Source organism: Populus euphratica, unplaced genomic scaffold (genome assembly GCF_000495115.2).
Source record: "Populus euphratica unplaced genomic scaffold, PopEup_1.0 scaffold15.1, whole genome shotgun sequence".
Taxonomy (NCBI): Eukaryota; Viridiplantae; Streptophyta; class Magnoliopsida; order Malpighiales; family Salicaceae; genus Populus; species Populus euphratica.
This window is the reverse complement of record NW_011499874.1, coordinates 591450-663538: the sequence shown is the minus strand read 5'-3', so window position 1 is coordinate 663538 and position 72089 is coordinate 591450. Positions and strand designations below refer to the sequence as shown.

The window sequence follows — 72089 nt, the reverse complement described above, 5'->3', positions numbered from 1 at the left end:
TTGTTTTAATATATTTTTAATTAAAAATTACTTTTAAAAAGCATTTCACTACATTCTAGTTAAAGATAAAATGTCATTTCAACAATTATACGTTCAGGATCCAAAGCTCAACATGAGTAAACTACAGGGACAGCTTTGTCTACCATTGTAAATAAAATTCATTCCTAGAACCCAACAAGTGCGGCCTTAACCCAATTATCCATGGATGCATTGGGTACAAATAGACCGAAGCCTAAAATTGCCTAGAGACTCAAAATCAAAATTCACTCGCTTCTCTTTCAGTCCCCATACACACCACCAGAACCATAAATTTGCTTTCCATTTCCTTCCCTTAAAGCTTCTTTTCACAAGCTCCAGTGTCAGGGTTCCCTCAAAACTTGCTAAAAGTAATTTTGCATAAATTGATATTCATTTACGGGGCTCAGTCATGTGGACCAAATAAACTCTTCTGTGCTAATAAAGTACTATTGGCTCCTACGCTGACAACCTAAATTTTGAAGTTTCAAATTCGTCTTCAAAATCATTGAATGGACCATTTATTGTGTGGAAATCTATCATACATTGCTAGTTTGGTCAATTATATTTTTAAACAAGTAGGTATAATTTTAATATAAGGGTTCGCATGTATTTTAAACAATATTTTTTTATTTATAAAAAAATTTCAAATTAATAATTTAAGTAAGTGTTTTTGAATAATTTTGATATACTAATATTAAATACAAAAAATATATTGTTTTAATATATTTTTAATTAAAAATTACTTTTAAAAAGCATTTCACTACATTCTAGTTAAAGATAAAATGTCATTTCAACAATTATACGTTCAGGATCCAAAGCTCAACATGAGTAAACTACAGGGACAGCTTTGTCTACCATTGTAAATAAAATTCATTCCTAGAACCCAACAAGTGCGGCCTTAACCCAATTATCCATGGATGCATTGGGTACAAATAGACCGAAGCCTAAAATTGCCTAGAGACTCAAAATCAAAATTCACTCGCTTCTCTTTCAGTCCCCATACACACCACCAGAACCATAAATTTACTTTCCATTCCCTTCCCTTAAAGCTTCTTTTCACGAGCTCCAGTGTCAGGTTTCTCTCAAAACTTGCTAAAAGTAATTTTGCACTCACGGGATTTGGCTATTTTGCGAACACTTTATCTCCCGCACACACGTGTTTGATTAAACGCTTAAAAGAGAGTGAAAACAATGTTTAAATGGTCAAAAGAAATCACCCCATCTCAAGTTGAGCAACTACTTAGAACACAAAAGGACTTGCGCAAAGCTAAAATCATATTTGATTCTGCAAGCGCCGAATACAGCAATGGTGTTAGGTATGATCACACCACGTTCGGCCTCGTGATCTCTAAATTATTTTCCACGAATGAATCTAGACCCGCAGAGGATATGTTTTATAGAATGAGGGAAGGGAAGTGCAGAATTGCTGAGGAGATATTCCTTTCAATTTGTAGAGGTTATGGCTGTGTTCGTATGCCATTAGATGCCATCAGGATTTTCCACAGAATGAATTACTTTCGGTGCAAACACACTGACAAGTCTTACATTATCGTATCTGCTATTCTTGTTGAAGAGAATCAGTGAAAGGGTGCAATGAGTTTTTATAGGTATATCACCCGGCCGAGTGTTGTTTCTCTTAAATCTTAATGTTTGGATTTAAGCCTTTGTAAGAATAGTGGAACAATTGATGTTGCTTTTAAGATATTTCGTGAGATGCCAAAACGCGGGTGTGATTCGGATTCATAAACGTATGGTACACTGATTAATTGGCTGTGTAGGTTGGGAAACACTTGTGAATCCAAGTCTTGAATGGTTCAAGGATAAAAAATAATGGCACGGTTGCAAGTAGATAACGATTTATTTAAAAATGAGTGTTCAGGAATCTTGAATTAGTGAAAAAAATCAATTTCCACTCTCCCTGAATGGTTCAAGGATAAAAAATAATGGCAAGGTTGCAAGTAGATAACGATTTATTTAAAGATGAGTGTTCAGGAATCTTGAATTCGTGAAATAAATCAATTTCCACTCTCCAGACAATTTGCTGAATTTCTTCATTTATTTTTCAACTCCAAATGAATTACTCAAGTTGTGTTAGATAATTTTTGGAAAACGTTATCAGTCATGCACATGTTTCAGGAGCTGAGCTGGATGTGAATATTTGTTCAAGCTCTGACACCATGAAAGATCAATTTTAGCACCTTCAATGATCTGAAGAGCGTGAACTTACTGCAAACGACTAAGGAATTGAACCTGCAGGATAACATAGGTAAGGTCAAGGACATGCAAATGAATTAGCAGAGTAATATTAATTTTGAGAAGGATATTTTCACTGGTATATCAAAGGTTAATTTGCAGAAAGGGGGAAGCCAATTCCATGACGCCTGGTGGGAAAAACAAGAAACAACATACTAGTAAAGACACCGATCCCAACAGGCAATGCTGTGAGGACCTCCTGTGCCTTAGTTGATGGTGATGGATAGAAGCAATCTACCACATTCTGATCAAATAAGGCAATGGCTGCAAATACTAGTATTGACATGAGGGCATGCATGAAATCTATAAACTGCAGCCGGTAATTTGCAGCAACTTCTGGTGGAATGGTTGCCGACCCATCAATGACCCACAAGCCTCGGAATGTTGCAAACCCATAACATACATTTCCGTTCTTGTCCCTAAAGCTATCGGTAAAGCTTGATAGGAAACATGACAACCCACACAGGGCAACTAGTCCTGCAGTCATGGACCTACTGACCGAGTCGCAATTTCCCTGATTTGAAAATATGGGCAATAAAAGCTGGAAAGCAAGAATTGTTCCAGTAGGTAAAAGATTGGCCAGATGAGCTGTGCTCTTGAATGTCTGACTTATGGCTTTCTGAATCAAGTTTTGCTCATCCTCATTCGGCATGGCCACTCCTTTCAGGAGAGGGAGTTTTTCTTCATTGGTATGCAATGAATCATGATGAGATTCTACCTTAATCTCCATTACTGGCAATTCCTTTTCTTCTCTGCCAAAAATTCTTCTTCCTTGTATGAACAGGCTGCGAGACATTGCGGTTTTAAAAGAGAAGACTTGAGTGGATGCCAAGGAAGGGAAGGGTAGTAAGGGATCCCTTGCAAGAAATAAAAACCGAGTTTTGTTAGATTACCGACTCAATCTCTTCAAGGGGTTGCCTGATTTCAATGGTGCTATCATTATATTAACGAGTTTCGTTATGGAACCTAGCTTGCTTTATCGTATTAACGAGTATGTTGCCCTCCAGGTGGGTTCTTGACTTTCTTCCTGTAAATTTCCTACAAACGTTTATATATATATATAAATTCTGTTTATTTTTTCAATTAAGCAATGACTAGGTCACAGTTCACCCAACATGAGACACGGTTTCCATTTCCGCTCTAACCTCTTCTGCTAAGGTTGTGCAGAGATGTTTTTTTCCTCATCATGTATGGAATTCTGCAGTCCATAAACAGAGGTTGAACAATTAAAGAGTTAATATTAGTAAATAGGAACTCAACGGAGGACGGGAATTATAGTATTACGATGAACTATGTTAGTCATCAATATAAAGATGACAAGCTACCATTTGTAATTGATTATTTTTTAAGCTTACGGTACTCTTAAAACAACAAACCCTTTGCTTACTCTGCTTCTCGTACAAGCTCATTGCCCCAAGAACAAAAGCATATTGTTTTGTTGTGTATAGAATTTCATCTTACATTTTTGGATTATAGCCAACTGACTTTATGCATGTTTATTAATTGGCATATGCTTCATAGCTTGACGTTTCGATCGTTAGAATTAATTTCATTTTCCTCGATCGGGACATGAACGTTTCTATTTTTCTAAATTTAGAAGAGAACGATACGGGAACCTTCATAGGCTGCCTTTGGTATCTTTACTGAAAAGAGAGCATTTTCTGATCAGGGATTATGGCTTGCACGCCATAGCTTCATGGGCCACGACCTCGAGGATTTCATGATTTGCACTACTTAAAGACTCATTTCTGGCAAGCGGACCTGATCCAGTCTGTCTTATTATGTGCTTTGCTGGATTTTTAAACTGCTTCGTTAATTTACATATGTAACACGACAACCTGATGACATCTCATGTGATAGCAAGTAACGACTTGACAAAGGAACGCACACCCTAACTCATGTGGGTTATTTATTATAAACACATGTACTGTTTATTTTCTTATATTTTAAACTTTACATAATATATCTATTTGGTCTCTTATTTTTTTAATTTAATTTTGATATAAAAATTAAAATTTTTATTTTTTAATTTCTAGTTTGAAAAATGAAATAAATCATTAGATTTTGACAATAAAAAAAAAAGTTTTAACACTGACTCTAGTCATTAAAATGATCGATTTTGTTATTAACGAGTTGCATTTGTTAGGGCGAGTTCCACTTAAGTATTTTTCTTATCTTAAAATTACCTAAAAAATATAAATATCTGAAGGACCAATTAGAAAAGAAGTAATATAATTTTTATTGTCCTTTAGTTTATGATGCATTATCATTTTTTTAAGAGGCATAAATTACTATAAAATTATCTCAAAGATAAAAATAGATATTGATTCTATAATCAAGTACATTTACATTATAATATCTCTGTTTTTTCTTTTATTTGAAAATAAAAACAAAATACTACCTCACAAACAAGATAGGTGTCTTGTATTATGCCATAAACCAACCTAATTTTTTTTCATTTTAAAGAAAGGATATTAAGGCCATGTAAGCTTTTCCTGTTATAAAGAACATAGGGTTTAATATAGTTTAACAATACATTTATATCCATAAGAGCGATGAGTTTTTATTTTTTACTATGTCAAAATAGGATTATATGGTATGTTTTCACTTTGCTTCACTTCACTTCATTCTGGCGTTTACTTTTGAACTACAAACTACAACAATCTTTATATTAGGGAATATCCATCTTTTATGACAAAAAAAGAGAAAATACTATATGGAACAATAGGTTAAGATGCTTCTCATCTAGCATTTAGAGACATTAATTAAGTTCAATTAATACTTGAATTTATCAGTAATAACAAGTTTTGTTGACATGTTTACTATATTTTTAAAAATGTGAACTTTTTTAAGTAACAAGTCACTAGAAAAAGCTAGTTTCTTAATAATGTGAAATTTCACTTTTATGTGCTTAATTCTTGCATGATACTCTTGGTTCTTTGCCAAGTAATTAGAACTCTAACTATCATAATTGAACTAAAATCCACCTTACTGAATATCTAGCTTTTTAACCAAACTTGTAAGCCTTAAGATTTTGTTATCAGCCTCAGCCATTGCAATATATTATAACTCAGTATTAGATAGTGCAACTAGAGATTGAACCATAAACTTCCAACACGTAGGCCTTCTAATAAAGTAAATACATAACTTGTGGTAGATCTCCAATCATCTAAGTCCCTTGTATAATTTACATCTATATATCCGACAACTAAAGGATTATCCTGATGTCTACTAAACATGATAACGTAGTTTATAATATCTCTCAAGTATCTGAAGATCTACTTAATTGTATCATAATGCTATCATCCTGAATTTAATAGAAATTTGTTCACTACATTTACTGATTATGTCAAATATGGTTTTGTACAAATCCTAACATACATTAAACACCTTGTTGCATTAGCATAAAGGACATTTGACATGTCCATTTCATTATTTGTCTTCGAGCACTATGCAGTAGGTAATCTGAAATGACTCACTAAAGATAATCATAATCTCTTTGTAGCACTATCTTTACAAATCTACATCCTAAGAATCTTCTTAGTAGCATCCAAATCCTTCATATCAAATTTTCTACTCAACAAAGTCTTTAATATATTGATCTTACTCATACTTTTTGTAGCAACCAATATATCATCCACATAAAACAATATAAAATTGAAATAATCATTACAAAGACTCTTCACGTATACATAATAGTCATACTCACATCTTTTGTAGTCAATCTTGATCATGTAATAGTAAAATCGCTTGCACCACTTTTTTGGAGACTGTTGCAATCCATAAAGTTATTTCTTTAATTTACAAACTAGACGTTCATGTCTAAGTTAAGTAAAACATTTTGATAGTACCATCTAAATTTGCTCCTCTAAAATCACTATAGAGAAAAGTCACATTGACATCAATCTGCTCTAACTACATGTTAAAATGTACAACCAAACTTAACACCACCTTGATATAAGTGTATCTAACTATAGGGGAGAATATCTTATCATAGTCAATATCTCTTCTTTTTTTTTTGTGAGTAACCCTTTACTATTAGAAGAGCCCTGAACTTCTCACCCTCTTTTTTTGATATTGCTCCTTTCATTTTATATACTCAATTACGTACAAACACCCCCTTCCCTTCAAGAAGTCCAACCATCTCTTATGCCTAGTTTTTATGCAGAGATTGCATTTCTTCTTCTATAACACCCATCCATTTACTTTTATCTCAATTGTGTTATAACTCTTAAAAAGTTGTAGGATCCTTGCAACTAGTAATAAGTGCATATGAGACTGAATCTTAAAAATCATATCTAATGGGTGGCCTAATAATGCATTTGAGCCTACCTAAAGTTATATTGTCATGTTGCTGATCTTCTAAGCTAGAAATCCTTGAGTTTTCAATGGTATTGAGAAATGAAATTGAAAGAAAAAATAATTAAAAAAGGATTAAAACATAGTAATTAAAAAATAAGGACTAAATTCAATAAAAAAATTAATCAAAATCAAATGCTAAATAATGAATGATGAATTTAAAATAAAATTCAATTAGAAAAAGGATAATAAATAAATAAATAGAAAATAAAAGAATGAAGACTAGTTTTGATACAAAGATTTAATGAAAATCAAATGATGAGGTACTAAATTGAAAGGAAAAAAATAAAAAAGAAATCAAATAGCAATCAAAAGAATAAGGACCAAAATGAATATGAAAAACAAATTAAAAAACAATAAAAAAATAATGTAAAATAAAATAAATAGCAATTAAAAGAATACACATTAAATTCGACATAAAAATAAATCAAAGTCAAATGCTAAAGGTTGAAATTAAAAATAAAATTTAATTAAAAAAATAATAAATAAATAAATAAAAATTAAAAGAATGATGATCAAATTTGGGATAAAAAATAAATGAAGTCAAATGATAAGAGACTAAATTGAAGAAAAATGCTAATAAAAAAAATTAAATAACAATAAAAAGAATAAAAAACAAGTCAAATATAAAAAACAAATTAAAATATACTTTTGTAATTTGTCAAGGAGAAGAGAGAGAGAGAGAGAAAAAGAAAGAGAAGAAAAAAATCAATCATAGCTATATTGTCAATCTATCACTGACACGCACTTTGTCACTATGAAGATCTTGACATGCCGCTTCTAATACCTTCGAATACGGCGGTGATTAGATGCTAAAAAAGCTTGCCGCTTCTAACACCTTCGAATACGGCGGTGATTGGATGCTAAAAAAGCCTAGATTCGTTGCTCAAAATGCACAATCTCCTCCTGCTTAGCGACGTAACGCAATCTCATCCTGCATGGTATTAATGATAAATACCATTATGAAAAGACCCAAAATCTCTTTGATGTAAGTTATAGATATTTTGTTTCTAAGGGTAATGTAGTAATTATATTGATATTTTTATAAAGAAAAATTTCAAAAATATCCCTATCTAATAATTGATAAAAAATTTCTTTTAAATGTATTTTAGATATTATAATATACAAATAAAAAATTACAAGACTAAACTATCTCCGTTTAATTTAATAATGAAAAATGAATCTCATAGAAAAGATGATTTTGCCTCTAGAAGCACGTTCTATGGTTTTTACTATGGAGAGGCTAATGGTGAAATACTTAGATCTTTTATATTTTATTTAATTTTAATTAATAGACTCTGAACCTAGTTCGTTAGCAGATAACATTATTAGGATTGTTCTCTAATGACTTGTTTTTTAGGGCACTTAACATTATTCTGCAGTGGAGCCGGACTACAGCTTCTTAATGTACTGCGGGCTTTTTATGCTCGCTTCATGGACATGGGTCATGGCCTTACAACATAACTAGTAGGTTCTGACTATGTGAAGCTCAGGTCCACAAATTATTTTTGGCTAGAGAAGCCCATTAAATCCATTACTCTTGATTTTTGTAAGATCTTCTTCGCTTCCTTTTTCCCCTGATATTGAGTGGCTTTCCATGCTAACATGGGTGTCATAAATCTTTTTTTTTAAACAGTTTTAAATAAATGTACACGGTTTATATTATTTTAAGATATTTAATTAAATAATTTTTAAAAAATTAAATTAAAAATCTAAAGCTTAAACTTAAAAATAAAAAAAAGGGTAAAAAAGGTTGTGTTTCACGTTGCGTTTCAAAAATATTTTTTAAAAAAATTATATTTTTTTATATTTTTAAATTATTTTGATGTGTTGATTTTAAAAATAATTTTTAAAAAATAAAAAAAATATTATTTACATACTTTTTTAAATAAAAAATATTTTAAAAAATAATCATAACCACAATTCCAAATACCCTAACCTAATAAACATATTGTAAACAGTGATGTTACTATCTTCTAATTGGCTTTTTTCTTTTTTAGTTGTAACTCTATTATTTTCTAGTGTTTAATTTAGAATAGTGACTTAACTGTTTAATCATATGGTAAGTAAAATAGTCATATCTACTTATTTGTGTTCAGCTGCAGATGATGCTGCCAACAGTTTCTGGATAACATGTCATCATATGCCCTATCAAATTACTCGTTTACCAGCAAAAATTTTAAGTCCGATAAATTAAAAGTCAGATTAAATTATAGATAGAGAATATGCATTATTATTATTTGCTAAAAACAAGAACAACAAAAGCGAGATGTGCATCATCTTAGGTATGCATCATCTTAGGTAGACAAAAGGTTGAATCTACCTTGAATAATACACCTAGGATATATATATATATATATATATATATATATATATGTCATATTCTTATTGTTATTTTTATTTTTTGAAATGATTTAGCTAAAAAAGAGTTCTTAATTTTATTGCCTACTACTATGGTATGGTCACACTTTGCATCATCATGGCCCAAATGATTAATGTTTTGCCTTAGGATTTGGTTGTTCATTCCCTACTCCCTCCAGTCTTATTCACTAATTTCCATGTTGAAAAAAAAAAACGAGTTATCTACTAGGTTTTTTTTTTCTTCTTATTTTGGAAAGTTACTTAGAGCTTATCATTTGAAATATATAAGAGAACTCCTAAGCGTTCGTCTTGTTTTGTGGAACGACCAAGAATGGAGAGACAAATGTGTCCACGTCTTGTCATGAGACTGTTTGCATTATGTCTTTAAATTTTTAATATATATATATATAAAACTGAATTAAACCAGATCTAATCCACAAAGTACCGGTTTCAATCCTGAATAAATATTTTAAGAAAATATTATATCGATAAGTATCAAATAGCAAAATAACGGTCTTATGAAGACATTGTGATTTTTTAGTTTGCGTTTTTCAGTACCTTTTTTTTTTAATCTGAGTATGATATAAATTTAATTTATTAATACATTATATTCAAACCATTTTTTATTAATTGATATATAATAATCTAAAAATTATTTAAGAGAGGTTTCTGTAGTTCAAAAATATGTAAGAAAAATTGATGAAAAAGGTAAATAAAATTATAAATCAAGGATATTGAGTCAAGAAGTTTAAGAAAGAATCAATATTTTTTTTTTGGGATAAAGAACACGTATGATTCCTTTTGTTTAATCTTATTATTATTATTATTATTATTATTAAATATGTCCATCAACTATGAAACTAGGTATGATAGACTTTAAACTTTATTAATTACTCGCATGTTCTCCTTCTAACCAAATGTGTAAGTTAAGTAAACATGAATGGTGAGATTCGCGACAAGTGAATGATGGAAATTAATAAAAGCTTGTTGAAAACTATAAGTAAATACAGTGAATTATCAATTTCTATATATATTATATATTTTAATCTTATAATAATAATAATAATAATAATAATAATAATGTATCTCCTAAATACTAAATAAATAAAAATACTAAATAAATAAAAAGTTGTTTCCCTCAAACCCCCTATTTTGTTGTAATTATTTTCGGGTTTGGGGTGAAACAAAATTTGTTTTAGGGGCATTTATTTTTGGGTTGAAAAAAAATCTTTTCCCCCAAACCCATTTTGTGGGACAACATTATCTTTTATTTATTTTTCAAAAGTAAATATTAATATATTTAGAAATTGTAATTCTATATATTCATTTATAGTTTTTAACAATCCTATATTAATCTCCACCATCGATGCATCGTAAATCCCATCATCTACATTTACTCAACTTACAGATCAAGTTAGAGAAACAACATGTGATCACTTAATGAGAATTTAACATGTATCATATTTAGTTTTATAGTAGAGGGGCAAATTTGACTAAAAGTCAAACTACAGAAACCATGAGTGTCTATTATCTAAACTTTTTCTATATTATAATAAATTTGAAACATTTTATATAATTATTTTTATATCATAAGGATGTGTGAAATTAAAAGAAACAAATAAGTTAAAAATAAATAGACATTTTATATAATAATATGGATGAATTTTAACAAAAATACATAAACATATCTTATTTAATTTATTCAAAATTTTAATTAAAGGGAAAGAAATCTCAAGACTTTTTACATATAGCATATAAAATAATCAAATAGTAATAGAATTGAAGAAGAAAAAAGTGAAAAAAAGTATATATTATTTTTTTTTAAAAAAAAGATGAGATGGAGTACTGGTTGAGCATGCTTAGCCAAGTACACCAATGCCCTGCCATAAAATAAGAAAAAAATAAGAAAGATAAACATATGGATTTCATATTGTTTGCGATGCATCATGTATTTGTTATTCTACAATGACTTTTTTATCATTAGAAAGTTGAGAGTTGCTGGCATTTTACCTCCAAAACTTGAATTGTGATATTTTTGGGATAAAAACACCTTTTATCATCTGGATATTTTTGTTGGCTTTTTTTAGTTTGTAATATTTATGAGGTAGTGCAATAAATGAATTCATGTGATCTTTCACTCTAAAATTGAAGGATATAAGTGGATATATCCAAAACGCATGGAATTATTAAGCTTTGAGTCATATGAATCTATACTTCTAAGGTGATGAGTTGAAGGTTGAACAGAAACTCAAAAAATAAGGCTGAATGTATTGATGGAGTTAAGTGATAACATATTAAGAATTCATTGCAGTATAGGGTCTAGTGTTGCACTAAAATTAATTGGTATGCAATATTTTTTTTATATAATATTTATTAAATATTTTAATATTATTATTGATGACAAGTACTAATTATTCTTGAATATATTTATTAGATGCATTATTTATTACGAAAAGCTTAAAAATCAGCAACCACTATTTGTTAAGGATATGAGGAGATGGGATGTGCCCTGGCTAGCATTAAACTCAATTTGTGTCTTTGTGAAATTTAGGAGGTTAGAAAGGCTAAACATCTCAAAGTGGTTTTATTGGACAATGGAATCACTTATTGTGAATGGAGACAATTTTATCCATGAGTAATATAAGCTCATCCAAAAGTATTCTAGCCCTATCGATTAGCTGGAGTAATTTTGATGGTAATCACTTAACAAGTGTTACAGGCTTGACATCAACTTGGATTAATTGAGGTGGTGCAGGTCTATCCACAAGTTAAGATAATTTTTAAATATAATTAAATTATTCATTTGATATTATAATAATTATGAAATTAGTTTGAATTTAATTAAATCTTATGTGAATTTCTTAATTATGAATTAGTAGTTGGTAATGTTGATAAATTGTGAATGCGTTAATTAATAAGTGTTGGAAAAATAAATCGTGAAGTTTCTCAAATGTGAATTGTTGGATTGGTTTTTTATGGTAAGTTTAGGAGGAGGAAAAAATTGCCACCTTTTTTTCCAGCTAAATCGCATATGAGATGCATGACTTGTCAAGTTATGTTATGTTTTTAAATATTTTCTAGATGGTATAATTTTCCAAAAGAATTTTCTATGCTAACCCCCTCACCCAAAAAAAAAAAAAACTTGAATGATTTGTCAAGGGTTTGAATTGATAGGATTAGATTTCAATAATATTCAAGGGATATATTAATGAGTTTCATCCTATATGTATTTATCTAATTCATGAACTAGAAAATTAGACGTAGGTTAGATGGATGATCCAACTCCTATCTTTCTAACATGATTACATGCCTGCTAAAGAGATTGTAATAGAAATAACATTTGTCAACTTATCTTTGCCGAGAGATTCCTTCCCTTCGTATTTTTATTTATTTCGTATAAATAATTTTGGAAGGTCTTATAATATTGCAGAATCTGGTCCAAATGGTTAGGTATCTGTCTTCAATTAGGGGTATAAAGTTATTTATTCGAATTATTTTACTTAATTAAAGCATGATTAATTATAAAAGCAGGACCTTTTGAACCGGGCCATTATGCAATCATTTTTAAGTAAATTTCAATTTAAATTTGATGATTTCCTACACCAAACATATCATTTTCATGTGACAATGGGATTCTAATGGGGAGTGAAGGTTGCTATGTGATTTCACAGATTCATTCATTTTGTCTTGTGCTCCTCAAGTAGTTTAAAAAACAAAAAAAAGCTCATGAAAGTGAATATTCCATACATCTCCAAGTCAGCTGTTCTTTTGTTCTCACTTGTTCAATTTCCAAGACATTAATTTCAAGACATTCAGATAATCGGTTGTTGGTTGTTTATATTTTTTAAAATTAAAAAAAAAACAAAAACAAACAAGTTTTTTTTTTCTGTCTAGATTTTCAAAATTAAATAGAAAATGGAAATGATATCAAATGACCCTTCAGTGTTTCAACTAAGAAAATCAAAATCCCAAGCTTCAAATTTGATTTTTTTTTCCCGAGAAAGAGTCCATAATGGCTACCAAACTTAGTTACCACTCTTGCAAATGTTTCCAAGATTTCACCCATCAAACTGGACCCCCTTCTAATATAAATCTGTCTCCTTGGTGCCTGGGATCACGAGAGAAAAACGCTAATGTCTCTAAAGCAAAAAAGTGTAATCACTTGATTCTGACCGTTGTTCGGAGTCGCAGAAAAAAAGAAGCCAAGAAACAAAAGTAAATCCCTTAAAAATCTCTATTATACGCATCTCCTGCAAAAAGTATGAACGATGCTCCTTTACAATTAATCTAATATTGGGATTGGGATGAAAAAGAAAGGGCAGCAATGATGGTGGTAATTTAAAGTGTTTTTTATTTGAAAATAAATTGAAAAATATTTTTTTAAAAAATATTTTTGATTTTAGAATATCAAAATAATTTAAAAATAAAAAAATTGAATTTAAAAAAAATACCATTTTAACTGAGTTTTTAAATAACACAGAAAAGATGGGGATTTTGGGCTGTGATGATTAAGTGTCCGAATTGCAATGAGGACAAGGCAGTCTTGAGTTTGCATATAGCCTACAAGTCATGCATAGTTCCTTGTGCACAAACAAGCATGTTGATATGGTGTCTCCTCAGAATTATGTGCGAAAACTAACTTTTCACCCTCCTAATTATTGATTGTCTGAACCATGTATTTGATCGGTTCCCCCTTCGGTTCTCCTTGCAATTGATTATATAACTGTTCATCCCTCAATTTAAGGTCTGGTATGGAAAGTATCGGTGATGACCTGGGCGTGACCACTCCCGTCCGAAGGCCATTAACCGGCCACCGTACAACTTCATCGGATAAAAAAAACGCAAAGCCCCTTGTATGACAAAAGGAAAGAGAGCATGCATTCAACAAGTATGTATCTTGACATTCTTTGATTGACTTCAGATTCTCGATCCATTCCTGTAATAAAGTTGAAATATTTAGGCATAAAAAGTCTTGTGTATCTATGAACATTTCAAACCCAGGTGACTTTTGAACCTCCAAGTTAAAGAGTTTATCGTATAGATGGTTAGAAAATAGAGTTTTTGATTTTGTTACGCCAAACGCAACCATGAATTTGTTGATGGGAACTTATGAACAATAGCTGCGTGTTTCTTGAATGTCAGGACTTATGGCCTGCCATCTAACCTCCGACCACATGATCCATACTCGAAGTTCAAAATATGTGCTATACGAGACACGAGTTTAAAGTTATGATGGATCGTGAAGCTCATTTGGGCATGCAAGAACCAAAAGGAGTTCATATTCATAAAATTATAATTGGAGTAGTAAACGTTGCATGTAATTCGTGAGTCAAAAATGAGGTTTATAACTCGATTAAAAATGTTGTTTCTCAGAATATTTTCTGAACTTTGATATTTTACGATTTAAAAAAAAAAAACTCTTCAACTTAGGATTGGATGTCATCCTGTAGAGAAGGGAGTCACGGGTTCTCGTCTCAAGAGTTCCAAATTCCCTGGCTCTACTGGTCCAGTAAAGCGAAGACAAGAAGTGGTATCTTGCGAGCTCATAGCAGTTCCTAGCTAGGTTAGGGTCTAGCCCTCATTTATTTTGTACGAGTTCCGTTTCAGATAGCTAATGTTGGCAGGGACGAAAGCAAGAACAGAAGTACAGAACAATGCACACGCAATGTAAAGACAAACACATAGAGATTTTTTTATTTTTTATCACAGGAGTATCATATTTAACTATTAATTTAAATGATAAATACACTACCCTTCGAAAAGCGGGTTGTTTCTCACTATCACAGCTGTCAAAAACATGAGTCAGGGAGGGATAAGAAATTCAACAGCAGCAAGCATCAAGTTCCATTTCGAAGGGTAGCCGTCCATCAATCACTTGTCCACATCTAGAGTCTTGGCTTTTCCATCTCTTTATTTTATTTTGGTTTAATTACTTGGTCAGCAATTATTCATGAATAATTGTGGGAACAATTTCCAAATTATTCAGCCTCGAACAAGTGCAATCCAGTCCCCTAACTTGCATTGAGGCCTCAATTTGGTCTTCTTGTTATCATTTATTATTGATACCGTTAAAGATCCATATGCTATGTTATAAGCTGTTGTTATTTGGCTTATAGTTCCCAAAATCTCTCTTCTTCTTTTTCCCATCCATCACTACTCTGTCGTCCTTTATAACTATATAGTTATAGTTATAGATATACTTGAAGGGGAAAAAAAAAATAGGAAGAGAGAAGGCAAAGAGAAGTAGTTTAAGAGAGAAAGAGCAAGCAAGCAAACAAAGAATTCATTTTTCTTTTCTCTTTCGAATACCTTATCTCAAGTTTCATTTCTATTTGGATAAAGAAAGTGGCATCTCATTCAAGATTTTCTTCAAAAAGATTATTAAATTCCAATCCCAATACCCTAAAATTTATTTCTAACTCCCATATTATTATGTTGATCATCGTTCAGTTTGTTCTTATTTATACTCTAATCAAACTCATAGCTAGATCATATTAATTTGAATTTCATGAACTCTGTATATTGATCTGATACAAGTATAATTTTGATATGAAGAACAAAGAAATTAAATTTCAAGAGGAGAAAAATTGGGATGAGTTAAGAGTTTCAATTTCTCCCTAAACACTTTTGAAGTGTTAGTATTTGTTAGAGAACGTAACTGAAATAATTTGAGGACTTGAAGATATAATTTGACATTTGATTCAAAGATAAAGAAGTATTTGCTCTTCATCTTTTATCATCTTCTTTGTGGCAAAACATGTATTTTTGGCCTTTTCCACATGCCATCTATCCTTTTCTTCCCCTTCAGGTAAGGAAGATGAACTAGGGGGAACTTTTTTGGGATTTGTTTTTTCATATAGAGAAATATTTAGTTACATTTTGTGTAAAAACGGTTTTGAAAAAAGTTAGATTTTGTTTTGGTTAAATTAACTTTTTATATTTATATTTTTTATTTTTATATGTTTATGTCAAAAATAAATTTTAAAATATATATTATTTTAATATCTTTTAAAATAAAAATTTCAAACTCTTGATATTAAATGTTTTCATGAACTTATCATGGGATCTTTCCCTCTAGCACGACTCACGTGATAAACTAGAGGTTGTATCTCTAATTATTATTTATTTATTTATTGAATTATAAATCTCTATTCCAATTAGCAAGTCATAATCACTGATGATTTTTTTAAAGTAAATATAGGGTGATGACCTCCTGTTTTTATGATTGCAGCATTGTTCATGGCAGTTGATTTCATGATCAACTCATCTAATCTTGATCTCTTGATGATTGCTGAAAATGACAATAAATTGTTCCTCTTCTTCGGTGTGGTGCGAATGTTTTTCTTCTTTCTTCGTCATTTGCTAATTGTCTTGGTCAAAGTACAAAAGAAAAGTTTAAGCATGCATCATTAGCTAGCTAAAACTGCGTTTTTAAGCTTCTTTATAAATTCAAAGAGCATGTTGTTATGGTGCTATTGGCTTATCGATAAGAGGTATTATGCGGAATGTCCTTGTTGCTGAATTTTATATTTATAGATCCACATTAAAGCATACTCCATGCTTTATACACAACATTACTTTTTTCTTAATTAGAGTGGCTAAAAGCAATGGGAACCAGCATCAAACATATCCTTATTCTAAAAAAGGGAACTAAAAGAGCAAAGATCTTTCATGATCTATAATACCCATATCCCAAGTCTAGCTAGCTACCACAACAAGTCATTCACAAGCAATAGGAGAGTGTGTGTAGGAAAAGAAGAGAAAGCTACAATGGGGATGAAGAAAAGTTCTCCACAACCATTGCAAAGCCCATTTTTTTTCACTCGAAAAGGTAATGTGAAAAGTGGGAGATGGTGGCATGGGTTTGAAGCGCAAGAGGACAATTATGATTGTGGTTTGGAACAGACTCAAATGGGTTGGAACCTCCATTGCCTTTTCCTATTCTTTTGAATCTTTTATTAACCTTGTAATAGTGGATGAAAGCATCTACTTGCCTCAAAGTTTGTGATTTTGGGTTTGATTTTGGTCCCACGGATCTTGGATGGGGTTCCACAAAATTTGGTACAACCATCTTTCAAGGATGGACCGTGGTGTGCTGCCTAGGTGTTAAGATAATTCTTGCACAAAAGTTTATTCTTCTCTTCTTTTTATTATTTTTATCGTGTAAGAGAGCTTGATCATCATGGGATTAGGAAGGTGCTAAGTGAGGTCTTTGTAGCTTGGACCACTTGCCCTCCATCTCCATCCTCTATCATTTTCGACTTAAGAAGTGGCTGGTTTTGGTCTTTTTGCGCTGGACCACTGGTTGTTTATATGAGCTCCATTTCTTGGATAAAATTAAGTTGTGATGTCCCAGTTGAGTCCTGAATAGCTTCCATGAAAAATTATAGCTAAAGCAGAGAATTAAAATATATATAATTAAGGGAAATTTCTGGTTCATTTCATGAAATTAATAAACTAGCAGTAATAATTATGTAGTGAGATGAAACATTAAGTGAATTACATGGCTAATTGCACAGTGACACCCCTTCAATACATAGATTTATTTCCTTGTTTTGTTTGTTACAAGTATATATATGTTACACGAGATCGTGATTTATAGTAGTCGTAATAGCACTTAATTTCCACCCCAGCTATCATCAAATGCCATGTTCGTATAATTCATCAATGTTGGAATCTGTCAATAAACTCTATGAACAAGTCATTGTTTATTAATCGACGTGTCGTAATTTCTATAGCAGCTTATGATTCTTTGCCGGCATTATTCCATACAGAGGATAATTTTTGAGGTATTTCATTAAAAATCCTTAATTGAAATTCAGTCCAAGGCCTCCATGTGGATTGTTCTCAGCTGTGAATGATATCCCCTCAAGTAGTATATATATTCTTGTATCCTGATCGACAGAAATTAGTTGCGTTCTCGCTCAGTAAAATATCTATCGATCATCCCTAGCCATTGCATTTGTTAGCAGGCGCATCAATTAAAGAATTTTGGAGAATTGTCCAATGGAAGTATGGCATCACGAGTACCTAACTATTTTTTAATTGCGATTTTAATATTAATTTTAGGCCTCACCCCGTACAAAACTAGAATTGTTCTTGGTATTCCTGAAATTGTTTCCCACTTTGTGAGGGTTTGGATTCTTTTTTCCAAATTAAACAAAGTAATTGACCTTTTAGAAGGCTATTAGATAAAGAGAAATGAACCGAATGATTATACGTAATGATAGAAAAGTGATGGGGCAGCAAAGCTGACATATAGCACTTGGGTATCATTTCCCTTTGCTTTTACCTCTAGCTTAAAGAGGTCAAATGCCTCCCATGGGTGTCATTGAGACATTTAATTTGGAGTAGTTCTGACTCCAACCCTTAATTATCCTACAGAAACTTGGTCAAATTCAAGGATTTGATGTTAAAATCTGAAGTCAATCATGACTTATATGCAATAATATTTTTTTGTCTTCCCCGCAAACATTATAGCTAGCCAGTCGAGAGATCCTGCATTTATCCTCCAAAACATCAGTGTGACAAGTAGCATCGCCCTGATACGCCCTTGCTTTGTAACGGGAGACACATTTCATTGATCATGTTAGTGAGGTAAGAGTAGGAAAATCATGCAAATTAAACATCATCATCACTTTGTAGTAAATTGTCAAAGCTTGCTCCATTCACCTCTCTTGCTTTGCTCTATACATATGCTAAGCTAACGTGCACATTTGGCAGGGAGTACAGTTTTCACGCGGTTGACATGCCCATCATCCCGAGTTATTATAGCCCTCACTACCTCACTTGTGCTCCTCACCACTTGCCTGTTTTGCTGATGTTTATGGCTGTGATTCATCTTGTTTTTTAATAAAAATTTAGGTTTTTATTATTTATTTTTTTATTTTGAATTCTTGATATTAAAAATAAAATTTTAAAAATAAAAATATATTATTTAGATGCATTTTTATGCGAAAAATACTTTAAAAAATAATTTTTATTTGTTAAAGAATAATATAAATTATATATCAATATCTTATCTAACAGTTTAATCTATTGAGGTGAGATAATTTTTTGATATGATATTTGGATCTTGATGATCAAGTGGTTATAAGTTTGAATTTTAATATCATCATTTACTTAATAAAAAATTAAATATAAGATAATGTGAATCTTTGTAAATTTCAAATTTAAAGTGAAAATGTGATAAAAATTACTTTTTAAAAAATAATTTTAAACTAAAAAAAATTAAAAATTTAAGAAATTGATATCAAACAAAATTTATAATGCAGTGAGATGTAGTTAAAATTATATTTCACTCTGATTATAATTTTAAAAATATTTGTTTAATCAACATACTATATTTATATATAAATCCTAATAAAAACTATCTTTTAAAGTTTTAATTAAAAAAAACTATATATTTTTTTTTCAACTGATGTTTTCCAAGTAACAAAAAAGCCACCACAGTTACAAAACTCAATTTGCTGTACCATGGCATTTCAGCACATTTGTTCAGTTCTGCGTTGGGTGTTACAGGCTAGCAGCTAGCTAGCTATATCTCTAGGTTCTAGCTTAACATGAAATAGCTTTTTATTTATTTTTATTCCATATGTTTTTCAGGGGACCCCGAAAGTGAGAAAGTTAATAGGATCCTTTCGGTAAGTTAGCACAGTTAAGAAAAATATTCTGTAAAGTAACACAAAATAAAACATATTTAGAGATATAGAATAATTAAAGTATGGCAATAGTTGCAGATATTAATTACAATTTATATGTTACAGATGGTATTTACTACTCTTTTAATAGACAATTTATTCGCCTGCCAACTCCCTGCTTAATAAAAAAAACATTTACTACTCTTTTAATAGACAATTTATTTGACAATTTATTCGCCTACCAACTCCTGCTAAATAAAAAAAATTAATATAATTCAAATAATTAGTTTTTTAGCATCAAAATATAATTTACATGAAAATCACATAAAATATTCAATCATAAAAAACAAATTTAAACCAATAATTAACACAACATAATATTTTATTCAAAATTAAATTAATTATATATTTATTCAAAATTCTCACAACACAACTATATTTAATAATTATCTCAGCTTATAGAAGGAGCTAGAGCACCCTTGAACAGGCGTGTATTGGTTATAAACATTATCCCAACTTATCCAACTTGAAAATGAATTTGTAATATCTTTATAGTTGTATGGAGAATCAATATTATCTCAACTGAGTAGATAAACCTAGATTATTCACCGACAAACTTGAAATACTTGTAAGCAGGCTTGGAACGCTCAGCATTTTCAACACTCCCACAGTAAGCTATCTCTTCTTTTACTAATATTACTTCAATACAGTCAACTTTCTTAATCTTCTGAAGTTCATCACAATTTATAGTATAGTAAATGCTAATTTTTTAATTATTATTTTTTCCTGCTGAAAAATATCTCTACTTACTGGTCAGTGTTGACTCAGCTTAGACTTTTGAATATTTATGTTGGATTTAATTTGCTGAAGACGATGAATTCTTTGTCGTTGGTTCGATTACTTAATTTTGGTGTGGATGGTTGAGGAGTTTATTGCCACTTGAAGGAAGTGGGTGGAAGTGTTAATTACCGATTGGAGCGCTGACTGCTCATCTTAATTGGAGAACGACGATGAATTCTTGGCCGTTGGTTCAAGTAATTAATTTTGCTTGGATGGTTGATGAGTTTATTGCCACTTGTAGGTACTGGGCGGGAGTGTTCCTTATTCACGAACACTGACTGCTCATCTTAATTGTGGAACTGGACCTGAGTAGCTGGGTTTTTTTTATTACAAGGGAGATATTTGAAATCAAGACACTTTTTTTTTTTTGGAGAAAAACTGATACCAATTGAACCATAATTTATTCACTAAAATTAGCTCATTAATTACTACTAATTGAGTGTTTATGATTGCGGTACTTTCTGTTTTTGGCGTGTTTCGAAGAGGTGTTTAATTTTAAAATACTAAATTATTTTTTAATGATTTTGATGTATTAAAAATTATAAGTTTGAGTTTAATATGGTTTAAAGTGTTAAACCTTAAAACTATATAAAAATATAATTAAAATTGTAGAAGCATGTAGTTTTATTAGGTCAAAGTCCCATAAAATTTGAAAAAATAAGTTTAAGTACCATGAATATTCATAAATAACCTAGGAAATAATGAATTATTAAAAATAAATTTAAAATCCAAAAAGGAAAGAAAATCTAAATTATGCTATGAAACATGTCGACCATTTAAAAGAAAAGGAAACATTTTATCCTAATGCTCCACTACAATGATCCCAAATCCTGACTAGGATAGGTAAGAGTTTTTCTTCTTTTCAAATAGTACATGTGAGGAGAAATCTTTTTTTTAAAAAAAAAACAACACATGCATTAAAATTCCAAGATCTTCAATCAATTAAACCATGATATTTCTTTAATTATGCTAGTTTGTAAATTATCTTCATCAAGTTTTTTTGTTTATATATATAAAAAAGAGTCCATAGTGAAGCTAACTCAACTACACGCTGTATGATCAAGACAGCCGCCGCCAAGTTGGAAAAGAAGGAGCCCTAGTCAGCCATGTGGTTAGATAAATTTCTTGGACAAGTCTGCCATAAGTCATGGATTAAGATCAAAGCTAACCTTCGGTGGGGTTTCACTTATCTTCGAAGGGATTTTATATTTGTAATGGCCTAGGAGTGAGTGAGTGGGAGAATCTTCTAATTGTGAGGCCTGTGAAGTAGCCATGGAAGCTGAGCTGGGATGTTGCTGACTCCTAGTTTGGATCTTTTTGACCTCCCCTTTTCAACTTTGCTTTCCTTTGATGATGTTGATGTTTAATTTTGGAAGCTTCAAATGCTGTCTTAACAATGAGTATAGCTCCCTTTCTCGCCTTAAAACCCATTGATAGAGAGATAACACATTTAATTTGCGTTGCTATATTTTTTTTTTAATGAATACAAGAGAATCTGAATCCAATCAGAATAGTTGAATTGGCTTGATGAACAGAGCACAAGTCCCGTAATCTGAGAGCAAATATTTCAACAAGCTTCTTTTTAGATGGAATTTTTGCTATGCATTCAAGTTTTAGACCTTTTGATTGAAGAATAATTATTGAACTAGGAATATATTTACCTTTGTTTAGATATGAAACTGATTAATTATTTCTGAAGAAAAGAAGAAACCTATAAATGAATTCTTATTATATATACAGTATGATCATCATACACCACGACTAATCCCACGGGCCCTGAAGTTAACGACCATGTAAGCCTCCAGTGGCCATCATATGAGCAACCAAAGACTCGAACCTGAGACCACAGAGGGAGCAAACCCCTTGATCCCAAGTCCTTACCACTTGGTATATACAATATGATGTTCTAGTATTTTTTGGTATTATAATACGATATATATTTTAAAATTGTTTTTTTAAAGCTATATTAAAATAATTCTTTTATGTTTTTTAAAATTAACACCTTAAAATCATTAAACAAACACTAAATAAAATGTTAATTTAATATTTTTTTAAGTAAATATAATTTTAAAAAATCATTACCATATAACCAAACAAGTTATAAATCTTGCTGAATTAGAAAACCTGATGTGGAAGAAGGGATCATAATGTTTACTTCGAACACCTTAAACTCAGTCCACCAACCACTGTACTTGGATTTTGATGTATGATTATAAAGACGCAACCAATAATGTTGGATCTAAGAATTTGAATTGGTGGGACTCATAAGGAATCTCAGCTATAAATCTTGTGCAGATCTTAAAAACCTTACCAACAATGACTCATTTAAGTTCGAATGGCCACCTTGAACCGTGGACACGAGGCAACTACATATTTTGAAATGACAGTGAATGCACAACTCTAAGTTAATATATCCATGATTGCTGGCATAAATACACTCTCCTATACTTGTTTAAATTCATTCGTGCGGATGCACAACTGGGCCCACCCCAATTTAAAAATATGTATATTCTATTTCTAAGATTTCACCTTCCAGCCTTTTTACTGCAATAAATATATACTGATAATCCTTGTTAAATCCTTCAACATTGGGAGTTAATAAATTATTTTTTTATAGGCGTCGAATTCAATGCTCTTATCTTCAATTTTTCTAAATCCCACTAAGCAATTCATGTTTCAATTGCTTCTAGCTCAGTACAGGCTTCCTATCTCTGCACAACATTTATCATAAATTTTTCTATCCAAGTATTTAGAAGGATTTTAATTAAAAACAAATTAGTTTTGATCCAAGATTTGGACCCAGAAGGTTAAACCAGACTATTGGACAATATTCAAAATTTAAATCTTCCAAAATAATTTTCAGCAAATAAACTAAATTTAAAGCGTGATTATAAAATATTTTTCAATGAATAGTTTTTCTGTAATATTTAAAAAAAAAACATATAAAAACTATTTAAAAAACAAACATAAAAAAACATAAAATATTTTACACAAAACGTTCTATAAAAGAATTTAATTTTCGTGGAAGAAAGAGAACCCAAGATACTCTTACTGAATAAAAAATATTAATGTGCTGAGTAGTGGTGCTGCCATACAATAGAGGTGGCGCCGCGGCGGCCACAAAGGGTACACTGTGTTTGTGTTTTTTGTTTTTGGTGCAAGCAAGGGCGACAACGTGCTCAAGTTTACAAAACGCACAGAAAATCCACTACACCAAGGAAAACAAAAGCCTGGCAAGAAAGGCCATGACTTATGTCAGGATGAGTGGTGTTTTCTGGTCAAAAAACTCTCAACCTGTGGGTGAAAATAATTCAGAGAATATAGAACCTCGTGACGTTATATTTCAACTGAGCAAGTGTTCGGGAAATTAGAAAAGGAAAATTTTGGATGAAAGTGACAAATTAATTTATGATTTTTTTGAAAGGCAAGCGACAAGCTTCACTGCTATTCTTTGACCTCTCTGCTCACCATGCAGAACCATGGCTGTTCATAATATAGATATTAGATCCCCCGTCTCGTCCTCGTTCGTCTTCTTCTCCTTCACTTTCTGCTTTTCACTGTGGCTGAGGCAATCAAGTATACGAGTGCGTCCTCCAACCATGAGGTGGAGACGCCGACCATTTTCTTATGATAATAAAATAACATAAGAGACCTCACTGATTCATTTTTGAGTGGAACAATAAAATAATAATTTTGTTATCTGAAAAAACAAATCCATGTATCTAGTCATTAAAGATATTAATGTTTATATATATATATATATATATATATATACACACACATATAATCAGTTTCATTTAGGGTAATTTGATAATTTAATAATTCTAAATATTATTAAAAAATAATTAAATATTTTGTTCAACATGTTTACAAAAGTATTGTGATTGTGCTTTTTCAGCAATTCATGTAGTGTTGCTCAAAGATCAAAAATTAGCTTTTAAATGGTGTTCAAATAGCATCGATAAATTTTTTTATTGTTAGATGATATATGTGGGATAAACATTTAATTATCAATTATGCCTATAAAAATTTTCAATGTATCCTTTTAATTTGTTTTTCTTCATACTTTGTACATGTTATTTTAATTAATATTTGTTTTAGATAAAATAATTTATAAAATTAATTTTTTTTAATTTTATAATCCTTTAATTTTTTTCATATGTCAAATTTGATCTTCATTCTTTCAATTGTTAATTATTTAATTTGAGATAAATTTTAAAATTGCATTTATTTTACGATTTTATCTTTTTATTTTTATTTTTTCTATCATATTTGATCCTCATTATTTTTATTGTTATTTTTTTTTTACTTTTTAAAATTTTATAAATTGATATATTTTTTTCCACCAATTTCATCATTCAATGTTAAATAGGTCAGAAATTAAGCTCCTTGATTAAGCTTAATTTTATGATTTAATGGGTTGCGAGTTTGGGAAATTAACCCACATTTAAAAAATTTACCCAAGTTTGCTTCTTTTTTTATTTTTAAAACTTATGGTTTTTTAGTTTCATCATTCAATATTTATTTAATTAGAAATTTGACTCTGTTATTTTTTTATTTGCTTTCTATATGATTTTTAAAATGACTTTTGTTATTTTATTTTTTTTATTTGTCTTTCTTTGTTAAATTTAGTTTTTTTTTTAAAAATTATTTTTGAATTAAATTAAATTAGTTGATTAGATATAAGCATAAAATGCTCACTCCATAATATTTTATTTGGTTTATTTTTAGTGTCATTGCTACATCTTTTGATGTAGTTCTGCAGTTTTTCACAATAGAATCATCTCGATAAATTCTTTTTAATCACATTAATAACTTGCTATCAAATTAAAATGCAATTTCTAAGAATAAAAAAATCTATTCTTTTAAGATTAATCACAAATGGGTTTAAACAACAAGAAATTTCCTCTTTTTTACCCTAAAAGATCAAATTTTACCTGACAACATTGTTGGTGAACAAAAGAAGCAAAACCATGCCTACATCAACACAAACAGTCAAAACAATTTTATTTTAACATAAGAAAGCAAGCCTTGTAGAAATAAATAGAGTCGAAGATAGGGCTTACCTGACTTGCACCTATGAAATTTATCGCAACTTCTAAAGGGATGAGAAAATTGTAACTGAGTTATAAAGTAAATGAAGGACAACAACAAACAGCACAACCACTTTAATTTTAAGAAATCTATAAAGAATAATAAAAAAAAGCTAGTCGGGTCTTAGCTAGGTTTATTGAGGTCGACCGGGTTTTCTCTGACCAACTCTCTAGCAGGCTTTAATTTTAAGAAATCTATAAAGAATAAAAAAAAAAGGTAGCCGGGTCTTAGCTAGGTTTATCGAGGTCGACCGGGTTTTGTCTGACCAACTCTCTAGCAGATTTTTATTTAGACTTGGATTAGTTCTAGGCCTGAGTCAGTTAAATCCCGGGTTGACTTATTGAACTAGTCCAGATTTTAAAATTATGATTCCAACCGTGACATGTTTTGAGTATTTCTAGTATTTTTTTTTTTAAAATTCTTTAGTAAGGGGTATGTTGAATATATAAAATCTAAATTTGGTACATGTTAGTCAAGTGATTTACTTTGGTTAATTTTGAGAATAAAAATCTAATGAACTGATAGGTTAAGACACAATAATAATATATTAGATATAGTCAAACATACAAGAATAGACTAAAAGAAGGATATGTGAAGTTATTTTCCATAAATAATAATAATAATAATAAAAGATATGCTAATTGATGAATGAAAGCAACAGGTTTTGTTGTTTTTCCTATTGATATTGAAGATGAAGTTGAGTTGAGTGAAATGAATTATTTTTCTTACTGATTGTTCTTGTAATATCAAATAGATATTATTTTTAACAATTCCAAACATACTCTTTTTTTTTTTCAAAAGTTATTTGGTCATAACTTATGGTATTTTGATTAAAATGTTACTCAATTTTTAACGATTAACTAACAATCTTAAGCTATTGATAAGATAATTTTTTAACATTTTCCACCCGGCTATTTTTTGGAAATTTCACTTTTTAGTTTTTTTCTTTAAAAATAAATTGAAAATAATATTTATATTTATTAAACCACAAAAATTAATTTTTTTAGAACATTATCTTCCATTTTATGTTCTTAAAATTATTATTAAAACTAATCTAGCCATTTCAATATGCTTAAAATAACGATAAAAGAATGACTGATGTTATATTAATATAATAATAACTAATAAATCATTACAAAAGATCGTATTATTTTTAATAACTAGTTCATAGGTTTTTTTAAAATGAAAAAATAGTTATTTTACTGTTTTCATCTGCAATAAATAATGTGTTATTCTATAGTGAAAGAATAAGTTCTATTATGTTTTTTAATAAAAAAAATCGATTCAAAATTATCTATATTAAATATTTTATATATGGTTAGAGTATTATTTACAGTAGATTTCAAGGGAAAAAAACACAAGAACAAAGTCCGGGTTAGATCATCCTCGTCCAAAGCTTCACAACCCCAAATCCAAAGGCTTGTTTTAATCCTCGTTCAAAACAAGCATCTTTAGTTTCGACATCTCCACTTCTTGAACCTTGATAATCTAACCCGAAACACGCATGTATCGATGTTCAGTGCTGTCTTCTCGTTTTGTAGACCACCTTTCCATTAATCTATCATTACAATGCCATGAATATTTCTCACTATAATATGGTTTGGTCTGTAAATATTTCCAAGCATGTCGTCGCCTGCCTAAAAGAGTAAAAAACACAAAGACAGAGGCAATAATTTAGTCTCTAGTCTACCCGAATCTATATCATACAACACGGTGTCGTTCTCGTCCCTTTACCTTTCTGTCGCAAGGTCCTGTCACAGTCACTTATTCAAAGATTTCAGTATTTCACCTTGAGTAACTGTCTCTTCTTCTCTGCGCTCGGCCACTCACGTGACTCAGATGACTCTCCAACAAAGCCATAATGTTATTCTGTGTGCTTCTTTGCTGTGCTCGCTACTAAAACAACCTGCTTAATTATTATTATTATTATTATTATTATTATTATTAATGGTAATAAATTAATTACTTCCAGTGTTTATTTACCCTTGAAATAGCCTCGACATCCTTCTCCAGATTTCACAGCCACATGATGAAGAATGGGAGACCAATAATGAAATCAGCCATCTTTGCCACCTCCCCTGTCTCTTTGATTTTAGTAATTTTCGATCTTTGGTAATAAATTAACCACGCTTCTCCCTCCCTCTCTCTCTAAATCCTCAGGCACATGCTCTGTGATTGTTGAGGCTGTCCTTAATCCCGTACACCACCATTTTAAGTACAAACATTTTCTTAATTTTTTTTTGTTTATTTCCAAATTAGTTTGTTTATTATTTAAAATTAAGTTTATATATATATATATATATTTATAACTTTAATAACGTATTCTTAACATCGGCTTGAAATATTTTAAAAAAATTAATTAGTTTTGTGAATGTTTATTCTAAGATCTTAACGTAACAAGGAAAGCAAGCTTCATTTAACTCTTAGACCAACACTGTCTGTTTGTGGGTTTTTTTTTTAATTAATCTTAAATTAAATAAAAATAATTTTAAAAAATAAATAAAAAAAAACTTTAAAAAATAATATCCTTTATAATATAAACACTGTCAATTTTAAACCATAAAATGTGGTCCTTTTCTTTCACCAAACTTCAACGACCTCATCTCAGAAATTTAACCTAACCTTGGTACTTGTTTGTTGGGACAATTGCAGCTATTTCAATTGATGAGATTTTTTGATTATGAAAATGTGGTTTTAAATAATATTTTTTATTTTTTTAAAAGTTATTTTTAATATTAAGACGTTAAAATAATTTGAAAATATTAAAAATATATTAATTTAAAGTAAATAAAAAATAAATTTTTTAAGTTTTTTGAAAATGCTTCTAAAACACATAAATAAACAGTTATAAAGCATTTGTTGTTTCTCCAGAAGGAAAAGAAAAAATGCCTTAAACTCGAAGCAAAGATTTGACTTGGATGAACTTAGTGTTTTGGAACAAAATCATTAGAAACGAATGATTCACATTCAAAAACTCATGCAAAATTTGTCCCGCAAAGGCCATCATTCACAGTCATGCAATGTCTTAACAACACACAACAACACACTAGAGCACTACAGCAGGCTCATCAGCTCACAACAATATAGCCCACTCTCGTGCCATTGCTCCCTTTCACAGAAAAAACACTCTCGATTCGTCCCTCTATCGTCCTCTCCTTTTCAAGGCTGAACCCCCTCTTATATCTCACACCAGAACGCACTCCCAGCTCCTCAACTCCTCCCTTTCTAGAATCCCACCACCACCACCGCCACCTCCTCAGTCCACAACAAGGAGCAAGCACCATGCTTCTTTTCCTTCTCCTTTCCCTCGTCTTCTTTCCCTCCCCTTCCCTTTCTCTAAACCAAGAAGGCCTTTACCTCCAACAGATCAAGCTCTCTCTTTCAGACCCAGACTCAGCTCTCTCTTCATGGTCAGGCCGAGACACCACCCCTTGCTCATGGTTCGGCATCCAATGTGACCCGACAACAAACTCTGTGACTTCCGTAGACTTGTCCAACACCAACATAGCTGGCCCTTTCCCTTCCCTCCTTTGCCGTCTCCAAAACCTTACTTTCCTTTCCTTCTTCAACAACTACATCAACGCCACTCTCCCTTCAGATATCTCCACGTGCTGGAATCTCCAACACCTTGATCTTTCTCAAAATCTACTTACGGGTACCCTCCCCCACACCTTAGCTGACCTCCCTAACCTCAGATACCTTGACCTTACCGGAAACAACTTCTCAGGAGACATTCCCGATACTTTCGCTCGTTTTCAAAAACTCGAGGTCATTTCTCTCGTTTATAATCTCTTCGACGGTATAATACCACCTTTTTTAGGCAACATTAGCACCCTCAAAGTGCTCAATTTGTCGTACAACCCGTTCGCACCGGGTCGGATCCCTCCCGAATTGGGTAACTTGACAAACCTGGAGATTTTGTGGCTCACTGCGTGTAATTTAATTGGCGAAATCCCTGACTCACTGTCTCGACTCAAGAAACTCACCGATTTAGACCTTGCATTCAACAGCCTTGTCGGTTCCATCCCAAGCTCACTCACTGAGCTGACCAGCATAGTCCAAATCGAACTCTACAACAACTCGTTGACTGGTGAGTTGCCTCGGGGGATGGGGAAGCTTACTGATTTAAAGCGACTCGACGCGTCAATGAACCAGTTGACCGGGTCGATTCCAGTCGAGCTGTGTCGTTTACCGTTAGAGAGTCTCAATCTCTACGAGAATGGCTTTACAGGGAGTTTGCCTCCAAGCATAGCTGACTCACCGAACTTATACGAACTCAGGCTGTTTCGAAACGGATTCACTGGAGAGTTGCCTCAAAATCTTGGAAAAAATTCGGCATTGAGATGGTTAGACGTGTCCAACAACCACTTTTCCGGTCAAATCCCGGCAAGTTTATGTGAAAATGGCGAGTTAGAGGAGATTTTGATGATATATAACTCGTTTTCAGGTCAAATACCGGAAAGCTTGAGTCAATGCCGGAGTCTGACCCGGGTCCGGCTGGGCTATAACCGGTTATCCGGCGAAGTGCCAACTGGGTTTTGGGGGTTGCCTCATGTTTCGTTGTTTGATCTTGTTAATAATTCATTATCGGGTCCGATTTCGAAAACAATTGCAGGTGCTGCAAATTTGTCTATGTTGATTATTGACAGGAATAACTTTGATGGGAGCTTACCGGAGGAAATCGGGTTTTTGGCTAATCTCTCTGAGTTTTCGGGTAGTGAAAATAGGTTTAGTGGATCGTTGCCTGGGAGTATAGTGAATTTGAAAGAGCTAGGAAGTTTGGATCTTCATGGGAATGCCCTATCGGGGGAGCTACCAGATGGGGTTAATTCATGGAAAAAAATGAATGAGCTAAACTTGGCTAATAATGCTCTTTCTGGGAAGATTCCGGATGGAATTGGAGGAATGTCTGTGCTTAATTATCTTGATTTGTCGAATAATAGGTTTTCGGGGAAAATTCCAATCGGTTTGCAGAATCTGAAATTAAATCAGCTTAATTTATCAAATAATCGGTTGTCAGGAGAGATTCCACCCTTATTTGCAAAGGAGATGTACAAGAGTAGTTTTATTGGGAATCCTGGTTTGTGTGGTGATATTGAGGGATTGTGTGATGGGAGGGGTGGTGGGAGAGGTAGAGGTTATGCTTGGTTGATGAGGTCTATTTTCGTACTTGCTGTGTTGGTTCTGATTGTTGGTGTGGTTTGGTTTTATTTCAAGTACAGAAATTTCAAGAAAGCAAGAGCCGTTGAGAAGTCAAAATGGACGTTGATCTCGTTTCATAAACTGGGTTTTAGTGAGTATGAGATCTTGGATTGTCTTGATGAGGATAATGTTATAGGGAGTGGATCGTCTGGGAAAGTTTACAAGGTTGTGCTTAGCAATGGCGAGGCTGTCGCAGTGAAGAAGATCTGGGGAGGAGTGAAAAAGCAGAGCGATGATGTTGATGTTGAGAAAGGTCAGGCGATTCAAGATGATGGTTTTGATGCAGAGGTTGCTACTTTGGGTAAGATTAGGCACAAGAACATTGTTAAGCTATGGTGTTGCTGTACCAATAAAGACTACAAGCTTTTGGTGTATGAATACATGCCTAATGGTAGCTTGGGTGACTTGTTGCATAGTAGCAAGGGAGGTTTGTTGGATTGGCCAACAAGGTACAAGATTGTTGCTGATGCAGCTGAGGGACTTTCTTATTTGCATCATGATTGTGTTCCTCCCATTGTTCATAGAGATGTGAAGTCCAACAATATATTACTGGATGGTGATTTTGGAGCTCGGGTAGCTGATTTTGGTGTAGCCAAGGTGGTTGATTCAACCGGAAAGCCTAAATCCATGTCAGTCATTGCAGGGTCCTGTGGTTACATTGCTCCAGGTTAGTGATTAAACTTCTTCCTAACTGGTTCTGGAACTTCAGATTTGATGTGTTTGAAAATGATCTGTACTGAAATTCCGTTTTTTTAATCAAGTCCCATATAGCCTGCACTGGTTTTCTTGTGTTTATAGTACAGCAATAATTATATGGATATTTTTTAGCATTAGATTGCCAATTCATAAAGACTGGTATTCTCTTATCAATCACCTTTGTAGCTCCTGACAAATATATTAATGGCTTGCCATCCAATTCCAACAACTTACGAAATTGGAACTAACTTCTTTTGAGAAACTTGATGCAGAGTATGCGTACACCCTTCGTGTGAACGAGAAGAGTGACATCTACAGCTTTGGTGTAGTTATTCTCGAGTTGGTAACCGGCAAACGCCCTGTTGATCCAGAGTACGGAGAAAAGGACTTGGTCAAGTGGGTATGCACCACTTTAGATCAGAAAGGAGTGGACCATGTAATTGACCCAAAACTTGATTCTTGTTTCAAGGAAGAGATATGCAAAGTCCTCAACATCGGCATCCTCTGCACCAGTCCCCTTCCCATTAACCGCCCATCGATGAGGAGGGTGGTAAAAATGCTGCAAGAAATTGGGGCAGAGAATCTCTCCAAGATTGCTAAGAAGGATGGCAAGTTGACGCCTTATTACTATGAAGATACCTCAGATCATGGGAGTGTAGCTTGAGTCAACATTCAAAAGTTTTGCTGCCAACATGGATATGGAAGGAGCACATAATTATAAGCTCCAGTTTTCTTCTTTGTTGGGCTAAATTCCCAGTTTTTACCTCCACTTTGGTGTTGTCCTTTCTAAAGGAGGAGGAAAGATAGTTGAAAGGTTAATTTATGGAGAGAAGGAGAAAGGCAAAAGAAAAGTGTTGTTAAGGTAACCAAGGATGTTGGTAATGGTATTGTACACTGTAAAGAGTCATTAAATGCAATGAAAATCCCTTCTACCAAATTCGATCGACTGACTTCATTAATGTTCATTTGTTGATTGTGATGCCTACTAACACTGCTTATCATTTCGTGATTTCTCTCTCATTTGGTAAATTCTACTTCTTTTATGTTACCATGGAAAAACTGCGAAATCTTCATCTCTGCCCTGAAAGGTTAAATGCTAGGGGTGGTCTGTAACTTCATTACTGGTTTCTGCCTGCAGCTAACAGATTCCCGTAGAGAGGGGTGGGCTATAAAGCATATAATGTAGCTGGCAGACATGGTTGGTCCCTCATGGGCCCTTCCTATTTAAGAGAGGGGCTCTGGCTAGCTCCTTTTGGAGCTGTGTTCACTGGACCTTGTTGAGTTCTTCCTATCATCTTCTCGGAAAACGACGCCCGACACCGCAGCTAATTGTGGAGTCGCCTCAAAACTGCCGAATGGTGTTGTGGATATAAATTTCTAAGGAGTCGAAGCGTATCCAGGACTCTGAAAGGACGCAATATTTGAAAGCATGTAGAGACACTGTCCAAAGATCATTCACAATCCGCCGACACTAGAATCCAACAGTATCCCTTGGAAATATACCTGCATCTGCATTTGAAAGGAGGCGTTGGTTCATCAAGTGAAAACGATTGTTGTGGCTTGTGATGAATTTGATGGAAGATTTTTTATCCGACCTTCAGAAGCAACCTGTGTTTTCTCAAGAAAAAATGACATTTAATCATCGTTGATCCTCACCAAGATATATATATTCGAGTCAGCTGGCACTTACACAGTAACCCACGCTGAGTCCTTAGACGGCAACCCCCACTCTCCGAAAGGGAGTCGCCAACAACTGATCTGCTAGCTTGTGTGAGCTTAAATGATGATATCATTCATTGATAGGCCTTATATCAAATTCAAGCAAAGAGTGCGGCCCAGAGATTAATCAACACTGGCTTTTTAGTTTTAAACTATTATTTTTTTATCATTTTAATATGTTATTATTAAAAATAAAAAATATTTACAGGTAAAAAAAGACTCAAGCATTAAATTGGTGCATAAATGAGCATCAAGTCTCCATTACAACAATAAAACAAGATGAGTTTTATAATATTCTTACAATCACATTAATTTTTTTTATATAAAAAAAGTCCCTTCTCCCATTAACTCCATGCATCTACAAGTACCAAAATTAAATCCCCATTATGAAATATTTACGTAATTTACTTATATGCTTAAAAATTAAAATAAGTAAAAGTGCAAAATCATATCGAATTAATAAATAATTCAACTTAAAATATATAGTTTTAATGTTTTAATTTTTATTTGTCAACTTAGATACTTAAAATCTTGCAAGAACTTTCTTCTTCTTCTTCTGTATGAATAAAAATCTTACAATAACGTTATATTCATGACAAATCAAATAGCATGTACAACAATACATTGATTAGTTCATTGTCAAATGCTTCATTCCAAACACAACATAAAACAAGAAGCAAAGCAAAATGTAGCAGAGCGCACACAGAGAGAGCCAAACAGCCCCTGAAATGGCAATGGATGAACCAGTGTCGCACCCTTGCTGCCTCTCCTGTCTCCCATCAATTTGCAATGTCTTCAGAAATCTGGGGTCACCGCCGGCGAGGTTTGATCCGCCCACAATGTAGTTGTTCTCTTGTACTGCAGAAGTCTTTCTCATAGCTGTTATTATCAAATATATAGTGTCAAGAGAATAAAAGACCATGAAACCTAGGAAAGTAGATTTTGTTCTCCATTCCTGGTTTTTTGCCACAGAAAAAAAATGATGACGAGCGACTAACATAAATCATATAACATCCCGAGTTTTGAACTTTTGCCCAAGTCATTGTGGACTACTGACGCCTGAAAACTTGAGCCCATCTCCCCTTTTGACCCAAAAAACAACAAGAAGCTCTACATCACATTCAACTAGAAATTTTAGAAATAAAGGGATACTTCCCTCACGATACACGACACGTTGCGGGTTTGGATAACAATTTTTGAACGTGCGAAAAAAAAAAGTTTGGATAACAATTTTTGAACGTGCGAAATTTTTTTTTTAGGTATTTTTAATATTTTTTAATAAAAAACATTTTAAATTATGGAGATGTTAACTTGTTATAACTTTAATCATTTGATAGGTCTAATTTTTTTTTTAATAATCAATAAAAATATAATTTTTGATTTATAAAAATTTTAAAAAACATATTTTTTAAAAAATATATTGAAATAAAAATAAATTTTAAACTTATAATTTAATAGTGAGAAAGTATCTCAACCTTCCTTTTAAAGTTTTTTTTTTTTTATCTAATTTAAATCATTAAATTATACTCTAAAAAGGATTGTCATGTTTACTTTTTCTTATTAAGAATCTCATTAATGGAATATCTAATTTTTTTTTATCATACTTTTCTAATAAAGATATTTTTTAGTAATTTAGTAAAGATATTTTTATCTAAATTCTAGTCTTTATACTGTGATAAAAATTATTTCTTAAAATTTTTTTTAGAATTATATTAAATAACTTTCTAATAAAGATATTTTTTAGTAATTTAATAAAACATTTTATCTAAATTCTAGTGTTTATGCTGTGATAAAAATTGTTTGTTAAAATGTTTTTTTAGAATTATATTAAATAATATACATTTTATTTTTTAAAATTTATTTTTAATATCAATACATTAAAATAATACAAAAAATAAAAAAATAATTTAAAATATTTTTTTTTTTACTAAATAGCCCTCACACCCAATAAAGATCTTATAATCATGTATGTATTTTTCTTAAACCATCCTTCCCGGGGTCATAATTTTTCAAGGTATCGTCAATTGTGATGATCATGATAAAAATGATGTTTTGTTTTTATTTTTCCATTGAGTTAGGAAAATATGATTATTTTAAGGTATAGAAATAGGGGTTTTTTTATTTGTTTAAAGGAATGTCAAGGTTATTTTTTCCATATAAAAATTTAACAGCAAGATAAAAAAAAAGATATAAATTATGCTTTTTAATTACACATTGATTCTTAAACCATTTTTATATTTAAATCCAACAAAAATTGAAGGTATTAAATGCGAGTAGATCATAATGCTTAATGAACACTGTTTTGAAGAAAATTAGGGGTCTTTATGTTTTGAGCACACAGTCATTATGGAACAAATAAAAGCTGAAAGCTTTACAATCTATTTAATAAAAAGGACTAATAAACAGTGAGATTAAAAACTTCACAAATCATGTTTGGGTTGATTTAATTTTTTTAATCTCCTGAAATATGTAAGTTTTATCAATTTCTATCCAAAAACTTATTCTCTATTAATTATTTTCCTAGCATTTTATCCATTCAATGAGTGAAAATGAAAATTAACTAGTAATTCATAGATGTCATTGATGAAGAAATGTTTTTTTTTTTTTGAATTGATATAATTCATATATCTCTAAAAGTAAAATAAATTTAACCAATCATTTTATAATTTCATGATATTATTTGAAATTGTAATAATGATTATTTTTTAAAATATTTCTTGTTTGAAAATATATTAAAATAATAATTTTTTAAAATTTATTTTAATATCACAACTTCAAAATAATCTAAAATCATAAAAATAATAAATTTAAAGTAAAAAAATAATTTTTTTTTCAAAAACACTATTTAAAACACATAAACAAACCTACTCTACTCTGTATTACTTTTTTTTTTTTTTTTAAATATGTGAAGTGCATCAGAAGAAGGCAGTCAACCGTGAACCAACGCAACTAACCTAATGGGATAGATATCCAACTTTCTTACCACAACAACTCAATTTTCAAAGCACACTCAGATTAGAAAGATACTTCCCTTTCTGTCTGCTTCACTTTCTAAACTTGCCCTCACAAACATGCATTAATTCAATCCCCATACACAAAATGATGATTTCTTCACGCAGCAGTTAATTTGTACAAACCTTCTTTGCCTCTACAGAGATCGTAGTAAAACCAAATTATCAATCAAAACCATAGTCTAGATCACCAAATATGAAACCCAGCCAGGAAATTGCTTATTATTTTATATTGTCTCTTCTTGCAGCATTTGTTGTTATTCTTTGTTTAGTCCTCATATTTTTTTGTAGAAAGAAACCTGTAGAATCTGAAGAAAGCCTTCCAGCTGCCAGGATTTCTGCACAGTGGTACCCATCAACAGATATCGACGCTGCCACAGACGGGTTTAATCATCGGAGAATTATTGGTACCGGTCGTTTAGGTACTGTGTATGCAGCTGTATTACCAAGTGATCAGAAGCCAGTTGCTGTTAAGAGAATACACCCTTCCCTTGTTCTGAGCAATGCTTGTCTTGGGTTCTCCTCAATGCTCAAAACACTCTCTTTGGCTCAGCATCCTAACGTAGTCCCTATATTAGGATTTTCACAGGCTCCTGGCGAGAGAATCATCGTGATGGAATTCGTTAGTGTGGTGAGTTTGGATTATTATTTGCATGAAAACCCTGATGGGGCGTCATCAGTATTGGATTGGAGCCGGCGTTTAAGCATCGCGGCCGGGGCGGCTAGAGGACTTGAATACTTGCATGGAGGGATGGCACCAAACATTGTTCATGGATGTTTTAAGGCATCGAATGTTTTACTAGATGACAAGTTGCGTGCTAAAGTTACTGATTATGGGTTATCTTCTTTGGTAGCAAATGAAAAGAGGGGGCTTGTGGGGTATGTGGATGATGAGTTTTGGAGTAATGAAGGGGGAGAAGCTTGCAAGGAAAGCGATGTTTATGGGTTTGGTGTGGTTTTGTTGGAGCTTTTGACTGGAAGAAGAGCAGAGGAAGGGTTACTTGTTAGATGGGCATTGCCTTTGATTAAAGAAATGAGGCTTAGTGAGCTATTGGATCTTAGACTTGCGAAGCCTTCTGATACGAGGGCGATTATTAGATTGGCTAAGGTTGCCTCAGCTTGTGTTAATAATTCTAGGAAGAGTAGGCCTACTATGTTTCAAGTAGCTACAATTTTAAATAACTTGGAGATTAAGGTATGTGCTTGATTTCTAGCTTCTACAAAGTGAACAAAATTCTTACTTGGAACAGAAAAGAAGAAAATGTCAAATTTTGACGTGGCATCAATTATGACTTTTGACTTTTTTTTTGTTCACATGAAATCAAGTATCCAATATAATTCTATATTTATTATATAAAAATTATTGCATAATTCAAATTGAACAACTATATATTATTATATTTCTCTTTCAATATTAACCAATTTTAAAATTTGAAAGAAATGTATATTAATATATTTTTCTTTTGATATTATTTATTTTTTAAATTAAACCTAATCTATTTATTAGAATTAGACCTCGTCCAATAATTTAAAGAAATTATGAAGCAGTTGTAACTACTTCATAGTTACCAAATAAAGTATATAATTTTTCTTAATTTATATATAGGAGTATAATTCATGTTGAAAAAAAAAACAATGGCTTCTTTTTTATTTCTTTAATTTTTTTTTAAATTAAATTTAATAAGATCATGTTGAACACAAAAACAATGGCTTCTTTTTTATTTCTTTAATTTTTTTTTAAATTAAATTTAATAAGATTTATAAAGATGTTTTTATTGCGAGATAATTTTTTGATCCTACTAATTAAATTATTATTGAAATAATTAATTTAAAAATAAAAAAATAAATTCTTAAATCACCGGTAAGTTTTCCTAATATCTACAAATATTAACCAATTTTGAACAATTTGAGTGATTTTTTTCTTATATGTATAAAATTGATTGGTAAATTGGAACAAAAGCAACCTGCCTACCCTAATGTGCCAACTATTACGGTCTAGAAAAGTTTGCTTTCTCTAGGAGATTGTGACAAGCGCCAAATGCATTAGAAACTTGGAACCGTGGGGCTGTTTAACTTGGTTTAGAAGAACTCAAATTCTTCAAGTGGGACTCAGACATATCCAGTGGGAGACCGTTGAAGAGGAAGATGGGCCGATGACGTGGAGAATAGGGCGGTATGGTGGGCCGGTGACGTTGAGTATGGGGCGGTGAGTTTCATTAATTTGTTAATTTCCGCGTTGAATGGAGATCTTTTTGAAGGGGATTTGTTTCTTCCTTCTTTTTTTTTTTTTTTTTTTTTTTATCTCCTTATTTCTTTTATTTGTTAAATAAAAATACTAGTTTATTTTCAGGTGCAGATTTTACAAAAAAAATTTCTGAAACATAAAAAAATAATATTTAAACTATAAAAAACTTTTCAGGATTTCTTTACATTATTACAATAATTGAAGTTTTAAAACTTACAATATAATTTTTTATTTAATTTAGTTTTCATATTAAACTACTTGAAAGTTGCCTCAACATAATTTTGTTGGTTAAACATGTATAAAAATAAAAATTTAAAGGTAAAAAAATAAATTAAATTAGTTTTGATGAACCTGTCAAATCCATAATTATGATTATGATTCCAGTAAATCAAATTAATTTTTATTTTATTATATGATAAAAAATAAATTTATTATCAATCCAAAATTAAATAATAAACTAAATAAAAAACTCAAATTAAAGAATGAAAATAAAAAAATAAAAAGGAAAAAAATTATTAAATGATAAAATTTTTATATATAAAAGCTCACACAAAATAAAATTAAAAATATATATATATCAAAATATCATAAACATGTATTAAAAAACCTAAAAGAATTGTTACAGAAAACCCAAATGTGTGGGCATTACCAAGTTATCTACTTTTTTTAAAAAAAAAATATATAAAAATATGTAAACAATAGGTTGTTTATCTATTGTATATAAAATGAAATCAAATTTGTTCTAAATACTAATCAAATATGTAATCTTAATCAAATTATGTGGGTTAACCAACTAAGTTATGATATAAAGTTATTAACCAAGTGATTAGCAAAATATATTAATCTAATTTACTATTCACAAGAAATAATTAACCCAACCTCATGCTATTTAATTGTTTTTGTTAATTCTTAGCCTAGCTGTGACACGTGAACTAAATTAGAAATAAAACATCCATATGCAAATTAAAAAGTTTATAAATTTTTTCATTATATACCTTAAATTGGACCTTCATGGCTACGAAGGGAACACGTTACTTGCCCTTTATTTTGGCTGTCGTTTGGATTGACTTGCTTCTGTAAATTGTATCCGATCATTTTCATATTATTGAGATCCCAATCCGAATTTAATTATTAAATCATGATGGCCATCTTTAAGAAGGAACCAGCCACCATTCTCGATTGGGTGACCATTGACCACCCGTTGTTGCCTTATTTTTACGTTATATAATTATAAAACTGGAAACTCTTTTTTTTTTTTTTTTCCTTTAGAATGTTATACATGGCCTCTTTCTCTCTTAGCCAACCTGTTTTTTTTATTATTATTATTAAAAAAACTGATTAATATTCCACAATTATTTGATATGGAAAAATTGAAACCGTCTCATGACTAGCAAGTCACAGGGAAGGGGAAGTGGGTCTCACTAAACCTTGGCCCATCTTTTGCGCGTGGGTTCGCAATCTTGAGGAAAATAAGCCGTGGCTATGGGTCTGTCATTTACACCGCCTTACGTTTATTTTATAGCTGGGTTTGGTTATCGAATTTTCAAAAGGTGTTTGTTAATTTATATCTATCATTTACTAAAATAAATAAATAAATAAATAAATAGATAGATAAAAGCAAGTGTATTGTGTTATGAGAGAATAACATTTTATTGAAAACTCTCTATGCTTTTGAGATTTCAAACTTAATTAGATGATTAAGAATGATAATGAGTATCAACTTCAATAAACCTCAATAGTTATTTTTTACTCAATAGGTAATGAATATAATATATATATTATTAAACTCAATATATATACATATCTTAATATTGATATAGTACACACACACACACATATATATATATATATATTGCCATTTTATTTTTTATTGGATAATAAATAATAGTTATATAATAGATACTCGAATAAGAAATAGAGTATGAATATAAAGAAATATAATTTATAGATGCCTATTGTCATCTCTACAAGAGAGCAATGAATAATTTAACAACATATATGAATAAAAGTTTTGTGATGTGTGATTATACCATTCATATATACTTGCATCCTTTCACTTCATATGTATCAATAAAAGTTTCTATAAAAATATTAAAATTAATTGTAAGAAAATAATATTTTTATAAAATACTATATAGGATTAAAACATTTGAATAGAACCTTGTATATATAAATATATAAGGTAAAACTTGAATAAAGATTTTAATCAAGACTCCATAAAATTTTAACATGATTGCATTAGTGTTATAGATTTTAGAAATTGTTATGTTTTAAAGTCTTCACCTTCATTTTTAGAAAATGTGAGGCAAATATTGAAAATATAAAAACAAATAAAACTTTTATTTTATATTTTAGGTAAGAAATTATTTTAAATATTATCAAGGTTTGATGATATATATTATTTTCTCTCTAAATGAGAAAATAAAAAATAAAAAATAATCATCAAGGTACCCTATAGAAAAATAACAAATATCCAATTGAAAAATTTATTATATTTTAGTATAATTTTATAAATTTAATTTTAATTATGTGTGATATGCATAAAAATTAAAAATATACTCATGACTAGAAAGATTCTAGATTATTTTGTTTAAAGAAGTCTTCTTTTATTATAAGTAGCGATATAAAAAGGAATAACACATATTTTAGGAATTCCTTCTTCTAAAAGAGTAAATGTAAAACAAAACAATAATAAAATATTTGATAAAAAAAAGATCTAATTTAATATTTGATAAATTTTTATTATTTTTATTATTGGCTTTTATTGACCTATTTTAAAACATTTAAAATTTCAGTACCAGAATTTTGTATATTATTGACAGATTATTCCTTTGATTTTAAACACTTACTTTATCAAAAATATTTTTATCGATGGAATTACAAACAATTATTGTTTGCCAGGAAATGTATTGTCAATGATTTGTATTATGTCACTTATTCTATCAATAGTATAATCACCGATAGAATTATAAATGAAAAAAACATGTCAAAAAATAATAATTATGGTATCATTTTGTTGGTATTTTTATCGGTGTGTATAGCATATCATTGATAGAAAATACTATTTATAAATCTATCGGTGATTTATATTCATATTACTGATATAATTAACTCGTTGGTGAGTACATATTATTGATGGAATTTTCTGCAATTTTTTTCAAACTTTTTAAGGGATTTCTTCCATTGATGATTCTGTTTGAAATAATGAATGACATTTCATGTAATTTTTTATCAACTCTCTGGAAATTTCCAACACGGTTAGTCCATTGATAATTTAGTCAATAATTTGTTTAAGTTTTTATTTTAAAAATTCTAATAAACAAAGTAGAAAAAAATTATAATAAATATAATTAAAATTAAATATTAAATATTTATTATAAATTTAAAAAATTATCAATTTGAATAAAATTAATATAGAGGTGAGGGGCTGAATGAGAAAAAGGAGGAGGCCGGTTTTTATTGGGACCATGGGGTGATGAGGTGGACCACATATACCACCTATGTTTATTGTTGCTCCATGTACAATTGTCTAAGTTTAGTCGTTTCAACACTAAATTGTTTTGTCTCGGTAATAAGCCAAATGGTCTCAGTTTTAACATGTTGTAAAATCACCTAGAACTCTGAAGATTGAGTGCTCAAAACTGATTATGAGCATCCAATGATCAAGGAACTACGAGACATCCATAAATTCTTGGTCGTAGTATTTGAGATACCATAAACCTAATTTATATCTCGTCTACTAGATAATCTAACCTCCAATTATAAATCCGGATCAAGTTTAGGATGGGTTGAAAGATTGTCCTTATATTTCTCCTGTAATTAAGTGATATATATTTCCTAAAAAAAAAAAAACCAACCAACTGATCCAAACAAATAACCAACCAATTGATTTAGAAAAATAATATTTTACTAAAAAACTTTTGAAATCCAACTTACCATGAACATTTGAGGTCAACAATCTGGAAGTTGCTACATCCCTTTTCAATGATCATCATTTTATATATGAGTTTCTAAAAAAATCTCAATTGGTTTTGGTTTGTGTTCAAGAATCTTAGCCTACAAAAAGAAATTATTGTTAGTTAAATATTTTCATATAAAACAACATTTTTTTTAAAAAAAATAGATATAATAAAGAAAATCTTACCATTCACTTTACATGTAAAATGAATAAAATGGATCTATTATTGTGTATTGTAATTGAACAGTGAATCTCCTCATTCCAGTTCTCTGTATTAGGTTGTGATCATCATACAAAATGCTCGGATGTCACATGCTGTATATAATCTTCCCATATAGTCTTCGAGATGTATGGTGGTTTCAAATCCCTCCAAATTGTCACGTTTTTCGGGCCTGAAAGATCTCTTTCTTTAACATATTCCTTTCTTTTTTTACGTCTTATACCAAAAACCACACAACTTATACGGTAGAAATGAGTTATCAGTTCAGATAATAAAAAATAAAATTTTAACATTTAAATAAAAAAATATAACATTTTAAAGTCAATCTTATCTAGTTGTATTGTAACTCTCTCAAACCATTCCGACAATAACATCTTAATATTAAATATATTAATTTTATATATTTAATATTAATATTAATATTTTTGATTGAATATGTTTGTACATAATCTAATATGTACTTTCCTTAATTCCATTAAAAATTGAAGATGCATCATATTATAATGTTTCTAGGCCTCACTATCAAAAGGGTGCATCAAGACTCTATCAATTGCATCATATGAATGGTGCCATGTCATGTGTTTAACAATTTTTATAAATATGAATAACCTTTGTATTCTAGAATTGATTGAAAAATATACAAGTTTTCTATGTATAAGAAGAGTTCTTCCCTTACCAGTTTTGAGATTATAATAAGCATTCTCACATGTTCTGCCCTCGATCAAATTTGTATTTTCAAGGTAGTGCAACATGTAAAAGTTTGAAAATATATCAATTTTCTGGTATTTTAGGTTGAGGGGTTTCATCATGAATTTAGCAGCGTAAGAGTTCCTTTTTAGCCTATCCAAGTAAAATGCTTCTCGTCCATTCGATACTTTTATAGTAACCGACTTTACTAAGCCTATAATCTGACTTAATGGTAAACACCTGTGAAACGATTGATAATGTACTGTGATTTGTGCACTTATACCATAATAGTTTGCCAAACTCTTTTAAAAGATCAAAAAACCTGGTTGCGTCTGTATTTAGTTCTTCATCTATGATTGAACATTCACCTGCATAACCCTGATTTATTTTCATCGCATCCATAACCATATTGTTATAAGAATTACTATTTTCATCTACAACTCTATACACATTGTTAGAATTAAAAATTAATTCAACCATTATTTTTACCATAGTTTTATAAGAAACATATGGTTATCTGTGTTTTGCAGCCATTGAATATATATAAGTGTTCCTATTTCTTTCTTGGTTTTCAAGTATTTCTTTTAGCATCCTTATAAGGGTAACACCTTTTTTTTTTTTTGCCGCCTAACATGGAGGTGCCACCTGCACCAAATAAAAATTAATATTTTCTTATGTAAGATCCTTTAATTTATAGATGAAATTCATTACAAATTAACATATTTGATGTCAAATCAATTATAATTTAAAAGAGATTAAGAGTTCATTTGAAATTGTGGTACGATGGAAGCAGTTACATTTCAAAGTATTTTTTACTTGAATATATATTAAAATAACTATTTTTTATTTTTTAAAATTTAATTTTAATATTAGTATATCAAAACGATCTAAAAATATCAAAACAAAAATTAATATAAAGATTTTTTTTTATTTTTTGCAAAAATATTTTACCACGGCAAAAACAAACAAACAAGCCCAAGTCAAAAATTCAAAACTAGAAAGTAATTCTCAGTAAAATATTTCATTATCACATAATTTGTATGTTGGATGTGATGGGAGCATTAGGAATCTTTTAGGATTGTGAGGACGAAAGGGTGTATATATAAGAACATTTTCCAATCTTTTGATGAACTAAGAACAGTAATATGTGAAAGAGTACTGGAGATTTGTTTGTAAAGCAGATGAGAAATGAGATTTGTTTTTTGAGAGGAATAGAGAGGAAAACTAATGAAATTATAATTTAAATTTCATTCCTCCCTTATTTTGAACCATACGAACATATTCTTTTTAAACTAAATTCCCATACGAATTGATATGTCAATAAATATATAAGTGATAAAATATGGATTTCATCAATTTAAATGATTGGCCTTCCATTAAAAAACAAAAAGTGTAACCGCCACATTTATTTATATGATGATTTTCTATAATTCTCAATTAATTACAGTGAATCATATTTGGCATTCCACTGCTATATAAAAAAATGATTGCCGGACACAATGCAAGTCATTATGGTGTAAAATATTTTTTATTTAAAAATATATTAAAATAATATATATATATATATATATTAACTTGGATATCAATACATTAAAATAATTAAAATTTATAAAAAAATTAAATTATTTTTTTTCAAGATAAATATACTTTTAAAAAACTATAAAAATAAAAACTATAATAATCCAGAACCATTACTATTCAAACTCGTTCTATTTCATTTATAGATTCTATTTTTTTATTTCAAAAATAATTTTTAAAAAATTAAAAAGGAATGATTTTTTTATTTAAAATTAATACTTTTTTTGTGTTTTAAGATTATTTTAATATAATAATATTAAAAATAATTTTTTTAATGAAAATATTTTAAAAAAATCCTTAATATCATCCATATCCATATAAAATATCTCAGATATGCATCCCAGAACCAGCATGGAAACGCTGAAATAATTAATTAATTTAATTTGCCGTCCACATATAATTTTCCCATATTCCACGACTTCGCAGGGAAGCTATCGATGATTAATTGACTCGACTCGATAATGATATCTCTAATCATCAACGAATTAATTTATAATATTATTTGTTATCTCCAATCTTTAATTAATACCAGGAAACCACAATCTCAATTCTTATATGGATCCAATGCCTTTATCATATGATTCCACCTGACCGTTACTAAAAAAATAAAAATAAAAAGCTTCCTTTGCAATCAAAGGTTCCTTGGAAACAAAATGTGAATGACAGTTGAATATTTTAATTTTAATTAGAGAAAATAATCATTTATTTCAATCCAAACAATTAAATCATTGAAAAATAATTTACACATAACTATGTAATAAATATATCAATGCATGCCATTGGACGCGCATCCGAATTTATGTTTATTAGTTTATTTTTTTAATATAATTATTGCGGTATTTATTTTCTAATTTTATGGAGTCTAAAATATTATTTTTAATGAGGTTTAATTGAAGGGTTCACCTCCTTCTTTCTATGTTTGATTTTTTAAATCTTCTCTAAGATTTGAACTTGAGAAGCAAATTTATTTAACATTATTAATATTACAGTTAATATACAATTCTTTCTTAAAATTTTATCGAATAATTAAATTTTTTGAATTAAAATATATTTTTAAAATATTAATTAAGCTATGTTTTTCAAAGATGTATACGTAGGCACAGTTACGCGTGTGTAAATATGTATGGCCACGCACGAGAAGAGTGATGAAGAAGCCAAAGCATAAGGAGAGGACGGTTAGGGAAGGACCCCCTGTCTGTCAGATGTTAATAGAGGAAACCAGCGGTGTGTTTTTGGATTTTTTTTTAGTTTTAAATTATTATTCTTTTATGTTTTTAAATAGTTTTAATATACTAATGTAAAAAATTAAATTGCAAAAAATACTTTAACATATTTTTAAATAAAAATATTTCAAGAAATAATATTTAACACGTGTTCAAATTCTCATGAAAATAATACTAATTCTATAACCGACACGTTAAAGTTGATGCTCAAAAAACTTAACGCATAAGCTTCTGTTGCGTTGCTTCTTGGAGAAGCTCTTGTAACATTTTAGCGTTATCCGTGACATGATGGCGGCTATCGCATCCTGCAAAATAATAATCCTATGCTTCTTTAACTTCAATACGCTCGTCAGCATGTCACCAATCATATCCTCATCACGTTTAGCTTCCACGGGTACGGTTGACCATTTAAATACTTTGCGATAACGAAACGATCAGCACCCAAAAAAAAATAAAAAAATAACTTACGTGGCTTTAATATTGTGTTTTGAATTAAAAAAAATTAATTTTTTATTTTTTATTTTAAATTTAATTTTTTTCTGATTATTTTGATATACTAATACCAAAAATAATTTTAAAAAAAATAAAAAAATATATTTTTTAATATATTTAAAATAAAAAATATTTTAAAAATTAACTACTACCATATTTTTTACAACACCCTTACTCAATCGATTACTAGATTTTACCACCACTCTTGTTATAATTCTATAATTATTAAATCTAATTTGATTTACAAGGAAAAATTATAATTTAGATGAGAATTAAATTTTAATTTAAATCAAAAGGATGTTAATGATGATATGATAAAAAGACCAATCAATTTACAAGTTTTAATGTAAATATTTTTTTTTCAAAAAATTAATTAATTCAAGTTAAATTATTTTTTAATCAAACCAAATTAATATTTAAAGTAAATTTAGATGCAACACATAAACCCAAATGGAATGATGAATTCACTTTCTTAATTCAAATGAAAACATTAGCTAGATGCATTAAAAAATATATATTTTTCAGCATTTCAAGGGGTGTATCCTTTTTCTTTTTCTTTTAAAAAAAATACAGATTAACACTTAAGAATGGATCAACTAGCCATCCGTAGGCTGCTATATGCAGGGATAAGAAATAAAAAAAATAAAATAATATCTGAAACTTGAAATACAATGTATCAAAATACAATTAATCAATTACCTAAAAATATGAATTAATAAAACATCAATTCACATATGTGAAGTGTACGTAAAGAAAAGAATTAGTATACACACACACACACATATACACAAAGTAGGTGTAACACACACACCCACACGAACAGCTAGCTCGCTGTTATTTTCATATTTGTTGGGGAAAATACAGTTTTACAAATTAATTTTTACATAGCTTTAAGCAGACTCTAGGTTGACATTGGAGCTAATATATATATATATCTCAAAGAGGTGAAATGTCCGAGAATAGAATGGAATAGGGTTGCCCTATTCCCACTCAAAATTAAGACTCCTCTAATTTAGATTAGGTTTGTTACTATTTAACTTTCGTAAAAATATTAATTGTTAACACATTAATATTAAATTAATTAACACTAGTTCGTAGACATACCCTAAAAGCAAAGAAGACTGCATTTATTCTTTGATACAGACGTATATACAATATCATATCATACTTGACGTCCAAGTAACCTTTTGTATTTCAAGAAGTTCCAGTCTCTCTCTGCGGTCTCCCTCTTTTTTGGCTTTCTTTTATAGGTGGCCTTTATCAAATTCTCCATCTCTCTCTGTGCAGGAATCTCTAGCTAGTTACAGGTATATGTTTATTCAGTGCACAAAAATAAATCAAAGAAGCAAGAAAAGGTGTAGAAGAATTAAATTCCTTTGCCTAACGTATATAGATCAAGATTCATTAAGTGGGCAATATTCGAGTAACATGCTCAAAAAACCTGCTTTAGTAGAGACAAATTTTCTTTGCTTTCGCTAACTGTATACTCTATGTAGATCATACTTCCTCTTCTTTTCTTGCTAGCTTTTTTTCTTATTTCTCTTTCCTTTTCCTTTTCTTGTTTTTGAGGGGCTTTTCTTGTTTTTGAGGGGATAAGCAAGCTTGGAAGTGGAGGAGACGAGAGGGAAAATTCCTTTGTGGGATGGGAATAAGACAAAAAATATAGAGATGACATGGTGCAACAATAACTCAGAAGATGAAAGAGTCATTCAATTAGTCACAAGTAACCCGAAAGAAGATACTATTGTCGCTGCAAAAACAGAAGAAATTCGAAGGATAACTTGCCCTTCATGTGGCCATAATTTTGAAATTCAAGATCAGGTATACTATACGCTGTGCTGTGTGGAACTTGGTACTGTTGCCTTCTTGTTCTAATTTTATTTTATCTTTTGCATTTTTTTTTTATCTTATTTTTTTATGGATAAATTATTTATCTATGTCTATATATAGGGGGGTATAATTCATGATTTGCCGGGACTACCAGCGGGAGTGAAGTTTGATCCGACGGACCAAGAAATACTAGAACATTTAGAAGCAAAGGTGTTATCAGATAGGCGTAAACTTCATCCTCTAATTGATGAATTTATCCCAACAATAGAGGGGGAGAATGGAATTTGCTACTCTCATCCTGAGAAGCTACCAGGTAAACGGTACTTGTTTTTCTCCTTTTCCACTCTTTTGCTAGCTTTTGATTTAGGGTTTTCTTAACTTGGGACACTTGCTAAGCCGATATTAGAACGGTTTAGCAGAAACAAACCTTTGAATAAAGATTACGATGCCTAGGGCTTGTTTACATGATGGTTGATTAGCTTGCTTTCTCAGTTTCATTAAATAAGAAAATTGGTGGGTATGGAAGCAACTCCAAAATTAAAGTGTTTTTTCTCTTGCTAGTGCTCTTTCTTACTCAAAAGGTCGACACTTTTTTTATGATTCCCTGTCTTGTGGTCGTTCTTACCATGCAGGAGTAAGCAATGATGGCCAAGTCCGCCACTTCTTTCATCGACCATCAAAGGCATACACAACCGGAACTAGAAAACGCAGAAAGGTGCACACTGATGAAGATGGAAGTGAAACCAGATGGCACAAAACAGGCAAGACCAGGCCAGTTTTTGCAGGCGGGACAGTGAAGGGATTCAAAAAAATTCTGGTGCTTTACACAAATTATGGTAGGCAAAGGAAACCTGAAAAGACAAACTGGGTAATGCACCAATACCATCTTGGAAACAACGAAGATGAGAAAGATGGAGAGTTGGTGGTTTCAAAAGTTTTCTTTCAAACTCAGCCCAGACAATGTAGTTCAAGCATTAAGGATTCAATTGACAATAAATCGACAAATCAAAGTGGTGATATTGATAATATTCACCCCCTAGCCAAGAACAGTACAGGTCTCCTTGAGTTCTATAATCCACCTTTTATGTCTTATGAGCACAGCAATCATAGCAGTGAAATCCCACCTCAATTTCTCCCCAATTTGGTTGTTCAGGGTGACGGGTCATCCTATATTAGGTTAGCTGCAGAGACAAGCAAAGGAAAGCTTCAGAGAAAGCAGTGATGTGATCAGAAAGAGCATTTGGTAGAGCAGAAATGACAAAGACTCATCCCGAGTGCATGGTTGTTGCTTCTTTTGTGGTGTAACCCTCATATAAATTATTATTATTATTATTATTATTATTAGATGGAGATTTTAGTGAGAAAAAGAAGAAAGGTGAATGGCTTCTTTAGTAAAAAAGATAATGAAGCCAAGTTCTTTGGAAGCTTTGCTGTAATGCTCTTTTACGTAGCTTTGGAGTTGGAAGGTACTGAAGGTGATATTTTTATACCCATGTAAGGGTACTGAGGTTATTGTTTGTAGAAAGTGTAAAGAAAGAGAACTCTATTAGCTTAGGTAGTTTGACATTTAGGGTTTAGCTTGAGCTTCATCGATTATTGTTTACAAATATACTTTCTTCTTTCAGAAGCTTACGCTTAATGTTTATTATATATAAATTTACTAAAATCTTTTTTTATACTGTCAAAATCTCAGAATCTCATTTTTTTCACCGAATATGAAAATAGGGAAGAAAAGTGGAGAGGTTTGGGAAGGATTTATACCGGCTACCTTTCTTCTGTTGGTCATTTGGGTATCTTAGTAGCGCTGTCGCCTATGTTTTCTCCCCTTCTTGGTATGCCATTTTTGGTTCATTTACTGTCAGTAACTATTGCCCACCAGCATGTTAGTTGTATAGATTTTTCAATGAGCTTGTTAATGGTTCAATTGCATGGAGTTCGTGTAAATCTTATTTCCTGGGTCGCTCAATTATCTGTTGGTATATATTGTTGTATAGAATTAGTGTCGGCATGTAAAAATTAACTCGATGACAGCTGATCCAATATCGGACATTTAACGTTCTATTGGGTATGACCAAATGTAGCCACAAACAATATTTGGCCAAAGAAATGTCGAATCTGGCTTTGTCTAGGTGGAAAATCCCCAAGCTGAAAGACTTGCGCTCACGTAATATTACACTCTTATTAATCTAATGCATGTACCAACAGAAGGATAGATTTTAACACCAAAAAGAAGAGCGGCAAGAGATGTCAAGGAATAATCAATGGTGATTTGAAAATAATACCAACCTGGCTAGCAGAAACTGTCGTGACGAGGGAGGGCCTTCCCTCTTTCTAAAATAAGAATTTATCAATACAAAGTCCAAGGCGAGCGCTGTGTCCAAATGCCATTTGACGAGGCAGGAGCCTCCGTCCATATTAGAATGTTCTGGAGAACTATCCTAACCACCCAGCAGACCAGGTTGATAGCAAAATTCAATTATGAGATTCATGCAGCCAATCGGAGGGAGGGTTCATAGGAAAGTCAATTGTGAAAGTTGGCATGCCAAATTTTCCCTCTTTTTTCTCTTCTTCGACGAACCATAGGGTACCATCATTTAAATCGTTCTCAGCTTTGGAGTTTGAAATTTCAAGAAGCCAAAAGGAAATTTGTATAGGGAAGACATTATGATAATTAAAAAAAAGCGGAAAAAGGGCACATTCCATGGAACTGGCACACACACGTCTTATGGGAAACTATACAAGAGTTTCTTTGAAGTTGCAACTAGCAACGGCTTCTATTTCACCTTCCCCATTTTCTCCTTGCGATCGGCACTCATTGTCTGTTTTCCCGACCATCAAATATTCAAAGACGAGTCTATCGAGTTGGCACTATAACAATGAACACCATGAATCCTAAACTGTTAGCTAAGAATGCTAATAAATTGCCGCTAATTTTAACCAGGCATCCACTGGGGCAAACCCCAGTGGATTCTCAACTTCAAAAATAAAACACCTCTTTCTTTCACCTCAGAGAGCAACAGGGTTGCCATTCTATGGAGAGTCCTCATCAGTTCAGTGCGGACAAGAACACGATTTAAAGACGGACACATGATCGATCATTCTTTAAGACCAAACACAAGTACTTGGAGATTTTTACGAGTCAGCTTTATTTTAGAGGCTCGTGCCAACCAACAGCAGTGATCAGATTAGCCTTGAGGATTTTGACACATGATCGATCATTCTTTAAGACCAAACACAAGTACTTGGAGATTTTTACGAGTCAGCTTTGTTTTAGAGGCTCGTGCCAACCAACAGCAGTGATCAGATTAGCCTCGAGGATTTTTTTCAAGAGACAAGCGTATCTCATTAAAAAACCTATTCCAATAATCAATCTCTCGAAAAAGAAAAGGCAAGAGAGAATGGAAACTCATTTGCAACAAGACTATTATGACACATACTTCTGCTTTGGAACAGAGAATTATGCACACAAGTAAACTTAAGAACATCTAAATATGACTGAAACCATAATAAAGTTCACTCGATAATCTTCTATCCTAGAGCTAACAGAGCGACAGTGGTTACACGCAAGCTGTCCAGACTCCAGGAACCCCAACTACGGATCAGGTTGGCCCACCGTAAGCAAACTCAAATAAATATATCTTACGGGGGTTCAGATTCAAAATACCAAGAAAAAAAGAAAAAAACCATAAACCTCACCCTCAATATGCGGTAAGAACAAGCCCTGTTCGTTCCAGCAAAATAATTTTTCCAACTCGGTATTTGGTACCAAAACTAGGAGAATCCACAGATAATCAACCGATTTAGAGCATAAAACACCTCTATTCTATTCGCTAACACTCCTATTAAACTACACAAACCACTCCTGTACATGTCGATAATGAAACTCTCATGACTTCCGAAGAACACATTTCTCATATAAAGCAAGGACGTCTTTCTTGTTGTTGTTTCGCAACTGAAGAAGCTCGGCACCAAAATTGTGTTTTGTGAGCTCCTGCCTTAGCTTCTGAGCAGTGAACTTTTTATAATCTTCCTGGTCAGTTTGCTGACTCTGATTATCATCATCATCCCCCTTAAACACTGAATCACCATCTTCTGGCTGTGTAAACATTACAGGGCTGGTTGTACTCCTAGACCTCTTATTTCTCCTGTCATTTGTGACAGCGTCTTGAACAGATCCTCCACCCATTTCAACATTATCAGTTCTAAATCGTTTGCCATGGGAAGCAGCCTTAAGCTTATTATCCAATGCTGATTCATTCAGACGAACTGAAGTAAACTCCTGTTGAAGGGCATCTAGTTTAGCCCGTGCCACTTCCAACTGAAGAGAGAAGTCTTCAGCTCTCTTATTTGCAACACTGTGGGCTTTACGTTCATCTTCCAGAAGATCTTGAAGTGCTTTAACTGTGCTAGCCCTCTCCTCATTGTTTGATTTCAAAAGTGACTCTATTTCTTTCTCCCTTTCTTCTACTCTAGCTTCTAGTAATGAAACTTTTGAGACAGCATCCAACTCCGATGCACGAACTCTTTCAAGTTCACCAGCCAAATTATTTTTCTGTCTGTCCAAACTTTCAATATGCCTCTGAGCCCTCTCAATTTGGGCTAATCTTTCCATTGCCAATTTCTGAAACTCATTTTTTTCCTTTTGAGCAGATACTGCATCAGTCCTTGCTTTATCAGCTAATTCTGTAGCCCTCTTACATTCTTTTTCAGCATGATTACACCTTTCCTGGACTTCTGCAAACCTCTCAAACTCAGATTGATACCTTTGCTCCAGATGGATCTTCTCCTGTTCCAGAATCCTAGCTTCTTTGTCATAAGATTGGGCCTTAGTATTTGCAGTCTCTAGCTTCTCAACCAACTCTTTAATTTCAAGCTTCAGGGATGATATTTCAGTGCCATAACTCTTCATTTTTGACTCAGCAGCCTGCAAAGGACTTGTTACAGTTAAATTGCTGCAAGTGCACATGGACAAATTGCGACCACCATAAGGTTTTTTACCCAAGGTGCATGCATATTTGGTGGTTTGGGGGGGGGGGGGGATATATAATGGTTTGTGCCCAGTCACGGGCTCCAAGAAGCATACCTTTAGCTCCAAATTTAAAGTAGTCAAACACTGCTCCGCATACTCAATTCTCCTGTTCTTTTCCTTAATTTCATCTTCCTGCATATCCATTGATATAGAAATCATAAATTTCTGGTCGTATAAAGAAACAACAAATATAAATTTATGCTCCGTGCACAAGCACAAGTGCCTGTGTCAGAAACAATTTACCTTAACAACCAAACGGCTAGAAAATTCTTCCCGCAGTGCATCTTCCCTCAGTTGTGTTTCTTTATTAGTTCTTTCTTGCACATTTGCCGCCTTCTCTAGAGCAGCTTTTGTCTCTCTTACAGCAATGTCATACTTCCGTTTCCACTCTGCTGCGTCTTCTTCAGCTGACCTTGTTTGTTCATGAGCTGCAGCCAACCTTGCTTCAGAAGCACTGCTCCGTGACTTGAGTATTGCAATCTCTGAAGCTGCCTGCTCTTCATCAGCTTTCTGCTTTGATAACACTTGATCATGTTTTCTTTTCCAATTGGATGTTTCTTGCTTTGCAGATTCCAATGCTTTCACTAAGCTAGAACACCTCTCATCCAATGAGCCACGATTACTTTGTAAATCATTTATGCGCCTCATATAGTCATCAGCAAGCTTCTTCTTTTCATTAATAGCTTCATCATAGCGCTTCATATATTCAGACTTATCTTTCTCACTAGCTTCTAGCTGCTTGTGAAGTAATGCCATTTTATCCTCCATTGAGTGACATCTCAGCATAAGAGAACTCTTCTCGGATCCAATTTTATCATTAAGCCGCTTGGCAAGGTCAAGTATTGAACCTTCCAAACTGGGGATTGAAATAGTTTTTGTTTATAAAACGATGGAAAAAATAGAAAATGAAAACCTTAAAACAACCAAAAGGGAGAGCGAGATCCAGACCTTTGTTGTAGGAACATTGCTAATTTCTGACATTTCCCCGGGCCATGACAAGTTGTCTCATATTCAGACAGAAGACCATCAAGGACCTGCATGACACTCACAAACCAGTTCAGCACACTACCATAAACCACATTCCAAGTCTGGAATGTCATTTTAAGTGCATTACTAACTAAGCCCCCCAGGCAAGGGAGATACAGCTTGCCTCATCTCTTATGCAATATTCATGTTATCCATGCATGATTGGGACACTAATATAACTAAATAGCTTTTCATCAATGACAGAGACATTTACATGTGCATTTGACAGCTCAAGCATGAGTTGATCACAGCTCATCTAGCTTGGCTTCATCAGCAGATTTATCATTGAATATCACAGTAATATGTAAGAGCATATGCCAGAATTCCTTAATTTTTCCTCCAGCAACTCCAAATCAACAGCTCTTTCAGCGTTTGAAAGAGGAAAGAACAAATGAAGAGGCTTCATGTGCTAACCCAGACCTTGCATTGACCCATCCAAACCTATTGAAAGCAGTTTTACTGTCTAATTTTACAAATTATTTTTTTTAAAAAAAATACTACTTGAGGCATCTAACAAACTCAAACATATTACCAGTAGCCTATAATGAGAGAGAGAGAGGCATAGAATTCCAAGTAACCAAACTTTGAGGCCCCTCACTTCGTGCAGAATCAATGAGACAACTAAGAAAATGCTTACTTTCACAATGTTATCTACATTGGCATCAGAAGCGTGACAGGCTGCTCTCAGTCTCTTTTCCATGTTTTGTATAGCATTTGAACATCTCAAGTCTGCCTCCATAAAAGCATTCCTCTTGTAATCCTGCATCAGAAGCCATTTTCAGTCAATATATATATTTACCAAACTAGTAATCCTATACAAAATCCAACTCCCTTTTTATGGAAAAGAAACCACCTTCTGCTTTAACAAAAACAAAAGTTATATCACAACTTCTAGTAACTTGGCAACCACACTCCATGGTCTGCATAATTTTTAACAATTTTCCCGGCCATCAATTAGATAAAACCCAGCATAAACCCAGGAACTGTTCTAACCCTAGCTAATATGCCAAGGAAAAAAAGTTTTGATTGCCATGATGAATGTTTTAGCTTGTTAGGTCTCTTTGTTGTGTGGGACCCTGAAGCAATGCTGGACCCTGGAGCTTGTTAGGTTTCTCACTCATCCTTATGATTCAAAACTCTCTATGCAAAGCTATCACACTTTTTATGTCACTAATTTAGATAGAGCATTGTACAGGAAGTGCACTTGCTACCAAAATCAGCACACAATGAGAAGCTTAGTGCCTCATAGGAATGCTAAAGCTGGTTCCCCTTACAGCATGGCCCTGTTTTTGCATGTGGCCAGGTAGGCATCTGTACAGACCTAATATTTGTTGGTTTGCTTCATGTTTTTGACAGAACAGATGTGCGTGTGTATTACCTCCAAAAACCTAAACAAGGTAACAAAATTTGCTATGCACATACAAACACCATAAGCCATCTCAATCTTTGTGGGGTGGCAAAAAGAAACCACCAACCACCCAGACACATAAATATCAACACTACAGTGAAGGTTATACCTACCTGGTGGCAGGATATAAGAGCAGTGATAATTGAAGTATAAACTATAACATGGGTGTTTGATGGATGGTAACACATAAGCATCCATATAACATAAATGAATAATCAATCAGGACAAGCTAATAGATTATGTAAAATACTTTTCGCAATGACATGCATTATAGATGATTAGAACAGACAAAAACAACAAATCTAATTAAAAGTTATCATGCAATCAGTAAATATTTCTAGTAGCACATGTTGCCTCATATGATGTAAATCTTCCAACTAGATTAAGTTTGACCAGTTAACTCTCAGAAACTATAAAAAAAATTTGGACTGATTCAATGCTCACATCTCCAGGCCTACAGTTCATGCCTTCAAGAAATCCAACATGTAGCCCAAGTAGATGCCATGCAAATCAATTGGTTTCTATGTCCTTTCCATGTCGTTTTGCAAAACTTTTTAAGTTTTTTTTTTTTTTGTTTGTCTTCTCTACACTTTATAGCTTACAAGCACTAGAGCAACTTTAAAACCTAAAGGCCAAATACAATAACCCATCATGCAAGGCATAGTACCCTAAATATTTGTTACCTCTAATGCTCTTCTGAAAAATTTCTGGAGAAGCCCTTCGTACTTCTTCCTTGCTGAACCAATCCCCACAGCAGCAGCATTAAATGCAGCCAGTGATTTTTGAACCGCTTCATCATGTGATTCTCTCAAAAAAACCTACAGTTGCAAAACTTAGAAAATGATTGAAACCTTCAAATAAGTACGAGGTGAGCATCACTTACTTCCTCAGGTGGCTTCGAACGGTCAAAACTCGACATATAAATTTCTGTAGCAGTGTCATATGCTCGCCTACACTCAGCTTCTTCAACACTCTGAAAAACAACATATTAGAGATGAAGAAAAATGAAAAAGAAAATTATAATAGGATCTGCTGCTTTATTGAAACTTCTTTCAAGAACTTTTTGAGATTAGAAGTTTTTATCCCATTTGTAAATTCTATATTAGTTTGTAAAAAAACTTTGAATCATGCATATTTATGTACCACGTGATTAAAACAGAGAAGTAGAAAAAACAAGATCACAGAATCAACCAAAGGGGGTGAATCTCCACATTCAAAGTGTGATAAGGATTCTGAGTATGGATCCAGCATCTATTTGCTCATACAATTTGGTTATCAGTAAAATAGAAATTAATATCACTATCTTTCCAATTGTTTGATTAACATTTTACTTTCACAAATTCAAAACATATATTGAATCTATGACTTATCATATTCTTATCATGTTTGATGAAAAACCTATGACCTTTTCCTTCTCCTTTTCCAATTTACAATTCCTGCCTGAAGATGACAACAAAGAAGAAGCAGGAGACTTAAGCATATACAGGCTTGTATTATTGAATTTTTAAGTTCTTAGACTGATTTACCCATAAAGATAATGTTGCTGTATCGGTAAATAATAGTAACCATGTGACTCCTACTCTTAAGAAAATTACATGTTGATGCTTACACACATTGCCAACAATTAGCTGTCACTTTTGCATCTGCTTTCCATGACATGAGATATTAAAAGAAAATAATAGCTGATTATAAACTGCAAGGAGCACAGAAAGAGAGATGGGATTTTGGATTCTTTGCAAAATCAGTTGGCTTTAGGTAAAATGCTTATATATTGCTCCAAATTCAACTGCAGATTAACAATTTCTTCACAACAGCTTAATGATGGAATAATTTAAAACATCTTCACATATGCTATCATATAAACCATTTGGTTTGTGCCAATGTTCTGTCATGTTTTGTCCACTCCATGTCAACTAGTCAAGCTTCAAGAGAGACTATAAGCTGGTTTGGATAACTGTTTTCATCATTTAAATATTCATTTTTAGGACACAGGATTTAATTTACCTATAAACATTTGCTTAAAATCATTTATAACCTTGAGACAATGTTCAGTATAGGAAACTTGACAGCCTTAGATTTAGTCAGAAAAACACAAGGAAGCATAATAATAATAATTTAGGCTTTCAGATAATAGCTAATAATCCAAGATCATATGTATTGATTGAGCTAACAAAAAATGATATACACTTTTGTTTTCAAATAATATAGATCCATTCATGAGTAGACAGATTCATCAGATTTGAGTTTCAGGCATGTAAAACAGGAAATATAATCTAATTTCATTTTCCAGGGGGAAACAATTCATCCACCTTGATACAGATACCCAACAATGTAGTGTATGGGTTAAAGAAATTTAATGAATATTTGAGGGTTACATGTGGACTCTGGCATCTGCTATATTAACTTTCATGCTTTGAAAAAAAAAAATCAAATCAGGATTCATACCTGCCATGAAGAAGATATTGTTGGGACAGCACCATTATTGAGAGCCTCCAGGTAAGATTCTGTAATACCAACAAGGATTGGGCCAGTCATTACAGTAGCGCCAACTTGCTTGGGCCTTGTTCTCTCAAAAACAAATTTGGTCAATGCATCCAGCCCAGCTCTAAATTCAGGCCTTAGTTTATCTAACTGCATATGAAAAAAGGGCTTCAATACACATAGTGCACCAGTAAGAGAAGATAAGAATGTGCATGTGTATGAAAGAGAGAAGGAGAAGCACACATAACATAAGGTACTAACCGATATTTGATCCAGACGCTGGAGATCATTTTCATTGTTCAAAGGCCGCACAAGGGGGAAGCATTCTCTGTCTGGAAATAGAGCTCTAATAGAGTCCCGAATCTATGACCATTATCAATGCATAATTAGTTAACCTCAAACATGAAAAAATAACAAAAGAAACTCCAGTGCTTCATAGACCAGCACAACTCAGGTAAGATAGGCCCAGAAAAAGGATATCTAAAAAATCCTGTCCAAATATCAGACAAAGTAGAGGATCCTTTGCAAAGGAGTCCATGCTACTAAGAAAAAAAAATGCAGTTAGAAAGAACTATAAATTACCTCGTTCTTAGCAGCTATATCTTTTCCACTTCCCTGAACTGGTCTTAGAGCAAGCTCTAGATAGTCACGTGGTGTTATTCTCTTGTTATCCTCTACTAAATCCAGATAAAAATCCTGCACAGGAATCAGGCAAACCATTTTAAGGGTTTTATGTAAAATTAAAAGTTAATGTTTCAAAACAAAACAGGAATCAATATGCCATATGAAATTAAATATGAGAAAATAATACCCTTAGAAGCCAAACAAAGATTGGGGAGAACTGTCCAAGTTCAGAAGCTGAACTCCTTCCTCCAGAAGCTCTGACACGAATATGTTTGGTCATTTGAGTGACAAGAGAGAGTCGATCAAGTGCTGCTTCATCTATACCACCCATCTAAATAGAAGAACATAAATAGGATAACAAATAAAAAATCCAGTGCAAAGAGAGAGATGAGACAGTATTAACAGCGAAGATTAATTGTGAATCCCCCAAATGCATTATAACATGATAAAAAAGGTACTTTTAACAAAAATCAACTAAACACAAACAAGAAATGTCAGTCAGGAAGGCTAAGGTCTCTCCCTTACCTGATTGTAAATGAACATACTGGATAGTAGGACAGCTAAGGAGAATATCTGAGTGCTGTATGTCCCCTGTCAAAGAGGAATGATAGATTGAGTTTGGTGACAAAATACAAGAACAGGAATAATTGAAAGATTACTGTGTAATTCAAAAGAGCAGATGAGTGGAATGAAGAATAAAAAGGACATGGTGTTAATTATAAATAAGAAGGAATCACAGACAACAACATTCTACGAGTAATGAAATCCATTAAAATCCAGTCCATCAGTTCTGGAACTGCTCAAACACAACCAACAAGATAATTTTATCAGTTGATCCTTATAAAGTAAATGGGCTTACCGTTTGATCAAAAGCATCTATGCCTTCACTATCTAACAGTAAAAGATTGTACTCAGTTCCATCTAGAGCAGTTCTCTTTAAAGGCGCACTCCATAACCAAAGTCCCTTAGTACATGGCCGATGAGTGGAAGCTACTTGAAATCCACTACTCCTGCCAAGAAGCTACAATATACAAAGTCCAAGTACACCTCTTAGTTAAAATAACCAATACATGAGATCTGATGCAGAAATGGAATGTCATAACTTGTAACTCTAAAATAAGCTACAACACAAAATTCAAGCAGACATTGAATGATAAATCTGCTAATTTACATTTTACTTAAAAGAATGATACATGGCATCTGATACAAAATTTGTAACTCATAAATGTAATTGAAGCCTCTAAAACTGAACAAAGAAAACAAGGCAGGCGTAACTTAGCACTTTCAACAAATCTTGCTTTCAAAAAAAGCCCAAATTATAAGGAACACAAAAAGAATAATAAAAGATTAGAACCCATACTACATAAATTTCCATTCCATGCACTTAATTACTCAAGGAGGTGAAAAATCACTACCTCTTCACTTCCATTCCATTATTTATCTTCAAGCTACCCTTTCAATGAAACAATTCATGCACTTAATCACTTGAACTCGGAAGAAACACTGCATTTCGTAAAATATCACAAAACCCTAACGCCATTATTTATCTTCAACTTTTCCACTGCCAAAATCCTAACGCCATTCCAATTAAATCCCTAAAATATCACAAACCCTAAAAACCCCAAACTTTCACCAACCACAAAACCATAATTAGTTCACTAACCTGATTCAAAATAAAGCTTTTTCCCTGTCGAGAGCGACCGCAAACCGAAACAACACCGATTGGTTCCTTAACAAGCTGGAGAGCAGCCACCGCTTCTGAATCCATCCGGAACTTCCCTTTCTCATCATAGTAAACAAGTCGGATAGGCCTCGCCGGTCCGGTGACAGGAGGAGACGACGGAGACGGCGACAAGGAGGACGAAGACGAAGGCGAGTAGGATGACTGCGGTGAGGAGTCGGTGGTGGTATCTCTTCCTCTAAAGATTTTGAACATCTTGTGCGCTTTTGCTGTGAGTTAGTTAGCGATGGGTTTTTTGCCTTTGATTTTCTTGCTTTCTTTCTTGCTTTGTGGTTCAAAAATTGGGGAGGGAAAGGGACATAAAGAAGCGGCTTTGCGATTTTTAAAGGAGGTGGGTGCGTGGAGAGACAGACACCTCCACGGTTCTTTTGAGGGTCAGCACGACAGCGTGGAAATAAAGCTAACAGCTTGGCCTGGCTATTGTTTAATCCTTTTTTGTTTTGTTTTTCTCATTGTTTATAAGATTGAATCTTTAGAAACCTATGGAAATGTTTATTAATAAAAAATTTTATATTATTATTGTTGTTGTTAGGATTTGGATTTAAGTTTTTTTTTTTAATTTGAGAATTGAATTTGGATCATTTGTCATTTACATTCCTGTTAATTATTCATTACCGTGTTATAACTTGAATCAAAGATTGTATTCAAAAGAGAAAGAAAGATTAATTCAATTGTATTGGCAATTCCCCTCGGGTTTCTGTCCATCTAACTTCTAAATTTGTGTTTGGTGTTGGTTTTGTAGTGTAAATTTTGTTTCAAGAGTGTTCGTTGTGTTTGGTGTTGGTTTTGTAGTGTAAACTTTGTTTCAATAGTGTTGGTTGTTTGAAAATATATTAAAATAATTTTTAAAATATTTTATTTTTAATATTAGTAAATGAAGCATTACAAAAATATAAATTTATATCAAATATAAAAAAATTAATTATAATAATCTCTTTGAAATATTATAAAAATACAAAATAATTTCCAAGCTTTATTAATTTTGTGATCCAAAAATTGAACCAGGATTTTTTTTATTAAAAAATATTATTTTCAATCTATTTTAATTAAAAAAAACACTTAATAAATACTCTCTTAGTCTCAATAAATCAATCTCTCAACTTAAAATATGTCTAAATTAGTCTAAAAAACAAAATCAAATTCAAGAAAAATCTTTCTTAATCTTGATTTACTTTTTTTTTGGCAATATAGAAAACACTTTAATAAAAATATTATCGTCAAATAGAACTGTTGACACTAATAATAATAATTTCTTGATGAGTTACTCTCTTATATCAAACTAGGTGATTGAATCGAAATAAAAATAAAGTTTTAAATTAAAATATAAAAGCTAGAAATGACAGGGATATAAAATAAAAATTATTGCACCCAACATCACAGCGGTTTTAAAAATTTATAAAGGAAAAGAATAGATTTCTCACATCTTGTTTTTTAGTGAAAAAAAGATCTTATTTAAGGAGTTAACACCTAGTATTATGGTCACTAAGAACCCTAACTAGTTAATAAAAATTCTATGGTATAAGACTGATTATGTAAAAAGAAAGATATTATCACCACTTAAATGTCCTGCCTGTTGTAGACTGCATTGCTGGTTTTGTCTTAAATTGCTAAAAGTTTGATGGTGTATGCTATGATAGTTTAATTGTAATATTTTTGACTTTAGTATCGGTGAATATTCAACTACGGACACTTCCAACTATAGCATTGATAAATATTACGTAGCTAAAAAAATAAAATAAATTTAAATTAGTATTTTTATTCTCAACTCTAGCGTCAGTGAACAAACCAATAAAATAAATTTTATTTTTAATGCATGCACATATTTTTTTTTCCTTAAAAAACTAGATTCATAGTAAAAATCCACATATTAATTATATAATGAAATACCCAAAAAAATTGTAAGGGACCTACAAATAAATTCATAAGGACCCATGAATATTTTAAAAAAAAATTATATTAAAAAAACTTGTTTGACTAAATAAAAAAATAAAAAGGATTAAAATAAAAGGATTGGCCTAGTCGAGCTAGAGGTTTAGGCTCGACCTGAAATTCATAAGGACCCATGAATATTTTAAAAAAAAATTATATTAAAAAAACTTGTTTGACTAAATAAAAAAATAAAAAGGATTAAAATAAAAGGATTGGGCTAGTCGGGCTAGAGGTCTAGGCTCGACCTGCCCTGCTCCTTTCTTTTTTTTTTGTTTTAGGTTGGGTTTAACCTAACTTGTATGGCTGGGTTGGACCTATCCTAGTCACTAGTTTAAACTAATAACCTGGCTGGTCATTGTACATACTTGTGTGAATTATTGGACGGTAAAAGCTAACCTATTTAGTTAGGGATGGAGATGAAGATAATGGTGTATTGGATGATGCTTTCTCTGTTCCTCTTTTCATTTGTTTTCTTTTTTATTGTTCTTTTCTTCGGCTTTGTTTTCTTTGTTTGTATTCTCTAGTCTCTCTTCTTCATCTTCTCTTTGCCTTTGTTCTTAAAGAAAATTAAATCACCCTGGTTCCTGGAATCTATTGCTTGCAAACAAAGATGACGGTGTGGAAGGGTTGTTCCACCAACATTGCTTCCCCTCCTCTATTTTAGTTTTCCTTTTCTTTTTAGACTCTCTATTAGGCTCGTTTGCTTTTCATGGCTTTGTTTTTTGACCCTATCTTGTTTGTGTTCTGTCACCTCTGGTTCTGAGATGAAGGGACGAAGACAATGGTGGGGCTTATTCTCGTTTTTGTATAGCTCCTCTGCTTTTCTCTCCTTTTCTGTATATATTTTTTTTCACGTCCACTCGTTCTTGCATTTCTTCGACTTTTATAAAGCCAAAGAAAGCCCTGTTGTGGTAACGGTCGACATAATAATAGCCATGAGACATGCCCTATAATTGAACCTTTTAATGTCTTTAATGATGAAACATAAACATTGCCTTTAACTCTCGAAACAAAGGAAGAAGGTAGTGAGTAGTTGTTTAGGAAACAACTCCACTTTCCAATTCAAATCGCTATTTTTGATTTGGTCCTTGAAGTTTTGAAATTTTACATTCAAACCCCTGATTTTTTTAATTTTAGGCTTTAACCCCTTTAACATTAAATTAAAAAGCAAATGGGTCAAACATTGGGTCATTACAACAAAAATAATAAAATTCTAAAGGCTAAAACAAACAAAAAGCACATAATAAATGGTGTAAGAAAAAAAATGCTTTGTTGCTCACCATTAAATTTTATTTTGCAAAATAGAACAATGAACCTAATATTAAAATAGTTGTTGATTTTTTTTTCTTGTCTCTATTAGTTTAAAAAAATAAAATTAAAACAAATTACTAAACTCAATTTCTAATGAACATGATACAAAAAGATTAAATTAAAAAAATATATTTAACAATCCAAATAAAAATACTTTAAAAGGACAGGAACAATAAATCAACTACACCTCTTGGATTTTCTTTTAATTATTTGGGTTTTCTTTACTCATTGCAAGTTTTTCTATTTATATTTGTATTTTATGTGGATTTGTATGATTGAAAAAAGATGTTCTAGCAATTACTTCTTCTTTACTCAATGTTGGAGAAGTACATGTTTCTTACTATATATATATATATATATATGTTGAAAAAAAAAACATATATTTTAAGATATGATGCTAATATTATTGGAATTGGTTTGTAAAATATATAAAATTTCTTTTAAAACCAAATTATATATGAGGTTTACTTATATTTTAGGTTAAAATTATATTACATTTTATAATTCATCATGAGTATTTTAATATAAAATATTAATATGTTTTAAAAATTAATTGAGGATGAATGATAAATTATTCTCAACAAACCTTTTGAAAGTAAAATCTCAAACTAATTTTTTTTCCCATTCCATCATCAAATTTGAGTATGTTAAAATTTATGGTTTTGCTTTATATATATATATAGTCAAGAAGTCATAATATTATTTATATAAGAAATAGTGTTTTTCAAGGGTGAAGCCATCTTGGGGTAAGAGAGGGCAATTGTTCCTTTAATTTTTTTTAAAATCCTTTTTATATTAAAATATTAATATAATAGCTTATATTTTGCAAAATAAATAAACAAAAAAGAAATGAAAGTAGAAAATAACATGACTAGAGAAATACCATAACTTGGGGGGTTTATATCTCAATAATTTCTATTTTCTTGTTATTTTCTTGTTATTTTTTTTGCATCTTTTTTCAAGTATGCCTCTCTCGTTTTCTTTTTTTCTTTTTCTCTCTTGATTTATTTGTATTGACTAAATACATGTCATAACTTGGTTGAGGTTATTTCATCTTTTTTTTTTTCTCTTTCAAAAAAGTTTGCGAATTTTAGATCTAAATTTTTATGGGCAACTAATAAAAATCAATTTTTTAGAGCTTATATTTTTAGTAAAGAGACTAATTAGTTTACCCAACAAAAACTATATGAATAACTTGTTATTTTTTAGACATACATGCAGAGCGCTTTAATATATTCTGTTACTAATTCCAAAATTACTTAATCACTTATTATTTCATTATTTATTAATTAGGACTTAAAAAGTAATTATTAACTTTGTGTTGAAGTTTAAAAGCCCTCCAAAATCATATTTATCCCTTAAATTGTAGAGTCTTTCTACGTTAATGCTGTTCTGACAACATAATAACTTGAATTAATTAACAAGCTCACCAATCATATACAAGTACTTCGTGAATATACTTAACTGGCTAGAGGTGGCAGGTAAATTTATAATCTAATTTTAAACCTATACAAAACAATTAAATAAAACATGAGACTTCAACCATCAATCAACCAAAGTTAAGTACGGGGAAGCCGGCATAAAGTCCGCACTTAATTACACTATTTCAATCCCAATATCCGGCATAAAGTCCGCACTTAATTACACTATTTCAATCCCAATATGGCGCGCCTGTGTGTAAAACCTTCATTAATGTATCGTTGCATGAATAAACCCGTGGCTAATCCCTTGTTACTCAGTTTTCCCTCATTTATCCACTCGTGTTTGTCTATTAATTAAGTGTTTCCCTCACCCGAGAGGTTTCCCCACTTTCCCATGTTAAAGACAAGCGGAATACACAAATAGAATTGCTCTTAACCAAGCACACTGAGAATACAAGAATACCTCTCAACCTTTATTTATCTCATCAACAAAGGATTACACAACGTGTGCTATGCACAGAATTCGCATGCTACACAAACAAGTTTACATACGTTATTTCCTCTCTATGCATTCTATTCTCTATGTATTCTCCCTATACAACAAAGAATTACCATCACCATTTATAGCAAAGTATGTGAGCTGCAGGGCACCCTTATGATCCCCATATTTCAGGACATAATAGGCACTTACTCCCCCATAATCTCCATGATCATTTGTGGCTCACCCATATCCCTATTTCTAGGATATAGTGGAGAACTTCCTCCCCCATGTGCTTCATGATTTCAGCAACTTGGAAACACCCCAGTTATGCTCCCACTTTCTGCATGCTTGCCTAGCAGCTCCATTTGCCAGCTCTAGCTTCATCTGCTGCTAAATCACACACATGCCTTGGACAGTCCTTCGTCCAAGTTTTAAATCTTGCCAAGTCAAGCCCCTGACTTGCGCAAGCTCTTGTGCACTGCTGAGTGCGCACCCTAGGTAATAGGTCGCCAAATCCTGCGATGCCAAATCCACATCTGCGTGCAGACCCCCATGTCTGCGCTGCCGAATGCACATCTTTGTGCAGGCTGCCCAATCTTGCACTGCCCAATTCGCTTCTGCGTGCAGGCCCCAATCTTGCATTGCCAAATTCGCTTCTGCGTGCAGGCCCCAATTCCTGCGCTGCCGAATTCGCATCTGCGTGCAGGCCCCAATTCCTTCGCTGCCGAATTCGCAACTGCGTGCAAGCCCCAATGTCTGCACTGCCGCATTCGCATCTGCGTGCAAGCTAGCCAAATCTTGCGCTGCCGAATTCCCATCTGCGCGCAGGCTCCCAGTGTCTGCGCTGCTGAATTCCTTAACAGCCCCAATTCTCGTCCGCCCATATCCCAGACGAGTTTTCCTGTCTAGCTTGGACATTCCATCGCCAAGCCCATAGACCTCACCAATATGTGCTGCCGCATTCCTCGACAGCCCCAGTTCTCGCCAGCTTATGCCCCTGACGCGTTTTCCTTGTCTGGCTTGAACATTCCATCGCCAAGCCTATGTTTGTCAACATCCTGCGCTGCCCCGCATTTCTCGACAGCCCCAGTTCTCGCCAGCCTATGCCACTGACGAGTCTTCCATTCTGGCTTGGACATTCCATCGTCAAGCCCAGCAATCTGTGCTGCCGATGTTCCTTTTGACAAACTTATAGCCGCATAAATCTACACTGCTAATTTATCTCATCGTTGGCATGGCTGCCAGCACCCTTAGGCCTGGTATTGGACAGCATGCCTTAGGTGTGCACCCCGTGCACATTTAACACTGTAACACCACACTTGTATCTTGTTTAGCACAGTTCATGAGTAGTTTCCTACCATTAATTATCACAATCTCAATTCCCTCGTAATGACAATGTAGTGTGTAAAACCTTGAAATCTTTAATTTAGCTGGGTTAGAGTATATATCAGAATTTAAATATAATTATGATCCGAGTATTATCGTCTTTTTTTCTTTGAGGATGCAAACAGGTTGGTGTGCAACTCATCCTCAACGGAGCGTGGAGATTTCTTGTGTTGAAGAACATGTTGATCGTTTAAGAAGAAGATATCAAGGGGAGTGGCAATTAGTACTGACATTATATATGTTCCATTTATATGTTGAATGAGAAAAATGTCTCGAGACTTTTCTTCATAATTTCAATAAGTAAAATTGTCATGTCAAAATATCCTTGACAATGAAAAATAAAGGGAGAAAGCACGCACGATCCACTTAGCATGCATTAGACCATGCTAATAAATTGTCTACATAGCATTCTAATCCCAAACAATACTAGTTTTTATTATCCAAGTGGTTTCACCTTTCATGTATAGATCTAGATAGATAGATAATCCATAGATATTGATCACCATGACCACGAGCTTTAGATGATAAATATATCTCAAGAGCTCTGAAAGCTCTGCTGAGATGAGGCTGAAACAGTAGGAGAAGAAACTTCAAAAATGCTTTCACTTTTTGCATTATTTGAAGAGGATATATGCAGCCTCTTTTTCGGTGGTGAAGGTGTCTCTTCGAAAAGGCACTCATTTTCTGCTTTATTCGAAGAGGATACATGCAGCCTCTTCTTTGGTGTTGCTGGCACTAGTTCTTCAAAAGCTCCGATGGAGAGTATCTTCTTGATATATTCAAGTCTCTCTTTGACGGTGGAGACCATTGTTGGTTGAGAATTTGAAGCCACGCCTGAGATCGGGTATCCTGGAGATACTTCTTGGAACTCAACTAGTTCTTGCTCATCTGCCTCTTTACTTTCTGGAGGAGCCATAAGACAGGGCTGAAGATCATAATAATAGTCTTTAAGGGTATTGCTCTTCTCGAACATTTCTTGACCTTGTAAGCACCCGAAGCTAATAAATGGAGAGAAGCTGCCAAAACTGCTGCAAAGACTCTCTCCATTTTGTTGCGTGTTACTTTTCTGGCGAACTCGGCATAAAACCCAATCATCCAACTAGAGAAGAAGACACTAAGAGTCAGTCTGCAAGAGTTTTGTGGTAAAAACGAATAATTTTAAAATAAAAGATGAAAATAGAGGCTGTTGTATATTATTGTATTCATTTTTCAATGAACTGAACTACAGAAGGTAAAAATGATTAGTACACATGCGCTTCTACACATTGATTATGAGAAGTCATCTTGTTGCCATAATGTTAGCGTAGGAAAAATAATTTCCACTTCTTTGATATCTATTTATTATTGTCTTTAATTTAGAAGTTTCATCATACGAAGAAGCGGTTATATTATACAGTTCCATGTACCTATGTATGATACTGTTTCGACTCCATACTCTCACAACTAACAATACTCCTTGTTTTTTGTTCACAGGTATTATCTTAAAGAACAGCTTACAAGACTTACTCGCATCGACCCCCTGAGCCTATGCAGATGATGGGTATCATCAAGAAGCCTGTACTCAAGCATCAACCAACTTGTTTTCGTGCCTTTTGGAGGCCGGCCCTTGTAAAATACTAGAGCTTTCTTCACGCCAAGGCACTGTGATCCGTTGGAGGTGAGGATTGGTTTATCGGTTCCTGTTGCTTTCCAGTAACCTGATCCTGCTGCTCTGTTTGGACGGACACCATTTGGATATTTCCTATCTCTAGGACTGAAGAAAAACCACTCATTCTCCCCAAACAATGCTTTTCCTGACAGGAAAACAGAACAACAATGAGTGAAGAGAATAATGCTTCAAGATATCTCAAAAAAAAAGCAAGAAACATTTCCTTTTTTTGTTTTGAAAAAAAGACAAACATGAAAATCCCTATCTTTTATTACGAGTTAAGAGCGTATATGTACTGCTTGGTGACAGAAAAGCATATATTTTGTTGTGTAAGAAATTAATTGAGAAGAATGAATTAAGCACCTGGAAGGTCCCACGGATTGAACTTGTAGATATCCACGTCTGCTATTATAGAAACTTCCGGATATGAAGAAGATGAGACCTTCTTCTTCAGATAATGGATGATAAGCTCCTGGTCTGTTGGATGAAACCTGAATCCTGGAGGGAGCTCAGGACTGGACATGTTCATTCTCTCCATTGCCAGATAGCAGAGGATACTTCGAAGCTCTCCTCTTTTCTTTTTTTTATAATGGTAAAGGATTATCTTGGAGACATCATCTCAACAACAATTGTTGCTATATGATTGTTGGTTTCTGAAGTCGTCGGATATGTTATTTTCTGTTTGGTAATTTACTTTGTAACTATTTTTGCGACTAGTAATTCATTCTATGATGCATCACAGGATTTAATAATACATTATGTCAACATTCTTTGTCTATTCCTTTTGAGAAATTGAGTATCTCAATACTGTGCAAGTATCTATGCAAATAGTTTCTTTCACGATAACGTGCCTTTCTTGCGTGAGTTATTCCTTCCTCTGTTAGGTTAAGGCAAGCTTTGTTTTCATCGATATACAATTAATTATTTGCCAAACAGAACCTCTGGATAAATTTTGTAATAACAGCCTAATATAGTCGTGCTCATTGGCTGCATGGAGATCAGGTACCTCCATTTTGCGATATATAAATTCAGAAGATTATACTGTGCAAGTAAGATTTTGTATGTATATAAACTGTACAGGAACTATTCGGACTCCAAAAGCAATGCTTTTCATGGCACCCCATGAAGGGAATGGCAAGTTGAGAGAATCTTCGAGTGGAAGTATTGAGTGACATGTGTCAATGATAAAATATTATATAGAACTCTCAGGCTGAGCTATGTCCAATCAAAGGCTTTCACTTGTGTACAATGGCTAGATTTGTTTTGATTGGATGGTCGGCAAGTCTAATGGATTACAAGTAAACTTAAGCTATTTTGGATTTTATTTTTGTACAGCAATGGTTATGGTTACCTTTTAAAGATTTTATCTTTCTTTGTGGACATTTTCAACACTGCTGGGTATTATAGATTCATAAAATTGTCTCTCTGAACAGATTATGTTGGCATCTTTCCCAGAAACTTTGAGATGAGAACAAAAAAATCATGATTTTGAACCACAAACTACCAGCAACTGGAATTATGCTGAAAATGATTTCGGCAGGTACTGATATGCTTCAATTTCTTTTTGCTCTGGCATGCCTCAATTTCTCTTTTCGTTTTCTCCTTTCCCTTGTTATCCTGTAAGCTCTAAATGGTAAATTACCTTGACCTTATGAAGCTCGGCTAATCATTACTACTACATTAAATTTTGTGAAAAAGCTTGTCGAAAATTCTCAAATTAATGAACACTTTCAAGGGTTTCTAGCAAGTTTTAGTTGATGGATTGAATATTCATAAGGACTAATTTTGTTAAATCTGAAAATTTTTGGGGAGCACATGTAGTAGGCTTATAGTATCTCTTCCTCATACCGGTGAGTGTATAATGTTGGAATAGTAGTTAGTGAGGAAAACAGTAGCAGAAGAGACACAGAATGAAACACATCACATAAATATGAGACAAATCAGGGAATTATGCTATAATTTTTCCAAGGTCTTCGGAAAAATGGAACCATAGGCGGCACGGAATATAGCTATTCACATTATGTTCCAAGGGGCAAAGTAACTTCCTACTTACAGTAGTGATTGAGAATTGAGAAGATATAATCACCGGCAGTATATGGATTGAAACTGTCAAGATTCTCACCGGCAGTGATAGAAAGGCTAGAAGGATAAAAACAAAACTTTTTATGTGGGCTAAGCCTTCATTCTACTGATCTCTACGCCCTTTCCCCACTCTATGCATTGTTTCCTGCATGTCGCTTTGTTATCCAGCATGTTACTCTGTTGTCAAACATGTTACCTCGTGATACAGCATAGCATTGAGAACATCAATTACTTAACTTATTAGCAGGTCAATGTTACCTGCAATTCAATTTCCTGCAAAATTTGGAGTCATATAAATATAGTTAATTGCAATGATAGTTTATATTAACAAGGTTGATGCAAACAAATTTCTAAATGATGTTATGAATAGTACTTAGAAAGAGATAAACCAAGAATGTTTCATTGATAAAGTTTGCAAGTTTCACATTTTTAAAATTTTATATTTGTTTTAATAATTTTTTAATTGTATTGATTTTGTCACATGGGATACCATGGCGAACTATATGTTAAAAAAAAATAAAAATTATCATCTAGTTTTATGATAGCTAAAAACTTGATGTAGTTAGGTTTGTAGAGATTTGAGGTTTTAAGAAGTTATATAGGGATTTGTCACAAACAAATTATATAAATAGCCTAGTAGATACTTTCATGAATTGGTGGGACAAGTCTGGATCTAAGAGGAGACATAATCATGTCAGATCGAGATAACGATTTTAAATGGTGATAATAAAAGATCCAATAATTGGATCAAACTTAAATTTATCTAAGTGGTTTTATAGGCAATTTTCCCATGAAAAGCAAATATATCCCTTATCAAACCATTAGACCTCATGGAATTAGGAATTCGGCTTGAATGCTACTATTTTGCATAATTTAGTTATTTTCCCTAAATATTTTTGAAATTATTGTTTATTTTCAAATTTAGTGTTAATTCCCTTTATGTGTTACGATTCTAATTTTGTTTCCTAGTCTATATCAACTTTTTTAGCCTATAAAAGGCAGTGCTAATCTCTTTAAGAGGTAGACTTTTTTATATTGATATTTTATAAATAAAATAAAGTTTTAGAGTTCTCTATGTTTTCACCCTTATTTCATA

General features: G+C 32.2%; 6 protein-coding genes across 8 annotated transcripts; 3 read left to right on the top strand and 3 right to left on the bottom strand.

Annotated features, from left to right (window-relative positions):
- Positions 1 to 2299: 2299 nt before the first annotated feature.
- On the bottom strand, positions 2300 to 3305 carry LOC105127982 (uncharacterized). The gene has a single exon (XM_011029469.1). It carries the CDS (start codon positions 3065 to 3067, stop codon positions 2363 to 2365), a length of 705 nt encoding a protein of 234 aa, XP_011027771.1. The 5' UTR covers positions 3068 to 3305; the 3' UTR covers positions 2300 to 2362.
- A 25199-nt stretch (positions 3306 to 28504) lies between these two features.
- HSL1 (HAESA-like 1) lies at positions 28505 to 32428 on the top strand. The gene is made up of 2 exons (XM_011029468.1): positions 28505 to 31434; positions 31736 to 32428. Exons 1-2 carry the CDS (start codon positions 28848 to 28850, stop codon positions 32125 to 32127), a joined length of 2979 nt encoding a protein of 992 aa, XP_011027770.1. The 5' UTR covers positions 28505 to 28847; the 3' UTR covers positions 32128 to 32428.
- Positions 32429 to 36102: 3674 nt separating this feature from the next.
- On the top strand, positions 36103 to 37519 carry LOC105127980 (serine/threonine-protein kinase-like protein ACR4). The gene has a single exon (XM_011029467.1). It carries the CDS (start codon positions 36390 to 36392, stop codon positions 37398 to 37400), a length of 1011 nt encoding a protein of 336 aa, XP_011027769.1. The 5' UTR covers positions 36103 to 36389; the 3' UTR covers positions 37401 to 37519.
- Positions 37520 to 47804: 10285 nt separating this feature from the next.
- LOC105127979 (NAC domain-containing protein 8) lies at positions 47805 to 50101 on the top strand. 3 transcript variants are annotated; one of them, XM_011029466.1, is made up of 4 exons: positions 47805 to 47903; positions 48194 to 48417; positions 48547 to 48739; positions 49059 to 50101. In XM_011029466.1, exons 2-4 carry the CDS (start codon positions 48265 to 48267, stop codon positions 49646 to 49648), a joined length of 936 nt encoding a protein of 311 aa, XP_011027768.1. In that variant the 5' UTR covers positions 47805 to 47903; positions 48194 to 48264; the 3' UTR covers positions 49649 to 50101. The 3 variants fall into 3 exon arrangements, with proteins under 3 accessions (XP_011027768.1, XP_011027767.1, XP_011027766.1); XM_011029465.1 differs by having other exon boundaries at positions 47810 to 47903; positions 48166 to 48417; XM_011029464.1 differs by having other exon boundaries at positions 47811 to 47903; positions 48186 to 48417.
- A 1785-nt stretch (positions 50102 to 51886) lies between these two features.
- LOC105127978 (guanylate-binding protein 3-like) lies at positions 51887 to 61101 on the bottom strand. Its single transcript, XM_011029463.1, has 14 exons — positions 60658 to 61101; positions 59854 to 60015; positions 59520 to 59585; positions 59182 to 59325; positions 58953 to 59066; positions 58632 to 58733; positions 58335 to 58520; positions 56773 to 56862; positions 56573 to 56707; positions 55119 to 55241; positions 54404 to 54489; positions 53699 to 54311; positions 53510 to 53587; positions 51887 to 53350 (listed from the first exon to the last, which is right to left on the bottom strand). The coding sequence occupies exons 1-14, from the start codon at positions 60928 to 60930 to the stop codon at positions 52313 to 52315; spliced, it is 3210 nt and encodes a 1069-aa protein (XP_011027765.1). The 5' UTR covers positions 60931 to 61101; the 3' UTR covers positions 51887 to 52312.
- A 6697-nt stretch (positions 61102 to 67798) lies between these two features.
- LOC105128108 (protein FEZ-like) lies at positions 67799 to 69632 on the bottom strand. The gene is made up of 3 exons (XM_011029633.1): positions 69275 to 69632; positions 68770 to 69056; positions 67799 to 68362 (listed from the first exon to the last, which is right to left on the bottom strand). The coding sequence occupies exons 1-3, from the start codon at positions 69447 to 69449 to the stop codon at positions 67799 to 67801; spliced, it is 1026 nt and encodes a 341-aa protein (XP_011027935.1). The 5' UTR covers positions 69450 to 69632.
- Positions 69633 to 72089: the final 2457 nt, after the last annotated feature.

Excerpts from the sequence above, each read along its gene's own strand:
- LOC105127978 (XM_011029463.1), bottom strand. The coding sequence starts at position 60,930 with ATGTTCAAAATCTTTAGAGGAAGAGATACCACCACCGACTCCTCACCG. Across the intron at positions 58,521-58,631 it reads AGCGTCTGGATCAAATATCG|TTAGATAAACTAAGGCCTGA; the intron begins GTTAGTACCTTA and ends TTTCATATGCAG. Across the intron at positions 53,351-53,509 it reads CTTTAAATTTGGAGCTAAAG|GCTGCTGAGTCAAAAATGAA; the intron begins GTATGCTTCTTG and ends AGTCCTTTGCAG.
- HSL1 (XM_011029468.1), top strand. The coding sequence starts at position 28,848 with ATGCTTCTTTTCCTTCTCCTTTCCCTCGTCTTCTTTCCCTCCCCTTCC. Across the intron at positions 31,435-31,735 it reads CTGTGGTTACATTGCTCCAG|AGTATGCGTACACCCTTCGT; the intron begins GTTAGTGATTAA and ends AACTTGATGCAG.
- LOC105128108 (XM_011029633.1), bottom strand. The coding sequence starts at position 69,449 with ATGGAGAGAATGAACATGTCCAGTCCTGAGCTCCCTCCAGGATTCAGG. Across the intron at positions 69,057-69,274 it reads CAATCCGTGGGACCTTCCAG|GAAAAGCATTGTTTGGGGAG; the intron begins GTGCTTAATTCA and ends TTTTCCTGTCAG. Across the intron at positions 68,363-68,769 it reads GGCTCAGGGGGTCGATGCGA|TTGGATGATTGGGTTTTATG; the intron begins GTAAGTCTTGTA and ends CTTCTTCTCTAG.
- LOC105127980 (XM_011029467.1), top strand. The coding sequence starts at position 36,390 with ATGAAACCCAGCCAGGAAATTGCTTATTATTTTATATTGTCTCTTCTT.
- LOC105127979 (XM_011029466.1), top strand. The coding sequence starts at position 48,265 with ATGACATGGTGCAACAATAACTCAGAAGATGAAAGAGTCATTCAATTA. Across the intron at positions 48,418-48,546 it reads ATTTTGAAATTCAAGATCAG|GGGGGTATAATTCATGATTT; the intron begins GTATACTATACG and ends GTCTATATATAG. Across the intron at positions 48,740-49,058 it reads TCATCCTGAGAAGCTACCAG|GAGTAAGCAATGATGGCCAA; the intron begins GTAAACGGTACT and ends CTTACCATGCAG.
- LOC105127982 (XM_011029469.1), bottom strand. The coding sequence starts at position 3,067 with ATGTCTCGCAGCCTGTTCATACAAGGAAGAAGAATTTTTGGCAGAGAA.